The 72089-nt window shown below is 33.1% G+C and overlaps 1 long non-coding RNA gene across 9 annotated transcripts; it reads right to left on the bottom strand.

Moving 5' to 3' along the window:
• Positions 1 to 33357: 33357 nt before the first annotated feature.
• On the bottom strand, positions 33358 to 66769 carry LOC105377254 (uncharacterized). 9 transcript variants are annotated; one of them, XR_938820.2, is made up of 6 exons: positions 66702 to 66769; positions 65894 to 66023; positions 63751 to 63856; positions 58937 to 58999; positions 55426 to 55532; positions 41738 to 42740 (listed from the first exon to the last, which is right to left on the bottom strand). It is a non-coding gene; the product is annotated as an uncharacterized LOC105377254 (long non-coding RNA). The 9 variants fall into 9 exon arrangements; XR_938825.2 differs by having other exon boundaries at positions 65934 to 66023; XR_938821.2 differs by lacking the exon at positions 58937 to 58999.
• Between the last annotated feature and the right edge of the window lie 5320 nt (positions 66770 to 72089).

The raw sequence follows: 72089 nt of genomic DNA, 5'->3' as shown, positions 1-72089 counted from the left end.
TCATTTTCCATTTGGTAACATCTGAATTAGGGATTTGGGGATATTTCCAACTTGGGATACATGTGTGTTGCTTATCATAGTTTCTACATTAAAATCCAGCGAGCCCAAAGTTATCTGTCTCAGGGTCATGAACGATTTTAATTCAGGCAGGTGGTTGCAGTGGCAGTGGAACTTCCTTAAAGTCTTAATGAATTTTCGTTTACTTGTTGCCATTTGCTTTCATAAGCTGCATTTTTTTTTCTTTGTCAGTATCTTGTATTTTATCCTTAACTATTTCTTGGCACCTTGATATTATCAATTAGGGAGGTAATAAAGAAGGAGAATATGATTTGCTGAATTGGGAAGTGGATACATTATTATTTTAACAGTGATTGTTCAGAAAAGGTCTCACTATTTGAAGCAACATGTGAAGGGATAATTCTGTGAATATGAATAGCCAATTCAAGGGCATTGACTCAGGTAAGTGTTCAACAATGAGAAAGAAGCCAGTTCAATTAAGAGGTGTGAGCAAGAAGAAACTAGTCAGAGGTGAGTCAAATGAAAACAGGGGCCAGATTATGCAGGGCTTTGTCAGTGATTATAAGACCTTCGAATTTTATTTGGAGTAAAATTAGAAATTAATATGGGTTTTGAACAGAGGGTATCTGGACCTAATTTTTATTCTTTTTTAATTTTCCTCCACCTTTATTGAGGTATATTTAACCAAAAAAAGACAAATATAAATATATATATTTAAGGTGTACAACATCATGTTTTTATACATGTATGTATTTTGAACTGGTTACCACAATCAAACTAATTGACATGTCTGCCACCTCACACAGTTACCTTTTTCTGTGTGTGTGGTGAGAACATTTAAGGTCTACTCTTAGTAAATTCCAAGTATATAATTTACTGTTATTAACTATAGCCACCATGCTCTACATTAGATTTTCAGGATTTATTCATCATGCTTAAGTAAAGCTTTGCATTAAAACATCTCTTTGTTGAAATTGAGACCTTTATTGGGGAAAAGATGAGAAGTCACATAGAGATTTTTGAAAGCAATTCCAACAATCTCTGTGACAGATGGTGATGGTGGTTATAAGAGTTCATAGATTGAAGATATTTTAAGATAAAATTAACAAGGTTGGGTTGGATATAGAAAAATCAAAATTAGGTAGTTTGAAGAATTCAACTTTTTTCTTTCTGTTGTTCTTGCTGTTTCCTTTTTTTTATTTGTTTGCTTTGTGTTTGTTGCCCTGAGAAAATAAAAAATAAAAAAAAAGAAATCATGAACTTTCAATTTACTGAAAATCAAAAGGGAACAGCCAGAGAAAGTTTGGGAGGAAATATGAGAAGTTAATCTATGGATATATTATGTTATTTGCTTATTAAAATATCAGGTGGAGTTGTTGTTTAAACAATTGAATACATAATAATGGAGACTGGGTGATATCTGAGCAGGAGATATGAACCTGAGAGGCAAGAACTAAAGGTGTATTTAAACTTGTGAAACTGAATGAGACCTCCTAGGCAGTAATTATAAACAGATTACTCCACACAGATTCTAACACACCTGGGAAAGAAGGAACATTTAGCTAAAGCGATTAAGGAGGATAATATAGTTATTGAAAAAGAAAGAAAAATATATTAAAATCCTAAAATCCAAACAAATAATATTTATCAAAGAAGGAATCATCACATATGCTAACAAAAAGCCATTGATTGCGGTTTGATTACCATTTTGGTTAAAGATTGAGGAGTGATTATTAAATTTAGCATGCTAAAGGTTATTATTAAATATTCTTATTCCAAATTTTCCACTTGTGTACCTGATACCTCTGTAATAGTTAACAAATTATTTTTGATCATCTGAACAGATGCAGAAAGAAGCATTTGATAAAAATTCATCATTCTCTCATGATACAACCCTCAAGCAAATTAGGTATAGAAATTTCACTTTGACGCAATAAAGATCATCTATATAACGAGCTCAAAGTTGACTTCATACTCAGTAGTGAAAAGTTGAAAGCTTTTCCCCTAAGATAAATAACAAGACAATTGTGCCCAATCTTGCCACTTCCATTAAATGTAGTACCAGATGTTCCAAACAAAGAAATGAGGCAAGAAAAAGAAAACAAAAAGTATCCAAAAAGGAAAGGAAGAAGTGAAATTGTTTGATGATATGATCTTATACAAAGAAAACCCTAAGAAATTCCATCAAAAATAAATTATTAGAACTGACAAATGAATTTGGTAAAGTTGCAGGATACAAAATCAATATATTAAAATCAGGAGAGATACATTAACAATAAACAATTTGAAAAAATATTTACAATAGCATATAAGAATAAAATAAAGTAGTTAGGAGTAAATTCAACCAAGGAGGTGAAAGATTTACATACTGAAACTATAAAACAATGATGAAAGAAATTAAATAAGTCACAAATAAACACAAATATATCCTGTGTTCATGGATTGGAAGAATTAATATTGTTAAAATGTCTATATTGTTCAAAGCAGTCTACTGATGCAATGCAATTTCTATAAAAATTCCAATATTATTTTCCACAGTAATAGAATGAATCAATTCAAAACATGTATAAAATCACAAAAACTTCTGAATAGTCAAAGCCATCTTGACCAGAAAGAACAAAATTGAAGGCATCATTCTCCCTAATGTAAAAATATATTATTACAAAGCTGTTGTAGTCAAAATAAAATGGCACTGGCATAAAAGCAGACATCACAACCAAGGAAACAGACTAGAAAGCCATGAATTAACCCATGCATTTACAATAAATTGATTTTCTACAAAAGTACCAAGAACATGCAATGAGGAACATGCAGTGAGTAAAAATTACAAAACTGTAATTTATTGTAATGGATCCAAAATTTGGATCCATTACAAAAAATTGAAAGGATCCAAATTTACACCATGTATCAAACTTACACCATTTAGATCCTAACTTACACCATGTACAAAAATCAATTCAAAATCGATCAGAGATAAACTTAAGACCTCAAACTGTAAAACTGCAAGAAGAAAGCATAGGAAAACTCCACAACATTGGTCTGAGCAGTGATTTCTTGGATAGGACCCCAAAAGCACAGGTAAGAAAACAAAAATAAACAAACTGGATTGCATCAAACTAACTTCTGCCATGTAAGGAAACGTTTAACAGTGTGAGAAAAACACTCATAGATCGGGAGAAAATATTTCTATACCATATATCTGATAAGAGGCTAGTGTCCAAAATATAGAAGGAACACAAACAACTCAACGGCAAGGAAACCAATAACCTGGTTAAAAAATGGGCAAATAATCTAAACAGACATTTCTCAAAAGAAGGAATACAAATGGAGAACAGACATATGAAAAATATCAACATCTTTAATCATTACGGAAATGCCTATTAAAACCCCGATGACATATCATGTCATATCTGTTAGAATGGCAATTATCAAATAAGACAGACAATTATAAATTAGGATGTGGAGAAAAAGGAACACTGGAACTCTGTTGGTGGAAATATAAATTAATACAGACATTTTGGAAAATGGTATGGAGGCTTGTCAAAAAACTAAAAATAGAACTACCATATAATCAAGCATATATATCCACTTCTGGATATATATCCAAAAGATATCAGCATTTGCATTATTTCAGCATTATTTATAATAACTAAGATGTGGAAGCAAGCTAAGTGTCCATCAACGAATGAATGGATAAATAAAATATTAGATATGTATATGTATGTGTGTGTATATGCACATGTATGTATATGTGTGTGTGTGTGTGTGTGTGTGTATAATCTATATGGCAAGGAAACCAATAACCTGGTTAAAAAATGGGCAAAAATCTAAACAGACGTTTCTCAAAAGAAGGAATACAAATGGAGAAGAACAGATATATGAAAAAAATCAACATCTTTAATCATTAGGGAAATGCCTATTAAAACCCCAACGATATATCATGTCATATCTGTTAGAATGACAATTATCAAATAAGACAGACAAGTATAAATGAGGATGTGGAGAAAAAGGAACACTGGAACTCTATTGGTGGATATATATATACACATATGTAATATATATATCTGGTGTATATATATATAAAAAATATATATCTGATATATATATATACATATATATGTATATATATATATATAACAGCCTTTAAAAGGATGAAAATTCAGTCATTTGTGACAACATGGATGAACCTGGAAGGCATTTTGCTAAGTGAAATAAGCTAGGCACAAAAAGACAAATATTACACTATCTCATTTATATGAGGAATCTAAAAAAGTTTAACTCACAGGAGAGAGTAAAATGGTGGTTACTAGAGGCTGTGGGGCTAGGCGTGTAGAATGAGGAGTTGTTGGCCAAAGGCTACAAAGTTTTAGTTAGACAGAAAGAATAAGTTTTAGTGATCTATTGCACAGCATGGTTACCAGATTTAATAATAATGCATTGTATATTACAAAATTGCTAAAGGAGGCCGTTTTAAATGGCTAGGTGCCAAATATATTAATTATCTTGATTTAATCTTTCTACAGTGTATACATATATAAAACATCACATTGTACCCCATAAATGTATAAAATTATTATTTGTTAATTAAAAATAATAACAAATAGATAAATAAAATAACTCCTACAATTCCCTAACTCTTTGAGTCATCATTTTTCTCTTTCATGTACCTTCCCTACATTTATGCACTGTAAAATTTCTAACAAGTTAATAAGGCTAATGATTGTCTCCACATCACTTTGCCATCACTGTCTCGGTTTTGAATAATTTTAAGCGAAACACAACTAAAGCACATTTTCTTTTCACTCATGCCATTTTCACTCTTCCTATTGTGTCTGAAACCCTCTCCAAAATATTGGCTTCCAAATACACTGAAACTGTTATCAACATCAATTATTGAGTTCTTAAAAAGCAGCTCAAAACTAAGTGCTGAATCTCACGATGGGCAGAAGTATTAAAGAAAAATATTCAAATGGCATTCATGACACCTAATAGAAATTTAATTTTTTCTATTTGTTCATTTTTGTCTGTAACAATGTTTCATTTAAATAAAATTATGTATAGATCATACAACATATGGACCAGTAAAATCATATATAGAAATACATCATAGAAATGCTTTAAATATGCATTTATATATACATATGTGTGTGTATACACATGTGTATATAGTCTGCATAACATTTAGATTTCTCAATAATAAAAAATGATTTTTAGATAGAAAACACATTGATAATTTAAATATTATATATTGATATATTGCATGTATGTTTGCTTGTTTGTTTAATGAATGATTCTTCCTGTTCTAGAATATAAGTGTTATGAGAGCAGGATATATCCCCTAGCTTATAACAGTATCTGGCCTATACTACCAATTAATAAAATATCTTTGGAATAAATAATAAATTTCAAATGTATTGAGTTATGCTTTGCAATACTGTTGCTTTATACAATAATTATTTCTTTTTATTTCTTTGCAGGTTAGGTTTGATAACTACATGGTTAAGATTTTCTGTCTATCTGCTCATCAATCAATTTTATTTTCTTTTTAAACACATTAAATATATGAAAAAGTCAATGTAAATTGGAAACAATAAAATACAAAGTAACTGTGTAAATTATCTTGAGTACACACATCTCATAAGACATTATGTAAGAAAAAATGGTTCATAAAATTAGATGCAAAGTATATATATACAAATACACATATATGTTTATAAATATATACACACATGCACGCAGACATACATACACACATATGTTCCGTTCCTAAATAATGTCATAAAACAGTACGTGAAAAGAGAAAAGTAAATATAGGTTAATATATTTAATTCATAGTATAAAGAGGATATTTAAAAGATTAACTATAACAAATCTTTAAAAATGTGTATGTTTTCAAAAGTGATAATAGAGTATAATTCTAATAAATATCCTGATGAAAAGCTTCATTTTCCTCTAAAATCCAAACTTCAGTTTATTTAATAATATTTGTGCTTTTCTTTTTTCTTCCAATTATTCTTTCTTAATGGCTAACATTCAAAACATTCTATCTGCATTTGTGATAACACACAATTGGCATCATGGCAAATATTACAAAGCAATGTTTTGCAATAAGATGAGTTAATTATTTTATAAGTTGATCTTCAAATACTGTTGTATTTAAACAGAACCTCTTTAGCACTCCTTCTTTTGTACTAAGATTTTATGCAGAACTCTGTGTGGTCTTGGATGCTGCCATAGTACTCCTATACTCATCTCTACCTGTGACTAATCCTAAAGATTTTATAGTAACTGATGGACAATGTTTTACAAGAAGACATCATGAAAAACCATATTATATAGTTAATTTGTTTACATGTAAACAAAATGTTTATACCCTTCTTCATCACCCATATCATTTTCCTTTAATGTCTATACATCTAATTTGATATCATTGCTTATTCTTGCCATAGAGTTTAGAATCTGTCATCCACATAGTTCCCTATTCTATCTACCTTTTTTTGAATGCTTCTATTGCTTTCATGAAATCACTTGAACCTAATTTTCTAATAATGATATGTCCTATAGAGCTCAATTAAATGTTAGTTTCGTTATTTCTGTGATTATTACATGCTTTCTCTAGTTCCAAAATAAAATAGGCATTTTAATATTTAATATTTAACTAGTTGGCACTTGTAGAACATTGTTCTTCATCCCCTGTAAATATATGGCTCCTTTGAAATACAAACCATCACTTTATATAACCAACTATATCCTACTTTAATTATGTACTAAACACTCATCATGTCTCCTGATTCATTAAATATTTTAGTATCTAGATCACTGATTTTTTTTCCTCTAAATCCATGTCATGAATATTATAGTGTCCATGTCCACATAGTTAATTCACACAACATTGAGATTGTTTCACTTTCAATAATATTTTGGTATATTCACTCTTTAAAGCTATATTGGTAGCAAAGAACAATCAGACTGGATATTACTTGATAAGCCTCATTACTGGTACTGGCTAGATATCAGTTCTTCTCAAGGTCCTATCCTAGTTCTTGACATAGCTAATAATTACATGATTTTCAAAACTGTGATGGCAAGCACCCCAAGGTGAGGACCACATCCTGATTTTAAGGTTTACCTATTTTAATCTCTTAGTCCTAAATATTTACAACTGTAGCAAAACAAACTGCTCATTGATTCTGCTGCTTACTGCTTATGTTTAACATTCTAACTTGAATTATTTCAAGGGTTCAAGTTTCCGGCATTGTAGTCATTTCCCTGAAATAACCTCAATTCCTGTTAACACTTATCCTTTAATCATACTTGTTTGTGAAGACTCAAATTCTGCTGAAATATAACTGACTACATTCAACTTAAATTAGATGAGTTAAAAGGAAAAAATAAAGTAAGATAAAACCAATAAATGGAAGGCATTATGACTGCTTGAGGGGCTACAAGATTTCACTTGAATAAGGAGAGACATTTGAAAATTACAAAGTGGTTAATTAACTTAGGAATCATAAATTCTTAAATATCCTGATAAAGAAGTTCAAGTTACATGAAAGAAAATCTGAAAAAAAAAATTAAGTAAATTTCATAGTATCGTTGGAGATTTCAACACTTCCCTCAGTTACTGAGAGAACAAGTAAAAAAACAATGAGGACACAGAAGTCTTACACAATATTAGCAACAAGGTTGAAATAATTAATATTTAGAAATACTATATCCAAAACCAGTGTTTATATTTGAAATGCGTATGGAATTTTGATCAAAATATGTCATATGCTAGGCCATAAATAAATCTAAATTAATTTTAAATGACATAAATCATTCTAACTTATCTGACAAAGATGTAATTAAATTAGAAAGGGATGACAGAAATATATATGTAAAGTCCCCAGAACTGAATCTTAACAAACCACTATCAATAATATATAAGTGCAAAGAAAAAAATTCACAATAAAAAAAAACATTCTAAATGGCATGAAAATGAGAACCCAGCATAACAAAACATGGAAGATATAACCCCAGCAGTGCTTAGAGAAAAATGTGTAGTTTAAATGCATACGAATGAAAAGTTGAAATCAAAGTTGAAAGCAACTATTCTATCTTAAACAGCTAGGGTAAACAAAAACAAAGAGCTTATTAAATCCAAATAAAAGAAGAAAGACGATGATAAAGGCAAGAGCAGAAATCAATGAAAATCATACCAGATACATAACAGGAAAAACCAAATAAACTACCCACTATTTTATAAAATAGATCAAGAAATTAATAAATATCCAGATTTAACATACAATCATTTTAAGACTACAACATTTTGGCCGGGTACTGTGGCTCACAACTGCAATCCCAGAACTTTGGGAGGCCGAGGTAGGCAGATCATGTTAGGCCAGGAGTTTGAGACCAACCTGACCAACATGGTGAAACCCCCACCTCTACCAAAAATATAAACATTACCTGGGCTTGCTGGCAGGTGCCTGTAATCCCAGCTACTCAGGAGGCTGAGGCAGGAGAATCACTTGAACCTAGAAGGTGGTGGTTGAAGTGAGCAGTGATCACACCACTGCACTCCAGCCTGGGTGACAGAGCAAGACTCCGTCTCAAAAAAAAAAAAATGAGAGTGCAACATCTTATGATAGCAATTACGTGAAATTATGCAGCCGTGTAGACAAAAATGAAAAAAAGATTTAAATTAAGAAAAAAAACCCAGAAATTATTTAAACATTAACACTTTAGGGATTGGGGAAATTATAAGATAGATGCAATTGATAGAAAAGCAGATACAGACATCAAGTTTGCAAGGTAATGGGGGTCTTTGTTCTGAGCAGCAGTGGTTTAATGTTGGAAGGAAAATGATGCTTTTTTTAATTTAAATTTTTATTCAACCAGGAAAAGAATGAGGCAGTTAAAGCCTTCTTTAGCTATTATTTAATGAGATAGGCTGTGACAAAGAAAGATGTTATTATTTATACCTATAGAAAATATAGTTACCAGGAAATATGCAGAAACTACCAGTCAAGGAGAATTAGCAGAGTTAAAATTAATATATCTTAGAAATGTGTTGTTATTTCAAATCTCAGAAATACAAAGTTGAAGAAACATCAATAAAATTGAAAGAAACTAAATATAAAAGACACACATTCTCAATTAAGAAATGAAAAGTATGACAATATAGTTTCTACATAGACCAAAGAAAAATTAAATATGTACAAAAATTTCACACCAATAAATTTGATAGTTAGACAAAATGGAAAAATTCTTTTCAAAGTAAAGACTAACAAAACTGTCTAATAAAGGAGTGAAACATTTGATAACCCTGTATCTTTTAAAAACAGAAAATATGTGATAAGACAAACAAAATTATTCACACAAAGAAAACTTCTTTGCATTATATAAAAGTTAGATAACTTTACTGGTGAATTCTAAGAAACATTGATAAAAAATAGCATTTCTATGAATAAGTCTCTTAGCATTTTATAAGATCACCCTTAACCAAGAAAATGCATTAAAATTTTTAAAAGGCTAAAACCAATATTTTATGCATGAGCATAGACATAAAACATATTTATAAAAACATCTGAATGTATTGAGTCAAGAAGCATATAAGACAAACATGCATTCTGATCAAAGGGGGGTTATCTCAAGAGTTTAAAGTTGTTTAAAGTTTAAAAATAAATCAAAACAATTCTAGACATAGACTTTAAACACTTCACAAAAATTAACTCAAAAGTCACCATAAACCTAAATGTTAAATTGAAAACAGTAAAACTCATAGCACACAACATAGGAGTAAATGTAGGTGACTTTGGTTATGACAGTGACTTTTTAGTTACAACATCAACGGCACAATTCATTAAAGCAAAAATTGATATGCTGAACTTCATCAAAATTAAAATCTTTTTTTTTTTTTTTTGAGAAGGAGTTTCACTCTTGTTGCCTAGGCTGAAGTGCAATGGCACAATCTTGGCTCATTGCAACCTCCACCTCCTGGGTTCAAGTGATTCTCCTGCCTCAGCCTCTCAAGTAGCTGGGATTACATGCATGTGCCACCACGCCTGGCTAATTTTGTTTTGTTTTGTTTTGTTTTTGTACTTAGTTGAGACAGGCTTTCACCATGTTAGTCAGGCTGGTCTTGCACTCCTGACCTCATGTGATTCACCCGCCTCGGCCTCTCAAATGGCTGGGATTGCAGGCGTGAACCACTGCGCCTGGTCTAAAATTAAAAACTTTTGCTCTGCAAAAGATACTGTCAAGGGAATAAAAATTAAAGCCACAGAAGGGGAAAAATGTGTTTACCAAAGGCATCTAATAAAGGACTGTTACCCAAAATATACAAAGAGTACTTAAAACTCATCAGTAAGAAAATGAACAGCTTGATTAATCAAAGGGAAAAAAGTTCTTCACAGACACCTTACCAAAGAAGATATACAGATAGAAAATAGGCACATAAAAATATGTCTTTAGGGGAGTGCAAATTAAAATAACAATGAGGTACCACTATGCACCTATTGGAAAGGCCAGAATCCAAAGTACAGAAAACACCAAATGCTGCTGAGAAGGTAGAGCAACAGGAACTCTCATTCATGGCTGAAAATAATGCAAAATGTTAAGCTATTTTGAAAGGCAGTTTGCCAATTTCTTGCAAAGTTAAACATCCTCTTACTATATAATCCAGCAATCATGTTTCTTAGTATTTCAACAAATGAGTTGAAAACTTATTTTCACATAAAAACCTGCATGTGAATATGTATAGCAGCTTTAATCATAAATACCCAAACATAACCAAGATATTCTTCAGAAAATGAACGTATAAATAAAATGTGATACATCCAGACAATGAAATATTATTCCACAGTTAAAGGAAATGAGCTATTAAACCATGAAAAGATGTGGAGGGGGCCGGGTGCAGTGACTCACGCCTGTAATCCCAGCACTTTCGGAGGCTGAGGCTGGCGGATCACGAGGTCAGGAGGCTGAGACCATCCTGGCTAACACGGTGAAACTCCGTCTCTACTAAAAACACAAAAAATCAGCCGGGCATGGTGGTGGGTGCCTGTAGTCCCAGATACTCTGGAGGCTGAGGCAGGAGAATGGCGAGAACCCGGGAGGCAGAGCTTGCAGTGAGCTGAGATCGCGCCACTGCACTCCAGCCTGGGCGACAGAGCGACACTCCGTCTCAAAAAAAAAAAAAAAAAGATGTGGAGGAAACTTAAATGTGTATTACCGAGTGAAAGAAGTTAATCTGAAAAGGCTACATACTATTAGATTTCAACTGTATGACATTCTGGAAAAAGGAAAACCATGGAGATAGAAAAAAAATTCAGGGGTTAGTGGAGAGAGAGAAATAAATAGAGCACAGATAATTATAGAGCAGTGAAACTATTCTGTATGATACTGTAATGTATCATACAGAATGGTGAACACATGTCATTATACACTTGTCAAACCCCATAAAATGTACGCCTTCAAGAATGAACTCTACTGGGAATTATGGACTTCACATAACAATGATATATTAATGTAGGTTTATCAATTGTAATAAATGTCCAATGTGGGATGTTGATAGTGGGCAGGACTGCACGTGTCTAGGGAGAGAAGGGTATGTCAAAAATCACTGCACCTTCTGCTCAATTTTTTTTGTTTACTGTAATACTGTCTAATAAATAAAGTCGGCTGGGCACAACGATTCACTCCTGTAATCTCCGCATTTTGGGAAGACAAAGGAAGAGGATTACATGAGCCCAGGAGTTTAAGACCTGCCTAGGCAACATAGTCAGACCCCCATCTCTACAAAAAACTAGAAAAATTAGCTAGGTACGATGGTGCATGCCTGTGGTCCCAGCTACTCAGAAGGTTGAGGCAGGAGGATTGCTTAAACATAGGAATTTGAGTTTACAGTGAACTATGATAGTACCACTACACTCCAGCCAGGGCGACAGAGGAAGAATCTATCTCTAAAATAAATAAATAAATAAATAAATGAATAAAGTTCATTTAAATATAAATAAATCAACATAATTCATTATATTAACTATCAACAAGAAAATCATGTCATTATCTTAATGGATGCAGAAAGCATTTAAATAAATCAAAGCCCTTAAATGATAAAATTTTTTTACACACCATTAATTGTAGGTAATACTTTTAATCTCTTTAAGCCGTTTTCCACAAAAAAAAAAAGCCTACAGTTAATAGAGTACTTAGTATTTAGATATTGAATTGTATAATGTTCAGCATAGAAAATCACAAAGATGACCACTTTTATCATCTCTATTTAACTCATAGTGGAAACAGCAGTTGCTGGGTTGGGGACATGGGTAAATGGGAATAAGAAAGTAAAAACTTGTTCATTAGAACAGGAAATCAAAACTCTTCATATTAATAGAGGACATGTTTACATACATAGAAAATCCTAAGGGATCCAGAATAGCTACTACAACTAATAATTGAATTTAGCAGCTTTGTAGGGTTTGATATCCATTAACAAATTTTTCAGCTTTGCAGGGGTCATAGCCAGTAGTCTATATTATTTCTATATACAAGCAACAAAAACTGGAAAATATTTTTTTAAAAAAATAACATGTAAGAGAACAAATAAACAAACAGGAAATACTCAGGATCATGGTAATGGAATACTTAACAATGGTAAACTTATAAAGCACTGTGGAGAGAAATAAGAAAGAATGAAGGGAATAAAATGGGAAGATACATCATGTCGTTCAATGGAAAGACTCAACATTGTTAAGATTTCAATTCTCCCCAACTCAACTTAGAAATTCAAAATAATCCCACTAGTATTTTTGTAGTCACTAAACAGCTAATTCTAAAATTTTTATGGCTCTATAATATACAAGAGAATATCTAAAAATACAAAGTTGGGCCACATATACTTAATATTTCAACACTCTCTATAAAGACTGTAATTGGAAGGAGAGGACAAGATGGCCATCGAGATGCAGACCAGTGGAACAGCTCCCATGGAGGGACTGAGATGACAGGCGTGCTTTCATAAGATCTTCAGAGGGAAGGCACCGAGAGTGGGTGGAAGGCAGATACAGAAACTGGGCTGAAGGAGGAGAAAGCTGGAAACCTCGCATGGGCTACTGTGCATGAAGATTCATTTTTGAACTCCAACAGTTCTGGGGGGATGGGTGAGTTGAAGTGGCAAGGAGCAACCTGCTTTCACTACAGGCCTCTGGAACCCCAGCAGGAGGGGACCTCTTGACCACCATGGACACTTGAAGTGGCAGAGAGAGCTGCTCAGAGAAGTGGTGGGGCAGCAAGCCAACTGATGTGGATCCCAGAGTGTTCGGTACAGGAGTTTATATAATGGAGCATGGCCAGGGAAATCATCCCCCCTAGGCTTGACTTGCTCCCACAAGAGACTTTAGCTCTAGGGGAAATGCCTGACCTAATCTCTGCAGGGCGACCTTGCACATCAGATGGGGCTAGTCTGATCTGAGCATCCCTTGCTCTGCTGGTCTTTCCCAGGGCCTCAGCCTGGCCACTCCTGCTTACAGGGCAGTCTTGGGTGCCCTGGGGGCCCACATCATAGATTCTGGGCTGGTGGGCCATGCCTGACTGGTGGAGAGCTCCAGTGAGGTAGTTACTACCTTCATGCACCAGCCCACATTCTCACTCCCCATACTGCAGTTTGCACCTAGCCCACGGCAACTCCCCACATCACTTTGTTAGTGTGTGTCTGCATGGGCAGGTTTTGCTTTACTTGCCGTGTCAACATGCGAGAGTGCAGCCTGTCCCCTTCTTCCCACTGACTGTCATTGCAGATGGAGTCTTGGTGGGAACAGAGCCAGCAAGCCCTGCCCCTGCCAGCACCCCACCCTTGTACTAACACTGCATAGAGAAAGGCAGATCTTCCTCCACCCTGAGTAAGCAGTCCTTCTTGCAGGGCACAGAGAAGGCAGCAAGACCTGTGCAGGCCAGCACCCCACCCCAAGTCAACACCACTTCCAGTACAACTGCACACACAGTGTCCAGCAGGGGCCACCCTGATTACCTCAGTTCTGTTGCCTCCACTACTGTGGTTAAGGCCTACAGGGAGGCAGGCACTCTTGCATCCACTAGATGCAACAACTGCTACAACTGCCACAGCTTGGCCCCCCAGCACAGTGGACTCCAAACCTCGAAGTTTCAGAGAACAAAGTCAGAGTCCATACAAGTCCTCTAGAGTTAAAGCACACAGTTCAGGACTTGGAAACTGAGAATTTGCCCAGTAAAATATAGAAACAAAGCTAGCTGGCTGAATTCACCATATACTGCAGTCAAACCCTCAAGGCAATCAAATAGGATAAAAGAAAAAAAAAACATTCAAAGGTCAACAACCTCAAACACTAAGGTTGGATAAACCCACAAAGATGAGAATCAATGCAAGAATGTTGAAAACTCAAAAAGCCAGAGTACCTCCTTTCCTCCAGATGATCGCATCACCTCTGCAGCAAGGGTTCAGAACCAGGCTGAAGCTGAGATGACTGAAATGTCATAAATATAATTCAAAATATGTATAGAAATGAAGATAATTGAGCTACAGGAGTACATGGAAATCCAATACAAGGAAGCTAAAAATCATGGTGAAACAATGTGGGAGCTGACAGACAAAATAGCCAGTATAAAGAAAAACCTAACCAATCTGATACAGCTGAAAAACACAGTACAATAATTGTATAATCCAATCACCAGTATTAACAGCAGAATAGATCAAATGGAGTAAAGAATCTCAGAGCTTGAAAACTGGGTTTCTGAAATAAAATAGGTGGACAAGTTTATAGAAAAAAAGATGAAAAGAAATAAACAAAACCTCCAAGAACTATGAGATTATGTAAAGAGACTGAATCTATGACAGATTAGTGTCCCTGAAAGAGATGAGGAGAATGGAAATAACTTTGAATACATATTGCAGGATATTATCCATGAGAGCTTCCCCAACCTAGCTAGAGAGGCCAACATTCAAATTCAGGAAATGCAGAGAACCCTAGTAAGACACTTCACAAGAAGATCATCCCCAAGTCATATAATCATCATATTCTCCAAGGTTGACATGAAAGCAAAAATGTTAAAGACAGCTTGAGAGAAAGGTCAGGTCATCTACAAAGGGAAGCTCATAAAACTAACAGTGGACCTCTCAGCTAAAACCTTATAAGCCAGAAGAGATTGGGGGCCAATATTCAACCTTCTTAAAGAGAAGAAAATCCAACCCAGAATTTCATATCTGGCCAAACTAAGCTTCATAAATAAAGAAATAGGATCTTTTCCAGGCAAGAAATGCTGAGGGAATTTGCTACCACCAGACTTGTCTTGCAAGAGCTCCTGAAGGAAGCACTAACTATGGAAAGGAAAAACCACTGTCAGTCAGTACAAAAGCACACTGAAGCACACAGACCAGTGACACTCTAAAGCAACTATATAAACAAGTCTGCAAAATAACCAGCTAACATAATGATGACAGGATCAAATCCACACATATCAATACTAACCTTAAATGTAAATGGACTAATTGCAGCAATTAAAAGACACAGGGTGGGAAGTCGGATAAAGAACCAAAATGCATTGATATGCTGTCCTCAAAGACCCATCTCACATGGGATGACACAAATGAGTTCAAAATAAAGGGATGGAGAAAAATCTGCCAAGAAATAGAAAACAGAAAATAATCAGGCGTTGCAATCCTAGTACCTGACAAAACACTTTAAATCAACAAATATCAAAAAAAAGAAAAAGGAAAGTATTACATAATGGTAAAGAGTTCAATTCAACCAGAAAATCTAACTATGCTGAATATATATGCACTCAACACAGGGCCACCCAGATTCGTAAAGCAAGTTCTTAGAAACCTTCAGGGAGACTTAGACTTCCACACAAAAACAGTGGAAGACTTTACCACTCCACTGACAATATTAGACAGACCATTGGCACAGAAATTAATAAAGATAATCAAGACCCACACACAGCACTGGATCAAATGGACCTGGTAGATATCTACAGAATTCTCCATCCCAAATCAACAGAGTATACATTCTTCTCATTAACACATTGTATTTACTCTAAAATTATAATTGGACATAAAACACTACACAGAAAGTGCAAAAAAAAAACCACCCTGAAATCATAACAATTTATTGTACCAAGTACAATCAAATTAGAAATCAAGACTAAGAAATCACTCAAAACCATACAATCACAAAAAATTGATAAACTTGGTCTTGAGTGACTTTTGGGTAAATAATGAAATTAAGGTAGAAATAAAGAAGTTATTTGTAATGAGAACAAAGATACAACATACCAGATTCTCTCAGACACAGCTAGGCTAATGCAGTGTTACTAAGGCAGTATTAAGAGGGAAATCTATTGCACGAAATGCTCCCATGAAAAAGAAAGATCTCAAGTTTACAATGTATCGTCACAACTAAAAAAGCTAGAGAAGCAAGAGCAAACAAATGCGAAATCTAGCAAAAACAAGAAATAACCAAAATCACAGCTGAACTGAGGGAGATGAAGACATGAAAGACAAGTGAAAAGATCTAAGAATTTGAGCCTGTTTTTTGAAAGAAAAGTAATAAAATAGATCACTAGCTAGACCAACACAGAAGAAAAGATTCAAATAAACACAATCAGATATGAAAAGGAAGATGTTACTACTGACCCCACAAAAATACAAACAACCATCAGAGAATAGCATAAACACCTCTATATACATAATCCAGAAAATCTAGAATAAATGGAAAAATTCACGGACATATACTCCCTCCTAAGATTAAATCAGGAAGAAATTTAATTGCTAAACAAACTAATAACAAGCTCTGAAATTCAGGCAGTAATACATGGCCTACAAACCCCAAAAAGTCCAGGACCAGATAGATTAGCAGCTTAATTCTACCAGATGTATAAGGAAGAGCTGGTAGCATTCCTACTGAAACTAATCAAAAAAATTGAGGAGGAGGAATGCCCCACTAACTCATTTTGTGAGGTCAGCATCATCCTGATAGCAGAACCTTGCAGTGATACAGTAAAAAAATGTTGGCAAATGAAATCCAGCAACACATCAAAAAGCTTATCCCCCATGATCAAGTAGGCTTCATCTCTGGGATGCAAGGTTTGTTCAACATATGCAAATCAATACATGTGATTAATCACATAAACAGAACTGAAGCCAAAAAAAAACACATGATAATCTCAATAAATGCACAAAAGGCTTTTGAAAAAACTCAACATTCCTTTATGTTAAAAAATCTCAATGAGTTTGGAAATTAAGAAAAATACTCAGAATAATAAGCTCTATGTATGACAAACCCACAGCCAACATCATAATGAATGAGCAAAAGCTAGATTTCCCCTTCAAAATTGGCACAATACAATGATGCCCTCTCTCACTGCTCCTATTCAACATAGTATTGTAAGTCCTGACCAAGGCAATCAGGAACAAGAAAGAAATAAAGGGCCTCCAACTAGGAAGAGAGGAAGTCAAACTATTCCTGTTTTCAGAAAATGTGACTTTACATCTAGAAAAACCCATAATCTCAGCCCAAAAGTTTTTTTTAGCTGATAAACAACTTCGGCAGTCTCAGGATATGAAATCAGTGTGCAAAAATCACTATCATTTTTATACACTAACAACAGTCAAGCCAAGAGCAAAATCAGGAACGTACTCCGCTTCACAACTGCCACAAAAAGAATAAAATATGTAGGAATGCAGCTAACCAGGGAGGTGGAAGATCTCTACAAGGAGAACTACAAAACCCTGTTCAAAAATATCAGAGATGACACACAAAAAAATGGAAAACCTTTCCATGCTCATTGATAGGAAGAATCAATATTGTTAAAATGGCTGTACTGCCCAAAGCAATTTATAGATTCAATGCTATTCTTGTTAAACTACCATTGACAACCTTAATAAAACTAGAAAAAAATATTTTAAAATTCACTTGGAACCAAAATAGAGCCTGAATAGTCCAAGGTAATCCTAAGCAAAACGAACAAAGATGGAGGCATTATGCTACCCAGGTTCAATCTATACTACAGGGCTACAGCAACCAACACAGCATGGTACTGGTATAAAAACAGATGTGTAGACCAAAGGAACAGAATATAAAATCAACAAATAAGGCTGAACACCTACAACTATCTGTTCTTTCACAAATCTGACAAAACCAAGCAATGGGGAAAGAATCCTCTATTTAATACATGTTGCTCAAATAACTGGCTAGCCATATGCAGAAGATTAAAACTGGACTCCTTCCTTATGCTATATACAAAAATTAACTCAACATGGATCAAATACTTAAATTGAAAACTAAAAACTATAAAAACCCTGGAAGACAGTTTAGGCAATACCATTCAAGACATAGGCACAGGCATGGATTTTATCATACAGATGCCAAAAACAATTGCAACAAAACCAAAAATTGACAATGGGATCTAATTAAACTTAAGAATTTCTGCACAGAAAAAGAAACTATCAACAGAGCAAAGAAAATTTCCAGAGAATGTGAAAGAATTTATGCACACTATACATCTGACAAAGGTCTAATATTCAGCATCTATAAGGTACTTACACAAATTTACAAGAAAAACAAATAGCCCCTTTAAAAAGTGTGCAAAGGACATGAACAGACACTTTTCAAGACATACATGCAGCAAATAATCATGTGAAAAAAGCTCAATATCACCAATCATTAGAGAAATGCAAATCAAAACCACAATGACACACTATATCAAACCAGTCAGAATGGCTATTAATAAAAAGTCAAAAAATAGCAATGCTGGCAAGGTTGTGCAGAAAAAGGAATACTTCTACACTGTTGGTTAGAGTGTAAATTAGCTCAACCATTGTGGAAGACAGTGTGGCAATTCCTCAAAGACCTAAAGACAGAAGTACCATTCGACCCAGCAATCCTATCATTGGGTATACACCCCCCAAAATATAAATCATTCTACTATAAAGACACATCCATGGATATGTTCATTGCAGCACTATTCACAATAACAAATCCATGGAATCAACCTAAATGCCCATCAATGATAGACTAGGTAAAGAAAATGTGGTACATAACCATGGAGTTCTATGCAGCCTTAAAAAAGAATGATATCATGTCCTTTGCAGGGGCATGAATAGAGCTGGAGATCATTATCCTTAGCAAACTAATGCAGGATCAGAAAACCAAATACCACATATTCTCACTTATAAGTAGGAGCTAAATATTGAGAACACATGGACACATAGAGGGGAACAACACACACTGGAGCCTATCAGAGTGTGGAAAGTGGGAGAAGGAAGAGAATCAGCAAAAATAACTAAGGTACACTAGGTCTAATACCTGAGTGATGAAATAATCTGTACAACAACCCCCCATGAAACACATTTACCTATGTAACAAACCTGTACCCCTGAACTCAAAGTAAAAGTTAAAGAAAAGTGTAATCATGCCAGGATATGTTATTTGTCTAAGGAACAAAGTAAGGAATGTATACATATACCCTTTACATTTATGGAAAATATTTTGATAGATACCCTAGTGCAATTTATTATGCAGTTTATTTTTTAAAATACATAGTATCGAAAAGCCTGTGTATCCATTTAGGAAAAAATAAACTTAATCCTTATCTCACACCATATGCGAAAATTAATTCAAAATGGATCTCATAGTACAAAAAGTTAAAACTATAAATCTTTTGAAATTATAGGAAAATATCTTTATGATGTTGGGTAGACAAATATATCCTTAATTGAACAAACTAAGCATGGATAATAAAAGAAAATAATGATAAATTGGACTTCATCAAAATTAAGGAACTCCTGCTCTTTGAAAACCCTATTCAAAAAATGAAAAGACAACCCACAGTTTAAACAAATATGTTCAGAATGCATATATGTGAAAAATGATTTTAGATTATGTAATAATTGTAGTCTTCTAATAAAAAATGTATTAGCAAAAAAGGAACATTTACAAAAATACACAAATATACAATAAACACATTATTTTTATATAATTCACCTTAGTAAAATTGAAAATAAAACTGCAATTAGTGGTATTGCACATACACTAGAATGGCTGAAACGAGTAAGACTGAAAGCTTTCACTGTTAACTGGATACAGCTCATCTGGAGCACTCATACATTGTAAATGGAACTGTAAAACATTACCACCATTTTGGAAAAGATTTTGGCAGTTCCTTATGAAGTTAAGCATATATATCTATCGTGTATTTTAGAAACTGCACTTTTTAGAATTTGTGTAAGATAAATGTAAATGTAAGTCCATATAAACATTGTATATAAATGCATGTAACAGGTATATTAATAAACCTTATATCTTGAAGCAACATGTATAACCATTAAGATATGAATAGGATAACAAATTGGGGTATAGTTGTATGATCAAATACTACTTTTTATTAAATAAAACCATCTACTTGAACATATAACAAATTGGATAAATATCAAAAACATCATGCTTCGCAAAGGAAACCAGACACAAATGATACACACATACAGCACTGGTGTAAACATATAAAAAAATACCTATTCTTTAGTTACAAAAGGCAAATTGATGGTTCCCTGGATTCCATCATGGAGGGTAGGATTGACATGAAGAAACTTTTTAGGATGATAAAAATGATCTATATCTTAAATGTATAGGTATTTATACAGGTGAATTTCTATCCTTACATTTACCTGGAAATAAAATTAAAATATTTCATGTGATTTATTTATTTTAAATTATAGCTCAATATTTCAACATAGTATATTTTAAATAGAAAAAAATGTTTCAAAGAATGAACATTACAAAAGCTGCATTCCCACTATTTCACAGTAGCCACCTCAGCTAATAACATTTATATTCCTGATGGAAATGTCAATAGCAAAATTTGATTTTACTAATTGAAAAAGAAGATAGGCAAATTGAAAACCAGAAACATTCCAATCAGTTACCTAGCAGTTACAGTTTTTCATGCGATATGTCTAGAGGATATATAATAAAACTTTACTATTTCATAGTTTTAATAAGATTTTGTCCTCAAACAAAAATGTTATCTTTAATTATGTGAGTTGTGATAAATTAGAAATAAACATAGACATTTCATTTTGCTCTTTTAGTCTAGCATGCACATTAAGAAAGGGCTGAAATGTGTCCTTGGACTGTTTTTGCTGTATTTCTTTTCCCGAAATCTTACTCCCTACTTGTTAGCAAAAAACAAATTTCTGTAAAAGTGTTTCCAAAGTCATAGGAGGAAACAGGAAAATAATATCTATCTAAAAACGTATTTGGTCATTTTTATTTTGAAATATTTTATTTTTGAAATTTCCCTAAAGACATTGTTTTACTCTAAGTCTCCAGGTTTAGCAGCAAAGAATGAACGACAACAAATGAACAACAAATAGCCATTTGTATTATTCACAATATTACTGTTACTGTTTTTATTTTGGTGATCTAATATTAGAGGAGCCCTGATCTCTATTTTTTGTTCATATTCTTGGAAAGCATTTTAGTGGTATGGAAGATTGAGAGAAAAGTCTAGGGAAGAAAAATCCATAGGGCACTAGTTACACAATATTGAAACAATGGCACTTCATGGCCCTAGAGTCACTTGGAAGATTTACAAAATATATTATTAGAACCAAATGAATTGCAAAGACACGGACAGGGACAATTTATGGAAATATTACTAACCTCATGCGTAGAGACCTGACAGACAGGTATATGATCAGAACATGTTGATGTGTACAAATACAGACATAATCAGAAACCCACCAAATCCTGATCTTGGCACCACATTCCATGCCTTGATGAGAAAAAGAGGCTGAGAATATTGAACTTAGTTAAAATCTGAACTTGCTAAATTGAAAACAAACAAAAAACACTCAGAAATATTTGGATGCATATTTTTTACTAACAGCTGACTTAGCATTTGTTTTCACCAGTGGAAGAATTGTAGACTTGTGTTTAAAATAATTTGTTGTAGAAAATTTCTTATATACCAATGTTTTAGATTCCCAAAATCTTACCCTCTACATTATTACTTATTAATGTTATCTGTTAAACAATATTATAATTGTTTCATTATTATAGTTATATTATTAATGACATACACTTCAGTTAGCTAAGTAGTCCTAAAGGATAACTTGATCATGATATTCTCCTGATTGCCAAACTGGAATCAATGACTTTCATGTCTAATAGAAAAACACAAGTGGCCACTCAACACACTCTAATTTTGCACCCTAAGACCTTCTTGCATGCACATTGACCACTAACCAAACTCAGTGGGTTTTGTTTTGTTTTGTTTTGTTTTGTTTTGCTAAACCTAGAGTGGTCTTTACCACATATCTACTTATTCAAATTATCTCTGTTATTGAAAAGCCATGTTAACATTAATTTGTATCACCATGTCTTTATCACCCTGACCACATGTGATTTTTAAAATAATAACCCAGTTATGATTAATAATGGTTCTAAATGTTTACCTCTCCTATGAACATTTTCAAATTCTATTCCATGCTTGTTTTAATACAGAGCCCAGTTCCATAAGGATTGTATTCATTTTAAGAAGTAAAGAGAGACGCGTATATATAGTTGCATACTTTTATGTGTATACATATAGATAAACACATACATACACATATTATGTACATATATATGTATATATGTATACATTAATATGTTAGTGTTTTGAACATAATATATGCCTAATAAACATTTATGAAACTAAATTTATATTACTTCTATTTTCTTTTCTTTAGAGTAAACTCTGGACCATACCATATTGGCTTGAAGATAAGGTAAAGGAAAAACTTCATTTCTTGTTACCATGGTATTTCTACTCATGAAAATGCATAGTTAGTTGTAATATTTATCACAACTTATAAATGGTTGAATATATTTTTATATAGCATGGGGTAGGTTATATGCAAATATTTACTAAATTAAAAATAAGCAAATGAAGAAAAAAAGAAATATGTGCTGTAAAGTCTCTACACTCATTTGTTTCATGACAAATTAAGTAACCAATTTTTCTGCAAACTAATAATTTAAAAACTTGTATAAACAACCACTAACATTCTCAAAGTCAAGTTCTTAAACATTCAGTGTACATCATTTAGTAAATTAAATCTCTGCTGCATATAACTTTGTATTATAAAGAATACACCAATGAAAATACATACTAAGACAAAGTAACATGCTGCATATCAGAATTTCAAATCAAGTAAAATTTAAATGCCTAATTCAATTAAGTAGCACTGCATAGAAAAAGGTGTAACAAATTTTAAAGAGGCTAAGTAATTTGTACTTCTTATATGCATGTTTTATAACATTATTCTACAGGAAATAAAATTAAATAAAACATGGATTCATGACATAATTAGCTTGCTGTTAACTAAACCTATATATTTATAACTTAGAAATCCCTCAAGGTACCTCAAGGGCCAACTAAAAGCTTACATATCACTATGAACTGTTTTTTTTATTTGCGGTAAATTTCCCCAAGGGTATAAATGCTGCTTTGAAGTTTGGGATTTTTAATCCTACATTCACCTATATATATCTTCTGAGTGTTGTGTGTGCATACCTATTCAGGAATTTGGATTTGCCAGGGGAAATTAATATTATAGGAAGTTGTTACTTCTTCCTTTTTTTTTTCTGTGACAGTATATTGTCGAGATTTTGTTCAATCTTTTATCTTTAGTTTTTTTCAACCTATAGCTAAAGACAATTCCAAGTATGTAAAATTCAGCTTAACATTTTAGTAATAAATACATTTGGAGGAATTAAGGTTATAGCCTTAGCCAACTACTTCTATGCCCAAAATAGAAAATGACTGATATGTTATTCTACTTGAAAAGCAGTGGTTAAATTATCATTATTATCTGCTATCAAAATTTATTTTATCAAAATTTACTTTTATCAAAATTTATGTACTATAAAAACAAGAGTAGAACAACAGAACAAAAGTTAAATGCCAATTTGCTTATTTGTTGGGAACAGGCCTCCCAAAATCTGGCCATAAACTGGCCCCCAAACTGGTCATAAACAAAATCTCTGCAGCTCTGTGACATGTTCGTGATGGCCATGATGCCCACGCTGGAAGGTTGTGGGTTTACCGGAATGAGGGCAAGGAACACCTGGCCCACCCACGGCAGAAAACTGCTTAAAGGCGTTCTTAAACCACACACAACAGCATGAGCGATCTGTGCCTTAAGGACACGCTCCCGCTTGCTGCAGATAACTAGCCAGAGCCCATCCCTTTATTTCGGCCCACCCTTTATTTCCCATAAGGAATACTTTTAGTTAATCTATAATCTATAGAAACAATGCTTATCACTGGCTTGCTGTCAATAAACACATGGGTAAATCTCTGTTCGAGGCTCTCAGCTCTGAAGGCTGTGAGACCCCTGATTTCCCACTCCACACCTCTACATTTCTGTGTGTGTGTCTTTAATTCCTCTAGTGCAGCTGAGTTAGGGTCTCCCTGACCCAGCTGGTCTCGGCACTCAGTGTTTACTATTCTTTAAAAGTTTAACTGAGCAGCATTTAGAGAAATATAATTTACTATTCTGACTATATATATGAAGCAAATAAATGATTACAACCCTTTAGGAATTATAAGAGATGCTTTTAGCAATTTAGGAGAGTCTCCAGGGTGGACAAGTAAATCCAGCAAAAAATAAGAAAGTGTAAGATAAGTTCTGCAAATCCTATAAAACCTCTGAGCAGAGTCACTGCAGGCTAAACAATCATCTAAAATAATTCATCCAACTGCCTGCTCAAATAGAGATGTGCTTCAGCTAGAGTGTCAAAATTCCATACATATTATGAAAAAAAGCAGGTTTTAGGCATCATATTTTTTAAAGTTCAATTCAGTTTAGAAATAAAAATTTGTGTTATATAAATGAATTAGAATATGTTTTCCCACGCAACTTGCAGGTAATATGCTAGATACATAGCTCTATATATTTATATATACTTATAATCATATGTATATGTCCAGCAGTTGTAAATTAATACAAGTTGCAATACAGAACAGTGTGAAAAGGAGAGTCTTTTCAATATATTATAGTAAAATAACTTAATATAAATATGAAAAAAATTAAATTTACTTTACCTGTATGCATTGTAAATCAAAAACCTACTTCATTTGGGTTGGAAACCTAAATTAAAAAGGCAAAACTGTATGATTTCTAGTAAAAATTATAGGAGATTTTTAAGATGATGTGAGGTGGGATGAAAAATCTTCAATAGAACACAAATATAAAAAGCATAACAGAATCCATTTTACAACATAAAAATTAGGAATCATGTTTATCTCAAGACATCCTTATGAAAGTAAGCACACAAGCCACAAAATTGCAGGAGGTTTTTTAATCATTGTAACTGACAAAGGGATTGGATATATCTATCTCTATAATATACATACCTATATATATAGATAGATAGTTATATAGACACACACACATAATATATATTAAATATAATGAGAAATATACTAAGACAAATAAACTATCATGCTGCATATCAGAATTTCAAGTCAAATAAAAATTAAATGTCTAATTCAATTAAGTAGCACTGCATAAAAAAAGGTATAACACATTTTAAAGAGGGTAAGTAATTGTACTTCTTATATGCATGTTCTATAACATTATTCTACAGGAAATAAAATTAATTAGAACATATATATATATATTTCCTATATCTAAATATATAAATAAAAGAAAAGAGTTAACTATGAAGTCTGGCATAAGTTATTTGTGAAATAAGAAGGCGGTGATTAGAGAGGGGCTGTGTGGGTGCCATCTTAGTTGCTATGGTCCTTTTCTTATTTGGATGGGGCTTGCATGAAGGAACTTTTTGTGGAAATTAATTGGGCTTTGCACTTTTGTTTTGCAAAGTTTTCTGTGTGTGTGCCATATTTCACAACAAAAATCATTTAAAAATTTAAATTAACAATAACCAGCCATTCTTAAAAAATGCATTTGCCCACATAAGGGTTCTCATTTAATTTAATTTACTTGCAATTTTAAATGGATATATATATATATTTTAAATGTTAATACTATTGCAACATAATTACCATATAAATAAAGCAGAAGTATCTTGTGGGAACACCTCTGTCCCCATGCCATCCCCCACGACCCCCAAAATCACAAGAGATAACTCTTGTTCTTCTCCAAACAGCAATTACTGCTAATACATTGGTAAATGTTCTGTGTTTATAAGGCTATTTTTGTCTTGTGCATGTGTTTGTATAAATAGTATAACACTATACACATTGTTTTGAATATTGCTTTTTACAAACGAAGTGAATTAAATGCGGTGGTACTGGAAATATGCTGCTAGAAAATCCTTTATGTCTACATGCTGTGGGGAGTATAGTTGACAGACAGCCTCTAGCTTCTGTCCCTTTAGTATCCCCTGCATTAGTCAGGGGGAAGCCATCTTCTATCTGGAATACTCTCAATCAATGACAGTCATAGCAGGGGTACAAGAGCTGGACCATATCTGCCCAACATGGGTTAGATCTTAGAGGCCATGTTTGGTCTAGGTCTGCCCTCAGCCTAGTTGAGATTTTTTCAAAGCTGCACTATTGCTTGAGGTTCTTACTACCCAAACCTTCCCTTATTCCTTCCACAATTGTCAGATCTGAATCAAAATTTGCAGACTCCTTCTGCCTAGTCCTGTTCCCTCCCATTTACCCTTTGTGGGCTCTTATTCAATAAAACTTTTGCATGTCTAATGCTCTCTTGGTATCTGCTTATTGAAAAACACAAACAATTATTTTTAAACCGAATTATAGTAATACATAATATAAATATAATGCAGTTATTTATTGCTATTGCCCTATTAATTTTTATTTTAATTTTTAAAGAGTCATTTTTATGAACAATGCTGCAAGGAAAAATTTTGCTCATGCCTAGTCTGTAGACAAGTACATGCCTTTTTCTAAATAAACATAGAGAATTAAAATTTCTAGGTCAAGAGTGCACACATTTTTAACTTTAATATATTGTTCTCCAAAGAAAAATCAATCATGATACCACAAATTAGGAGTACCTATTTCTTTATATACTATATACTCTCAATATTGAATATCTATCTATCTCTGTACCTATCTCTAATACAGCTGTGGTTAAGACCTTGGGAATTAATATAACCTCCAAAGGGGAAGTGTACAAAAAAGCCTACAAAGAATTCTGAAAACACCTGTATTCAAAAAGATGAAGAAGTTCAAAAGAAGAAGAAAGAAAATCTACACAATTCATTAAATGCCAAAAGTAAAGAACTGAACAAAAGTAAATGTTAAATATTCTCAAATCTATTAAAATCTCATAATAAATGAAATAGAAGCACTGTTAGAAGAAGTAAATTATTGTTGACTTTCGTGACCATTTCTAGTAGAGCAGCATCAGAATATAGACACTTTAGAACTCATGTTGTACAATCTTCCAGTCGCAGCATCCATCTCTGCCACCACAACTGTGTGCCTTTTTGGGAGGACTGGTATAGTCAACAACACAGATGACTGGGATCATCTGGCTACATCATCATGTCTATTTTATTAAATGTCTCCCATGGTGTCTTCTCTATGGTGCGGGACCAGGTGTCATAAAAAAAAAATCTTCACACTTTTTGTTGCCAATAGTAGGATGAGTCATTTATCTTTTGTCCTGGCCTCATTATCCTCAATCTTTCAACCTTTACTTTTTCAGATCTCTAGCCAGCCAGATTAACCATTTGCTACTGTCATGGATAGCTTTAATTCAGATAATTCCCTTTTCCACAAAACCCTAATGTCCGTTTGCATGTCCATGACTCTGATAACAGGAAGAATTTCTTTTCTGGAATATTTTATCTTCTGTAAGCAATTCAAAAGAAACCCTCCATGAGACCAGAAGTGTGAGTTGACTTTAAAGCATGAGTGAGACAATGGTAGGTGACACTGGGTTCTGTGCCATATGCTCATGTAAGACAAGGATTAAGGTATACATGATTTATTGAGAGAGTATCCTTAAGGGAAATTTATTAAGGGATCAAACAATGATGTAGAAAAGGTGAGAGGAAAAAAAAAAAAACAGGCAAGAATGTTTTTCCAAACATCTAGCCATAGGGAGACAAAGACGATGTCATGGACATGAAAATGTTGTAGATCATCTTTGAGATGCTGCACAAATTCCCTGATTACCAGACTGAATCCTATTGAGGCCAATTTTATGAAAGGACACAGCTGTGAGCTCTTAGCCACTAGTAATCGTAACAATTAGGAATAGATGTGGAAGCCTGGTTAAGGAAATCTGAGCAATCTGCCATTTCTGGTAGAGCAGCATCAGAATGTAAAATGTCTAGAACCTCATTTTTATAATCTTTGAGTTGTAGTATTTGTCTTTGCCACCATGACTGTGTGCCTTTTTGAGAGCATCGATGTATTCATCAACATAGATGACTAGTTATCATCTGGCTGAATCATCGTGTCTGTTTTATTAAGTGTATTGGCCATAATGACCCCTGCACACTTACAGTTTTAATATTTATAACAGGTTAATGACCAGATCATGCCACTTCTCTGAATTCACAATTTATGTATCCAAGTGCCTACCTCATATCTCTTTACAGATACATCAATGACACCTCAAACCCACCACGTTCAATATTGTGCTCTCAACTTCTCTTGATAGATGGTTTTCTATGGTTCTTTTTTGTTTGTTTGTGAGCAAAAGGCACCTACATCTATCCAGCCATTCAAATTACAAATCTTGAAGCCAGGTTTGATATCTCCCTCCCCGACAACATCTATATCCAGGCCACAGTTGTATTAGATATTGTTGCATTCCTGTCCATTTAACCATGGTTCTTACCATTCTTGTTCCTGCTCTCAACTACCCACTGAAAGTGTTTGTGACTTTTCTTTGAGGTATTTCCCTAGCACACTCAGCTGACATGTGAGGCATGTTGGAACTAATAGGAAATGAATAATTTAAAGCAACGTCAGTCAATAGTGGATGGAATATGGAAGATTTATTCCCAAGCATCCTTAACTCTTGCATGGGACATTCATGAAAAATTCTCTTCATGGTCTTCTGAAGACCTCCAACAAAAATGAGATCCTGATGCCCACACTGGAAAACTTTTCATTAATACACTTAAGAACTGGTTCCCATTTCTTTCATATCTCACTTTCTACCTCACTTACCAGTGCTTCCTTTGATTACATCCAGAAAAGTACTTGAACTTACATCTGTGACTAAGAGTCTGCTTCAGAGGAAACTAAACTAATAAATTTAAAAGTCTTAAAAATTGTATTCCCTCAATGCATAAATTTTTTGTAGTTAATTGTATCTGCATGGCCATACCATAAGCCCAGTTTACCCCTATTTCTCAGCTTGATCAACACTGCAGTAGCTTCCAAACTATTTTTTCATCCTTCATTCTGCATCTCTTTAAGCATCTTTCTTACTGTAAAGCCTGAGATTTCCAAAATGCAAGTCTGATTATATATTAAAATTATTTAATAAATTACATGGCCAACATATTTTACAAAGCATTCCTGTACATTGTCATTTAGCAGCTATTCTCATCCACATTCATGCACCTCTCTGAATTGCAATGAATCAATCTAAACACTACATTTTCAAGATTCATTAGCAATCGGGCATAATATATAAACTATATTCTGCCAGTGAGATGTGTTTTCATAAATCTCAAAGGAGATTTTAAGGTAAAATATCTTAATACAGCCTAATGTATAATGTTGACACACAAGTATGAAAGACAGTGTTTGTGGTGGCTGGACTTAGCATTTTATATTTACATAGGTGTTTTATTTGAGGTGATGATACCAGCATTGGAGGCAACAGCAAACTTCTGATCTTTGGAAAGCTGTTGTCAAGGTGATCTGTACAGTCATGTAGCAGTATATCTAACTCATACTCCTGTTGTGATTCCAATAACACTGAAAGCTCCTAATTTACTGTGCTGACTCTCTTCCTGTTTGAGATACCTAGGATGGTTTAGTCTTAAACACTAAAATGTGGTGATAAAAATAAGTCGTCATTTAGTTGGTTTGTATATAGTTTCTCAACTCCGATATCAACAAATCTCTTTATTTTTCTGGATTCTAATCATCCTGAACTTATTATTGTTTGTCTTATCTGTCACGCCTCCTACAGATATAGTGTTACTTCTTTCTTGGACATCCACTTTGTCCTGAAACCATTTCAAAAATGCCTATTCTCCTTTGTCATCAGAGAAAATCAGTTCTTCAGGGAAGCCTCTCTGCAGTCCTACTTCATTAAATCATTTATTAAATTATCTCATAAAACAAAGAATTTTTATAGAAATATATTGTGATAATGTTCATTTTCAGTTTGATTATTTGAATAGTATTACTCATCAAACCAAGTAATATGTTTCGTAGCTAAGAGTAACTCTAACGACTCTCACAGTCCTAGTCCCTAGCCCACTGCCTAGTCAAGTATAGAAATTCAATAGTTTCTGACGAAGTCTCACTGTTGATGAGAGATTTAGAAAAGAGAGAAATCACGATAAATGAAATGAGATTTATGAAGAAGAGGCTAGAAATGGGATCCAAACCTTGAGTTGGCATTTTATGTTAAAGCACCTATCCCATTAAAATAGAATATGAAAAGGAAAGGTAAATACAAACTTTGTAAATTGATTAACAGTATGTGAGAAATTAAAACACTCATATTTTCTCCATGAAGTAGAAGGCTAAGGAGTCTGTTGGCCTGATTGGAGTTGTAATTGGGAAGTGATTCAAATGGATGGAAACATATTGGAAACAGCTACATTCTTAATGGGAAAGAAAGTTGACCAGGGAAATGAAAGACCTAGAGGAATTTTAAAGATCCATTTCAGAATAGAAACAAAATATCTGTAGAAACACCATTCCACACATTTGAATGAACAAACAGTCGCCTAGTTGCAGTGAATGGGAACAATTTAATTGATCCAAGATCTAGATGTTAAAGTATGTCTGTGGTAGAATAATAATAGGTCTAGAGATACATGAACAAAAAATCAGAGTATAAAAAATTTGAAGTTAAAATTTCAAAGTTTCTTAGAGTAAAAGAGATTTCACCTTTTTAAATAGTTAATAATTTTCCTTAAGCCTCAGTTACTTTGGCATGAATTGGGTCACTTGCTTTACACTGATCCATCTATTGTGACTGATTATTCATTCTGGACTCAGGGCCACTCCTGCTTAATTGAGGATGTGTTATGACCCCATCACATAAAAGGAAGATATTTTCTCACAGAAATACCAGAGGTTATAGTATCAGATGAGAGGAAATTGAAAGCTGGTTGGTCTTTAGATATAATAAACCATGTTTTAAATTGATTTTACCTACACAGTACCAGGAACATAGCATAGACTCTGTCCTTGAGTATAGCATTGAACAAAAAGGTAATGTGAAGTCAGAAGTTGAAAATCAGCAGGAGGTGATTACTTTTTGGAATACATAAAAATAAGATTAGTATTTGAGGTCGGGAGTGGTGACTCACGCCTATAATCCCAGCACTGTGGGAGGCCGAGGCAGGTGGATCACTTGAGGCCAGGAGTTCAAACCCAGCCTGGCCAACATGGCGAAACACTGTCTCTACTAAAAATACAAAAATCAGCCGAGTATGGTGGTGCATGCTTGTAATCCCAGATACTCGGAAGGCTGAGGCAGGCAAATCACTTGAACCTGGGAGGTAGAAGTTGCAGTGAGCTGAGATTGCACCACTGCACTCCAGCCTGGATGACAGAGCAAGATGCTGTCTCAAAAAAAAAAAAAAAAAGTTTAGGATTTGATTTATTCAATAATTTTTTTACTGCTCACTTATTATGCTCCAGAAACTCTATGTGGAATGAATTAATGAATATGACAGATAAATATTTTCTGGTCACATGGAAATTAAATTTTAGTATGAGGTTAAAAAAATGACAAAGAATATAATAAATAAGTAGATTTTACAGTAGTTTATAAGGGTATGGTTGCTATAGAAAAAAAATGATAGTTTACAAGGTGTGGAGACTGAATGTCCAGTGCCAAGTGGCATAGTACATTTTTAAGTAAGGTGCTCAGAATATGCTTTATTGAAAAGAGACTCCTACTAATGGAAGAAGGTAGGGAAGGTCACTATGTGAATGTCTGGGAAAAATCTCACTCTACTTACAGAAGACAGCCAGTGAAAAAGCCCTGAGTTTGACTCTGTGCAGTGTTTTCATTAAATAGTAAATGATCTGGTGGTTATGACTGGAGCAGAGTGTTCAAGAAAGAATTGTGGACTTAAAAAAATCAGTGAGTAATGATGCCAGGTCACTAGGAGTTTATAAAGCAAGAATGGACTTTGCTTTTACTCTGAGTGAAATAAAGAGCATTTCAAGGTTTTGAAATTAGGAGTAATTTGATCTGATTGTGTTTTAAAATGTTTCTTTAGCTGATGTATTGAGCATAGATTATTAACAGGCTTACAGGTGACTTGGAATATGGTGGCATTCATTTGTTTTAGGTTCAAGAAAATAGTGCATACCACCTGTACCTGTTTCAGTGAGTTGAGTTTCAGAAAAGTTTCTGAGAGCAGCTCCTGCTGTCATCAAAAAGCAGTGCCTAAGCCCATTGGCTTTCTTCAGAAAAGCCCATCTTTTTACAGGTAATAACTTGCTTACAAATGACACTAGGGATACATATGCCCCAAGAAATAAATGATTTATTGCTAAAGTGTCTCGTTACTATAAAAAGATTCAGTGCTTTCTTCTGATAAGATGTGTCTGGTTCCAGCTACACAGTGGGAGTCAAAAGCAGCTATCCATCAAAAGTCCCAATTGATGGAGAGATCTTATCTACCAAGCTCTTATCTACCAAGGCAAATAAGCCTGCTTCATAGAAAGAAGGTCCTAGATGATGTAGGGCATTTAATCCTGTACCTCCTGCTGCAAGTATAACAAGTCAGCGTTCTCTCATACAGAATGTCATAATAAGATGGAAATGGGTTTAGAGAGACAAATGTTTTGTGGCTTATCTCTTTTTTGTATTTTAGCTTCAGTTTCTAATAATAAAAACAATGTAAGAAAAAAGAAAATTGTTCTCTGATAAAATAGATTATTGAAACAAAGAAAGTGGAAAAAGATACCAAAATATTTAAATATAAAACTTCACTTATTACCACATCATCTTAATAAGCAAGCTATGGTAGCATATTGCTTTATTTTGCATTAGGCCATTCTTGCATTGCTGTAGAGGAATAACTGAGGCTGGGCAATCTATAAAGAAAGAGGTTTAATTGGATCACAGTTCTGCAGGCTGTACAAGCATGGTACTGGCATCTGCATGGCTTCTCGGAAGGCCTCAGGTAGCTTTTACTCATAGCAGAAGTTGAAATGGGATTAGACACATCACAAGCTGAAAGCAGGAACAAGGGAGAGAGTGGGGATGGAGGTGGCACACTTTACAACAATCTGATCTTGAGGAAACTCACTCACTATGGCAAGGACAGCACCAAAATATGAAGGATCTACTACCATGACCCAATCACCTCCCACTAGGCCCCAGCCCAACACTGGGGATTACATTTCAATATGAGATTTGGGCAGCAACAAATATACAAACTACATCAATTCTCTGGCAATATTTAGCATATGTGTCTTTATATATTTAAAATGTGTTATCATAATTCTGAGTCCTGATTTTTTCCATAGTTAATTGATATGTACTTTATAGGTTGCTACATTATCTTTTACAGTAGATTTTTAATAGCTATATGATATTCAATTAAGTAGGTATAACATAGTTGGGCTTTTATTATTACTGGAAATAAAAAGCTCTATAAAGTCACAAGTCAATAGCATTTTACACACTAGTAGGTTATTAATCTTTTATTATGAACACATTAAACCCAAACCCCTTCTCTTTCCATTCCTCGTTTGTATATCTGGTTTTTAGCACAAAAATAGTAAAATCAATGTGGTAAAGGGTTGGCAATGATTCTTTTAATTAATTCAAATTATTTCAAATCAATTTCTATCTTTCCCTAATAATACTCATTGTTTTTCTCTAAGTAGTGGATATAATTGGCTTCCTGAAATATACATGAATATATCTTGGATCAGTTCAACTATGGACAGCACATGTATCAAACATCAAGCCATTATGTCAGCTCCAAGGCATTTCATTCTTTGTTTTTATAAATCAGTTTGCATCATGTGCAATTAGGAAGGCACAGCACAATGTAGATTTGGACACAAGAAAATTGGAAAAAATAAAAATATGCTAAGACAGATGAATATTCATTAGCTTTGTGAAACAACTACGTCAGTCAACTAGTTCATAATAGTTTACATGTTAACTCCAAATATGCATTGATATATATGTATATCAATGTATACACAGGGTTTGGTTTTAAAAATGGAAGAGTTAAGAGAAGTTTTGAAAAATGCTTGTAAAAAATTAATTTTAGCAATATTAAGAGAGGGACTTAATATAATTTGATCAAAAGACCAGATGTGGAGTAGGAAGCAAAGGGATTCTAATGTAATAATTGTAATTATTTTCATATTATATTGAGTGCATATGTAATATACCCATGAATAATAATTTACATTTCAAATTCTATAGGAAAAGGAATTTCCTTAAATTTAAACATTCCAGTGTTTTTTAAACTAATATTTACATAATTAGAATGTATAACGTTTATTTCTTCCATTGCTTTTCATCAGCATTATTACTTTATCTAGTGATAGGTAATAGTTAATAACTTACTAGTTACAGAGATTTTCAAATGATCTGATCTTAGAAATTTCTAAATAAGTACACATTTAGTCATCTAATGTTATTTATTGGGCAACATTCACGTATAAGATGTTTTATTATATAATTCAACCAAATGCCTATATTCAAATAGCTACCCGGGAAAATCTTCACATACACCCATACACGCACACAGATGACACATAACTCTTGACAGTTAGTTTAGAAGACAGGAAAAATGAAAGCCACAAGTAAGTATGATAAAATATATGTTATATAGAAATGTAAAGCATAGGATAGAAATAAAGCTAAGTAAATTATTAACTCAAACTTTCATGGTTTTAAGGTTGTTACAGCAAAAAATGCATAATAAATGTTTCTTGACTAATGAGCAGAAACATTTTGGATGAAAAAACAGGAAATAATGTTCAGAAATATGACAGTATAATAGTTTGGTATAATATTTCACAATGTATGTGCATGTACTTTATGCTCTTATGTGGCAGGGTTTTTATCTGTTGCAGTGCTTAGCTGAAAATAATGGAAGCAGATATTGATTAATTCAGATGGGAAGATATCTGATATCTCACAGAACCAATGAGAAGTGAAGAGAATCGGTTTCATAAAGCAAGCCAGAAATAAGGAAGTATGAATACTAAAAAAATTTAGCTAGTCATGGTATTACATGGGACACCACCGTAACTTGGTATTTAATCCTCCATTGTATCTAGACTTCTGTTATTATTGCCACCATTTGTTAACTTTCCTGTTACTTTGCTTAATTTCTTTAAGATTCAGACAGTTGATAGCAACACTTGATTAAAAAACTGTTGAACATAAATATTCCTGGAAACAAGAAGGAAATTTTTGACCCCTTTGGGATGTCTAATGTGAAATAGGTAACCAACACAAATAAAATGTCCTCTATTAGGTGAAAGAGAATGAGGATGAGTTTCAAATAATAAACTGACATAATAGTGAGTAGAGCGTTTTATGCTATTACACAAAAATTAGACCTTTGTTTTAGGCAATAAGAAGTCATGACTGCATCTTAGGCAGAATAATTAATCTTATCAGAATTGCATTTTAGAAATAACTTGAGTAACAATTTGGATGAAAATACTGTAAACATGAGGGTCTATTGAAATAGAATTCAGGAGATTCGTGATATCCCTGAAGACAGATAAGCATCTTAATTAGCACAATGGTACTGGTGCTGGGGAGAATAAAAATAAAGAACGGATGTAAAAGTTATTTTGGAAGTAAAATTTGGAGAGCTTAGTAACTTACTGAATATGAGAGATAATGGAGAGAAATGAATCAGAGATAACGTATAGGTTCCTAAATTGGCTAACTGGATAGTTGTGATGTTATTGAATGGGAATTAATTTAGTTTTAGAGTCACCATATTTGATATAAATTGAACATTCAATAATTTGAAAACATTAGTCTACAGTTTGGAACCATGGTATTGACAATCTTTAACACAGGGAGCACTAAAACTCCAAATACACATACAGAAAGATAAAACAGTAAAAAACGAAGAAAAAAAGGTAAGTGTTTTAATGGAAGTCAAGGAAATAGACTTTCAACATTTAACAGGAAGGCAGCTGGATTATGGGATTTTGAAATCAAAGAGAAAAGGAAGTGAAAATATGCTAGAAGTTTAGATACTAGATAGTTACTGATATCCTTGACAGAGAAGTTTCTTTCAAGTGGTACAGAGAATTTCAAGGGTTAAATAATGAATTTGTGGTTAAAAAAAAAAGCTAGAAAGTTTTGTTTAACAATATATTTTTAGAGTAAAATAAACAAATAAATAAATCCTGGGCAATATAGTGAGACCCCCATCTCTACATAACAAGCTCAAAAGAAATATCTGGGCTTGTTGGCTCATGCTTGTAATCCCAGCTACTGGGGGTAGGGAGGAGATTGAGGTGGGAGGATCCCTTGAGACTGGGAGGTTGATGGCAACTTAAAAAATAGGTTGGTAAAAGGAAAGGGTTATTTAAAACATAACTTACAAAGCAGTATTCTTATAATGTAGAAAATTGATTCACTATTTTAGTCCTAGTATAGTCTAATATGATTTACTTCTTTTATTAAGTAGACTAATTTAATGTGATTTGAATTATGCACTGTTTAGGAATTCATACATTTATTGTGTACTTATTTAGTGTATGTTAGTGTTACTGATTATAGCAATTTTAAATATTTATTTTTAACCACTTAATATATAACAGTAACTTAGAAAATTATATTTATGGGATAGGTCCTGAATTTTATAAATGTTTGCTTAAAAAAGCACAGTATAAATACATCAATTCATTTGAAAGCTAAAAGTTTGAAATAGATTAAGATTGAAACTGTCACAGGTGCCAAGAACATACAATTTCTTTTAGAATCATTGTCAGTATTAAACATTGTTTAATATGTTGAAAAATGCATTTAAATAAAAAGAAGGAGAGATAAAAAGGATAAAACTAAGAGAAGATATTATATTCAACCTCTGTAAAGGACACTAGGAGACAAATATCTCACTTTATCATTTTTTAGTTGATTCTGGAATCCTAATCACCAAACACGCAAAAAAGAAAGTTAGTAATAGAAACTCTGCAATACAAAATGTATTTGCAATGCTCTGAAGAATAATTGAAATATTGGTAAAACAGTATGTCTTCAAATAATTTTGAGGTCCTCCCCAAGGTGTGGCAAATTGGTGTACAAGTTCTGAGTTACCGGTGTCCCCAGGTACTGCCTGCCTCAGCATTTGAGACACTGGCCCACTAGGCTGACTGCCTTTAGACTTCAGAAGTCTAGTTTAACCTAATGTTTCCACAAAACATTATACTTTGTGTGTATCACGATGTAAAAAGTTTGTGAATCATTGCTCTCATCAATAAAGATTTTGATAAGTACTATCAATTCGATATATTTTTCCCCTGAAAAAAAAGGAATGAAAATGAAATGTCAGCTATTTTACTATATTTTTTCTTAATATGAAAACATGCATGATCATGATAGCAAATGTATACAAATAATCGTAGAACACAAAGAAAATCACCCATTACTCCTCAGTTTAAACATATGTATTGTAAACATTTGGAGGCATTTTGTTCAAGAGGTGTGCGTGTATGTGTGTGTGTGCGTGTTTAAAAAATAAGCCTGTATATATTTGTTGAATGAAGTCATGATTATTGTGAAAAGTTAAAATAAAGACATAGAAAATTTGGAATTTAAATTTGGATTCTAAAGTTTGTATTATAATAGTACCAATACTGAAGAGGGTGAAAACAGTGTACTATTGATGGAAAAGGGTTTTATGAAATGCCAATTAAATGGCGATTATGTTGAAGCTTCATACTTTCCAGGAGCAACACAAACTGTCTGGGGAGAAGAAAATCACTTAATTTAGGCTGCCATTTAAATAATAAAATTAATATAAAAAAACTATTATACCAGGTATTCTTTTTTAGCATATTTCCTTTTAATTATATCAGAAATATAGGTTACATCATTATAGAAACAAAGCCTGAAAAAATGTACTATTAGCTATTATATTCAGGAGTAGTTTTTAAAAATTAATTTTCATCAGTGAATGTGTTTATGTTCAATAAAAAGAATAGGTTTATATCCATATGACTGTTGTTAGTCTAATGTCTTCATTACAAATACACACTTCAGGAGTTATTTGTGTGAGTAAGCATGTCTTCTAGTCTCTTGGGAAAATAATCCATGTAAGTTATTAGTTCCCCGGCCCTATGTGTGCATATACTTTTCATTTTTCTGTCATCTAATGAATCCTCTGAAGGTGGCATTTGCTTTGATATTAACGTATTTCATGGCTTCTTAATTTTACTAAATCTGGTTGGCATTTGGATATTTTTATAATGCAAATAGCATTTTTGTGTTTTTATAAAGGAAAATTAGGCATGTGTTTCATAAGACGATAGCAGGTTGATTATTCTTTCTTAAGAATTTTGAATTTTACAATAGTTCAGGTTACAATATTACTCCAAATATATTGTTTCTTCTTTGTTAATTCTTTAAGTATGCAGAATTAAGTTGATTGAATTCTTCAATTAATGATAAACTATGCTCATGGGTTAATGTAACACTCTTGTTTGGTTTCATGTTTTATTGGTATTATTTTATTTCTCATCAATGATATTACCAATATGAAGATAAGTCCGCTGTTATATATATGTTGTGGCCTACGCATATCTAATTAAGTGAATCAATAAACTCATACCACTCCAGAAGAAAGTGCTTAAATAACATCATATGATTTACTTTAAGAGAAATAAATTAAGCACATATGACAAACCACTAAGGTACAGAAAAACTTTAATCAGTCATGTGCTACACAAAATTATAAAATAGATTATAAATAGATTTGAAAAAATGTTACTGAGAATTAAATACCTATATTATATGAAGCATCTTTATTTTTCATTTTACTACTTTTTCCTTCTTAAATCTAGAATTCAAAACTGAATACATTTAGGAATAAAGAAATTTTCTCCACATTACTTCCCCTTAAACTGATATTCCAACAGAATCATACACACCCATACACACATATTCATAGTTAAAAACTAGATTAAAGGCTATACCAAAACTTTTAAACTTTTGTAAGTCTATTTGTGCACAAAAGGAAAGAGGCACATACATGTGTGTGTATCAAAAATCCTTGCTGTATGTATGCTGGGAGTGAGAGAGACATTTTTATTAATACAAGCCAAACAGTGGGTGATGAGGAAAACAGATATATCAATGAAGAATCCTAGATATCCAGCTTCATTAACTGAATCAATAATTCTTCCATGAAGACAGACAAATTACATGTTGTACTGGAAAGTGGATTCTATTTTGGAATTAAGTTTCACCTGCATATGAAACATTAATGGCACCAAGAAGACAACTGGCTAAATTAATTAAAAGTTGAGGGAGAGATTTGGATTAGAGATAAATATTTGGAAATTATTTGGAAATATTTGGAAATACATGTAAATGTATTTAAAACCATGCACATAAATGACTCATTTAGGGAGACTCATTATCTAAAGAAATAGCGGTACAATGAGTCAGTAATTTCAGAGAGTAGGAGTATAGATGCATAAATGTGTCTAATTTTCTCCCTGGAAATCTCAAAAAAACCTACAGTTGATTAGATACAAAAGGGAGAAAATTGATATTTGAATTGAAACATTATTATTATTTTGTTAGATAAGTAAGATGAGATCACAGAGAAAAGGACATTTTAAAGCTGATTGTAAAGAAGTGTTTAAAACTGTAATCATGTGATCTCAGATGAGCAACAACAGAAGTGAAAACACTGTGTAGGTCTACAGGTTAGAGTCTTAATGAGGTTGAAGAATTTGTTCAGGGATATATTTGAATAAATGAGCCAGAGAAAGAGAAGTGGAGTTTAAATAGTGAGATGCTTGTTAACAGGACTGAATGTAGCATAGTTGCTAGTATAGGATGTATCCATGGAATTGGGTTACAAAGGTTCAATACATGTAAATGAGGGTTATGTGTCTGAGGAGAAAGAAAGATGCAAATGGCCTACACTTCTGCTATCAAAATAATTAAGAGGCAGAAATGAAAATTAATTTTAAAAAATTAAATTATATTCCATTCAGTTAACTTGACCTGTATCCATTTAGTAGCTGAAGCCAAAAACTCAAAATAATTGCTTAGTCCTTTCTTCCTTTGGAATATATTCCATCTTCATCAAATTCTTTAGGCACTACCTACATAAAATTTGGATTCTAATCATTTATTGCCACTTCTACTGCTACTGCTTCCACCATTGCGCTTCAGTAAATAATTCTTTCAGAAGCAATCACACTTCTATTTTCAAAATCCAACCTATAGCTTTTTCTTCTTAAAACTGTCCAATGATCTGTATCCCACTCTGCATAGGAATCAAAGTAATTACAAAGGCCATTACCCCTTTCTGCATCTCCAGTTGCTCTCTCCCTAACCACTGCCACAGAAGACTGGCTCCTGGGCATTCCCAAACATCACCAGGCACATTCTTGCCTCATGACATGTGAATTTGCTAATTTCTCATTCTGGTACTCTGAACTGCCTAAATCTGCTGGGTTCACGCTCTCATGTCATTTCAGTATTCACTCAGATATCACCTTCTCAGTTAAATTTTGTCTACTCAATTTAAAATTGGAACATACAGTGTCTACTGCTATTCTTATTCTCTGCTTTATTTTTCTTCAGAGCAATTAAACAGAATTAATAAATTAATAATATTTTATTATAGGTTAGTTCACTTATATATAATAAAGTTAAATATATAAAATATTAATAGAATTAATAAATTAAATATTTTATTTTATACAAGCAAACTAGTATATAATAAAGTATTATTTAATAAATTAATTATATTTACAATCTACCTGCAAGAAGGGCAATGTTTTTTAATTAAAATTTTAATATTTCCTTTACTACTTTTCACCAGAATTTAGAATGTCAGCACAAAATTGGATTTCAATATGGATTTATTATATGAATGGATGGACAGTTTTATTGAGGAATACTAGATGTATGTAAGTTTAGTATACTTTCTAATAAGTATTGTATTTATATTTATTAATGACATTTGTTTTCATATCTTGAGCACTGAAAATAAAAATTGCCCACTACCCTAATTAATTAACACGGGAGAAATTTTTGTAAAAAAGTAATTATTTTTTCCCATTGGTTTTCATAAAACAGTAGATAGATGGTGACAACTTGAACTACGCTGGTTCTCAATTCTGACCTTAACATTTAGAAAAAATATTTTTTAAAGCTTAGTTGTCTGAAAATATTCTGCTAAAATATTTGTATAGTTATGCAAATATTAACATGTCAAGCTCTAGAAGTCTTAAGTAAATCTAACAAGTGAGGCATACTTTTATCAGTTGTGATTTGGGTGTTTTAATACATCACGAAATTACTCAAAGCAAATCTGAAGCCAATTTTATTCTGACAAATGAACTTTTTTCAATTAATATTTTGAGTAAACGGTGTATGTCTCAGAAAATTCCCAAAATGCCATGAATGAATGCACAGGCTCATGGCTTACATTCAGTTGGCATTTCTCTTGGAAGCCACATCTTAATTTCATAATCAAGGCCTCCCACAGAAGATTCCTCTCACATTGGATACATGCCTGATTTATCTAGATGCAAGCCAACTAATTGCTGGGACAACAGATGGGTCTATTCAATCGATGTGCATATCTGCCAAATAAGGCTAAAAACGTCTCAAACTAAAATAAACTATCCCCCAAAATCAGTGCTTGATCAAATTGAACACACAAATATATAGCATTTGTATTCTTATTTTCATCTTTCTCAATGATAGGAAATTAGAAAAAGAAAATTATCTGAGTTGGGATAAAATTCTGCAAAATCCTACTATGATGAAGAATGTTAAAGATCTACCTATTGAAAATAAATTAATCTAAGTTGTCAATGCCAATAGTAATTAAATAACTGTCAGGCTAGCTAACAGTTGTTTTCTGGTTTTGTTTGTAATTTAAACTGTTATGGAGGTATGACAGCCAATGAATAGATCATAGTGGTCCTAATAGTATCTGACTCTTAATAATGTTGTTGTTGCTGCTTTTTATTTCTGGAGACTCTTAACATCTTATAAAAAAGCTGGATAATATTTATCAAAATGCTACCGCTCTCCAATTTGCGTATTTGTTTATGAACTCTTAAGTGAGTCAAGAGGTCTGCGATATTCATTCAATTGTCCTTGAATTAATCTCAATCAGGAACCATTAATTATCCACTAGAGCCCCAAATTCACAAAGATGAATTCTGTAGTATCTTTTTGAGGTTCAATCTTCATTTCTTGATGATCACCACAGTTAGTTTCAGTGGGGCAGTTCTCTAAATTTGTCCAGGCTTCTTCACATTAGCAGACTGGATTCGTAATCAGGAAAGATCTAAAAAAACTAAAAACAAACAACAAACACACAACCTAAAAATCCCTAAAAGCTCATCCATGTTTATTGGTGAATCATCAGGAGTCAGGTATTAATAGCTGTTATAATTTATGTCAATTATACATGGATATCCACGAACCCTTTGCTCTCTACCCCCTTTGCAAAAAAAAAAAAAAAAAAGCTAACTTGTGTTAATTCCTGTGGAATCAGAATCAACACCTCATAGCCCTACATGGAATATGGATTCATTATAATCCATAAACATATAAAGAGTTATCTGCTTACTACTGGGTAACTATTTCTAACATATGCTGTTATGGCTTGTATGGAATGTCTAAAACAAGTACAAATAACTACTTAAAATTGTTATTATAAGTCATGCCAGTATTTGAAGATGAATAATACCTGCAAATATTTGTACTTTTTACTAAATATAATATTTCACATTTTTCCGTTTGTCACTGTCTATTGTTTTTATTTGTTATTGGCCACCCTTAAAAAGGTAAATTGTTGAATAACTATGACACAATAGTTTATTCCCTATTCATATTTCTGCTTACTCATGAATTTTACTAGAGGAAAACCTTATTGCTTCATAAAAACAGAAAATAAATGAGATACTAAGAAAATAATGCTGTATACAATAAATTGTAAATTAAAAAATGTTTTATATAAAGTAAGTATGATTGAACCATATGAATTCTTCAGTTACTGACAGAGATACAGTTACATTCTTACCCATGTTTCTTAATTTAAGGGAACAGTGATTTACTTTAATTGGAATCTATTTCTTCAATGTTTCTTTGTTGGTGTACCAAGAATCACAGAGCATATGACTATAGATCCATAATGGGAAAAACTGCTTCTAATAGACTCCAGCCTTAATGCTGAATTAAATAATTGCAAATACCTTTTAACATAAACTATATGTGTATTTTTTTTAATTTCCCTACCCTCTCACTACTGTCATCAGGTATATATAATATTTTATCAAGACTGGTCTGCATTTTGTTGTATTGTAAAAAAACACTTTCAATAATTTTATGGATATTAAAAATAGTTTGGAATCTTTATTTTTTTCAGATAAAAGGCAACATTTAGAAGACTTGCTCTTTGGATCCTAGGTGCTCTCGTTCAGAGCTACGGTGACAACAACAATAATAATAGCTAAAATTTGTTCAGCACTTCATATGTGTCAGGAACTGTGCTAAATAATAGTGATATATGAGAAGTTAATATTTACAGGTACCAAGTGAGGTTTTTGCCAAACAGCTACCTTATTTTAATCAGCCAGAATTCTAGGGGAAGAAAAATGCACTAAAAATCAGATAAGGTATTTTTGCATTTCCAAATAATACCTTTGTTTTTTGTTATTTTAGGTTTTTTTGTTTGTTTTTAATCTAACATAGGACACAGGACATTAAGTTTGTGCCTTTAGCAACAGGTTATGAAGAGTGGATGGAAAGAAAGCATCTCATTTTTCCCTCAAATTAGATATATTAAAGGGATTAGGGGAAGAAGAATTAACAAACACGTTGAGGGAGTCTAAGAATAAAAGTATCAGAACTGGAAGAATGATAGGATAGCAATGGAGTCAGTAATCAGAGGCGTGCTCCACTCGGGTCCTAGGCTCTGTTTTCCTTAGACCAGAGTGGACACATGAGGACCATCTAGAGTCAAACAAGATATGCAGCATATATAACCAGGTTGAAAATCTACAGTGTAGTTCTTTCCATATGGCCGCACATGAGAATTTCCCATTAAAGTCAACTTTCATACATTTCATGATGAATCTAGAACAAAAATCAAATTCAAACTGAGGTTCTTGCATCACGACCACAACTACAAAAAATAGAAGAAATTGTGGATAAATAAAAAAAGTAAAGCTCTAGATATTGTGTTATGGAGGCACGTAAGTCTTAGCTGAAGACTGTAACTTGAAAGGAAGAAAGAAAACTTAAATTGCAAAATATTTTACTTTAGTTTTAAGTAGAGTTCTTTTTAACACCTGTAAAATACATGCTGTAAATATACTTAATCACCATTTAAATAGAATTCATATGCCTGAGTAATGGAGGCTGTCCATGGGTGCATTTCTTCTACCTTAAATTTAATACTTTGAAACCTAATACACAATAATGATAGTATTTAATAATGATCAGAGTAACTAACCATGAAGCTTAATCATGATTAAGAAGTAGCTACATATGTTGCTGCAGCAGTAAGGAGTCAGAAAATACAAACATTCAATTATCTTGTCAAATTCCTTTACATGTCCAACGATGACAGTGGTATAATTAAATTAATGTCATTTATGTAATTTTAATAAAATAATTAAATTATTCTGAAGTTTCCTTATGAAGATGCATTAAAATGAAAAAGAAATTCACTTTTAATAATTCTGACATTTAGTAATCTAATATTTCTAATATTGGCATCTGTTCTGCAAACTTCGCTATGGTTAAAAAGAAAAGAGATATGCAGTTAAATAAGAATGCCAATAAAAAAAGCTCATCATTCTTATTAAGTTTAAACAACATATTTTATGAAATTTTATTAATAAAATATTGTATTATCAGTGCTTTATTAAGAATCATGTTATAAAAATAGGTAAATTAATAGTGAAATCTTATGGGAGAATCTTGCTTAGTTTTGGGGATTTTTTTGCTTATTTTTGGAATTTTTTTCTTTTCTATTTTTTTTTTTTTTTTTTTTGCTATTTTAGAGCTTAATATTGAGGACAGACTTAAAAGTCCAATAATAGCATGATTTATTGCCTTGTGGAAGTTCATAATATAGCCATAAAAATCTTTATTAGTTTTAAATATTACCTATATATTTATTTCTATGAAATAAACCCACAAATATTTTAAATACTTTAATTAAGCTTATAGGCTAGAAAGAATGAAAGGTGGAGATGAGGAAAAAAAAAACGATACCATTAACAACTAGTGAACTCTTTCAGTTCATCTGTAAAAATCACATTGAACTACAGGACTGTGTCATGAAACAATTTTGTTAGATACATTCATGAGTTATTTATACTTATGTGGATATGGCTCATGAAATAGATATCATGAAAGAATATTAAATAAATGATTTAAAAGTATTAATATTAAATTATATCAGTAAGTATAAACACGAACATGTTTGAGATACTTTCTAGCATATATTACAATATGCTAGAATGATTAAGAACATAGGCTTTGGAATAAAGCAATTCTGAATTAAAATGTGCATCTCAAACTCTGTTACTTCTAGCCTTTGTAAACCATATTTACTTCTTAAAGAAGCCTAAGTTTCTTTTTGAAGGCTATTATATAATTTTTTAAAATGAGCAAAAGCTAGTTTAAACTTAGAGTTTCAATACATGGTTGTTATGATACCATTTAATAGGAGGTAAGACAAATTATGCATAAAAATATTAAAATTAAAATTAGAACTACCATAGGATCCAACAGTCCCACTTCCGTGTATAGTATCTTAAAAAAAATAAAATCAAGATCTCAAAGAAATATCTGCAATAGCCAAGATATGGAAACAACCTAAGTGTCTGCCCACAGATAAATTGATAATGAAAATGTGTATACCTACATAATAAGATAGTATTCATCCATAAAAATAAAAAACTGTCATTTGTGGTAACATGCATGATCCTGGAGGACATCATGCTAAGTGAAATAAGCCAGACGTAAAAAGACAAATACAGTGTGATCTCACTTATGTGTAGGATGTAAAAACCGTTAAACTCATAGAAACAGAGTAGAACAATGATTGTCCGAAGCTGGGGCATGAGGAAAATGGGGAGACGATAGTCAAAGGTGCAAACTTTCAGTTATAAGATGTCTACATTTTGGAGAGCTAATGGACAAATTGTCACAATCATAATACTGTATTGTTTACTTTAAATTTACTAAGAAGGTAGATCTTGTCTTCTTACCACACACACATGCAAAGGGTAACTGTAATGTTGGATATGTTGGTTATTTCAATTGTAGTAATAGTTATACAAAGCATAAGTATATAAAATCATCATGTTGTACATCTTGAGTATATACAATTTTTATTTGTAAATTACACCTTAATATAACCAGACCTAAACAAAAGAATGTCAAAGAGTCACAGGCTTTTAGAATAAACTAGCTTTTAAAAATAAAAATAAATAGAATTTGTCTAAGTTTATTAGAATATCTGCAATTGTGAAATTTAAGAGAGAGGGGGGCCGGGGGTGGTGGCTCACGCCTGTAATCCCAGCACTTTGGGAGGCCAAGGCGGGCGGATCACGGGGTAGGGAGATAGAGACCATCCTGGCTAACACGGTGAAACCCGGTCTCTACTAAAAAATACAAAAAATATTAGCCGGGCATGGTGGCGGCTGCCTCTAGTCCCAGCTACTCGGGAGGCTGAGGCAGGAGAATGGCGTGAACCCAGGAGGCGGAGCTTGCAGTGAGCAGAGATCGCGCCACTGCACTCCAGCCTGGGCGACAGAGCCCCAGACTCTGTCTCAAAAAAAAAAAAGAGAAAAAAAAAAGAAAAGAAATTTAAGAGAGAAGGTAACAAGAAACAAACCTGCATAAACAAAAATAATTCAATGCATTTGAAGGACATAAAAGTCCTGAATAAGTTAAGAGTGATCTATAGGTATAGGATAGTGCCTGCTACGTGGTACACTTTTTCTAAGTCTTGAAATGCAGCAATAAACAGAAATTATATTCTAATGAAGACAGCCAGGAATAAAAAGTGAACAAATAAACCCATTTGAAGTCATAGAAACTACAAGGAAAAAGTATAGTGGTGCAATTAGAAAAAGAGTTATGGGGAATAATATTATTTTACATTGATAAGGCAGGAAATATATTGTAATAAGTTGGTATTTAAGGAAACACTGGAAAAAGTGAGGGGACTGTCCATATGTTTGTGAGGAAAAAATATTTCCACTAAAATAAATTGATTGGTCATTTTGAGGAAATACAAGAAAACCAAACCAACTGGAGCAGTATTAACAAATGGAAGTGTGATGAAAGACAAAAAAAATCATTGTTAGCATACGAATGGGGTATTAATTATGGCCAATTAGGCCATGGAAAGTCTCTGAATGAGATGAAAAGCTATAATATGTCTTGAGTGGAAAAACTGTATACTTTTATTTAGATTTCCAATATATCTTAATGGCTGCTTGTTGAGATGGGCTTATGTAGAGCACATGGAAGCAGACAGAGCCATTCTAAGCCTCTTGTGGTCTATGGATATGGTGGCTTAAATTAGAGTTTGATAAGAGAGAGATAAAAACAATCATAAGATTATGATGGTATTTTAAAAGTAGAACATTGAAAATTTTCTGAATATTTTGAGATGTGAAAGCAAGAGAAAAAGATGATTGCATTTATTTGGTCTAAGCAACTGAAATTATAAAATTATCATTATTTGAGATGAAAAAGATGGATAATAGAGGAAATTTGATAATACTAGTGAGAGAAAATAGTATTTGGTTTGTAATAAGTTAAATGTATAGACATTCAAGTGAATACGCAAAGTTAGGAGTGGTATTTGAAGATATGAGTCTCAGGAAAGAAGATGAGGCTAGAAATAAAAAAAATAAAATCTTTACAGTGTATATGACATATAAAGCTATTAGAACAATGCATTTTCAAACATTTTGGTTACCAGTTACAAAACTTGAAGTTAGTATAGAAGCATGATCATGTTAAAATGTAATAGAAAACATAAGTTAGGGAAGGATAGGTTAGAATAAAAATATATAAATAGAATAAAAGTATATCCATATTTTGTGAACCTACTTTCAGGCTGGAATAATATATGTTATACATTTTATACTATGGATCATTTAAAAAAGTATTGAAAGCCAGTGTCTGGTCTCAGAAAACTGTAGGAGAGTTCTCTCAGAATGCTGTGTAATAATGAAACCGAGAATGGGAACTTAGCCCACTGCAGCTAAGAGATAGACAGGATTCCAAGCTGCTAAACTCAGAGGTAAACATGGATCAGAATAGAGAGAAAAATCTGGGACCTCTGGAGGCAAGAACCATACATGCTGGGGCAGGAGTGGGAGTGAGGAGTAGGAGACTATCCTGGACCACAGCAAAGAAACAAGTAGAGATGTCCTGAAACACAATGTGTGGACTATTGATCCCTGTAATGATAAAGGAGGAAGAAGTTATTCTAAGCCTTCTCCATGAGAAGGAGAAAAATGGGGAAAAATGTAAGAAAGAAATTATTTAAAGAGATAATTGTGGATTTTTCTAGATTCATACAGCACGAATCCACTAATTTCGGAAGTACAGAGTATTATAAACAAAATCAGTGTAAAGAAATCAGATACGTTGAATGGAACTAAGGAACACTGATAACAAAGACAAAATCTTAAAGGTAACCAATGGAAAAGGAGAGGTTGCATATAAAGGAAAGAAAAAAAGAAAGAATAACAGACCTTTCAACAAAAATAATGGAAAACAGAAAAACAGTAGAGAATAACTACAAATTTTGAGAGAAATAGTTGTCAACACATATGAACAAAACTATCATTTAGGAGCAAAGTTAAATCTCAACATTTATAGATAAAAATTGAGAAAATTTATACCAAAGTCTTCTTCCCTAAAGTGAAGCCTAAAAGAGGGACTTCAGGAAGTAAAAAATATTTACAAAGTATTGCTGGGATATAATGAAAAATATTTTTTTTAATCAAATAGAAATATCCAAACATTTTATAAAAATAAAATAGTAATAAAATAAAAATTATTACATGATTAAAAATAGGCAATCTTGAAAGATTTGACATCAATCATATAAGTTGTCTTCTAGACTTGCTCCCTGAGGTGACACTTGGACTTGAAAAAGGAGGAAGTTCATCCTCCTGGTTTGGAATTAAAGAGAATTGATGGTGGTCAAATTTAGGAATAATAACAGCTATTGTTTACTGAAACCCTGGAGTGCCAGTGATTGTTGAAGCTGTTAAGAATTTAATTGTAATTCTTGTGATAAAAAATGGTAAGTTTAAATCTACTAATCAGAAATTTAAAGCATAGTGAGCATGAGAAGACTTCAGAGTACTTAAAGGGATCTATATATGCAAATAGAGGGCAGAATTATCTGACTACCAGAATAGGACTTAATTGTAAAAGTTCAGAAATTCTGAAAGGGCTGTTTTTTTTCAGCCTAATCACATCTCTCAAGCAATATCAATAATGGATACTGGTTTAGATGATTGGTCAAGGGTCTAGAAGTACGATTAGAAGATGAGAGATTGGGAAGTCTCAGAGAGAGGCATGTGGAGGGACTCAGAGATGTACATATAAAGTGTGAGTACCTTCATATTCCACCAAGAACACCGAATCCTTCAGTGGCAACATCAAACTATGTTGACAGAATAACTCAGTGAGAAGTTAGTCTAGCTGTATCTTTAGTCAACACTGCGCTTTTGTAAGAGGATTATTATTATAGAAAACAAGTTTATTAAAAATGATGATTGCCCTTGAGTCCAAAAGTATGAGTTCTCTTTCACCAAGCTATATCTGGCTATTGTCGCTGCTGAATGTCCAACTGGTAGCCAACAGAGACCAAAGAGGCCGACCAGCCACTTGATGACAAGTTGATTACATAAGACCCTTACTAACGTTGAAAGAAAAATATTTTATCCTGCTCAGAATTGACACCATGTTGGAATATGTTTGCCTTTGGGACTGTAATATCACAGGCAGTAACTCTATTCAACAGTTCAGAGAATGTCTGATCTGCTGACATTAATCCTACATGACTTTGCTTCAGATTAAGTGTGCTGCATTACAGAAATGGTGATTCAGCAGTGTACTCATGATCACAGATCTACTGTTCTTACCAAAGAGGCTTAAACAAATAGCCTTTTAAAGTACAGCTGAGTTATCATCTTTAGATGGCAATTCAAGGTCATCGATACAAACAATGGGGAAGAGGAGGAATGTGCTTGAGACCTAAGTAACCAAATGGAATGACTCTTTTTACTCTTATGTGTAGTTGCAACTAAAAATGGACAAGTGCAGCAATCACAGCCTGATAAGGGCATGGGATCCAGGTCTCAGAACCCTCAATAGTGCAGGTCTGGTTCACTCTACAAGGTCAACAACTAGACAAGAAGTGCTGCTATGCCAGATGGAGAAGAGTCTAAAATTTGGGATGGAGGAAAAGTGTCAGTTGTCCTAATTAACTGCAGCAGTGGCCTGCAACCAACAACAGCAGTGAAATATTTAATTAAATCTGCTATCCTGTCTCTTCTAAGCATTCCCAGCAATCTGACCAACAACAATTCTGGAAAATATGCAACTAGATGGATTATGAATATGAAGAATAAGTTCAATTAAACAAATCTTAGTGGATGCACTCAGCTATTTATCTTGATTTTCTTTACTGCCAGTTGTACCTACCTACCAGGTGCTAATAGTGATACCTTCTAATGATTCTTTTGCTGTACTCCTCTCAGCATTGTTCTGGGTTAAAAGGGCCAGCTCTCCTGAGAGATTATGCTACAACACCTCCAAAGTGGCAACAGGCAGACTTTGACAAACTGATATGAAGTTACAAAATGTTAGTTTCCTTGGATTAAAAAGTGGGATCAGGCCATGCACGGTGGCTCACACCTGTAATCCCAGCACTTTGGAAGGTCGAAGAGGGTGGATTACCTGAGGTCAGGAGTTCAAGACTAGCCTGGCCAACATGGTGAAACCCCGTCTCCCCCATCTCCCCCATCTCCCCCACAAAAAATACAAAAATTAGCTGGGCATAGTGGCAGGTGCCTGTAGTCCCACCTATTCAGGAGGGTGAGGCAGGAGAATTGCTTGAACCCGGAAGATGGAGGTCAAAGTGAGTCAAGATTGCATCACTACACTTCAGCCTGGGCAACAGAGTGAAACTCCGTCTCAAAGAAAAAAGAAAGGAAAGAAAAGTGAGATCAACTCAGGGATATAAATTCCAGAGTGCTCCAAGGTATCAGACACTTGCTAGAATGCCACCCTTGCTTAGTCTTTTTCTAATGTTCTATCCTGCTTCTGTCATTTATTTTTATGGCAAGGATTCATTCAAATAAAAAACAAAAGCAGAACTCCTCTTATAACTGTTTCTAGAAAACTCAAATTAAGATATACTTTGCTCTAAAAATTGCTATAGAATGCACATTTCAAAAACAGAGACATAAACAGATACAGAAATCAGAGAAATGATCCAAAGGGAGAGATGAAAACATTATAGTTTTTCTGTGCTCGAAATCTGTGTAGAATCAATGGAGATTTTGGAAAAAGAGTGGCAAAGGTAATAAAGGTGAGACTGAAACAGATTAAAAGTCTCTGTCATAGTAGTTTGACTTACTGTTACAAAATATCATAGATTGAAGAGTTTACAAAAAAAAGAAATTTATTTCTCATAGAAATGGAATCTGAAAGTCTAAGATTAGAGGGCCAACGTGGTCAAATTCTGGTGAGGGCTTTCTTCTGTGTTGCAAACTGTTCTCTTCTCATTTTATCCTCACTAGGTGGAAAGGGAACAAGCTAGCCCTCTGGGGTCCCTTTTATGAGAGCACTAATCCCATTCATGAGGGTTCTATCTTGATTTCAACATATGAATTTCAAGGCAATACCAACTTTCAGTCCATTGCAGACTTCAAATTGGACCTTTATAGTTTAACTTTTCATATTTAAAATTTCATCTTTAAGGGCTGAAACTGAAAATTATTGATGACATTTGAATGTACCAATAAAAAATAGCAGTAAGTCACAAATTGAAAGTGTAGTAAATATGCATAAAGGTAATCACATTTTTGAAAAAATGTGGTTAATGATTAACTTCAGGAAAAATCAAAAGTCATGTAGGTGTGAAAAATTATATATATATATAATATAACAGCATAGTAAAATGTAGCTCTCAAACCTTTGTGTTATAAACTCTTTACCTTTAAGTTCATTTAGTGAAAAACTCAATTTTTAATCTGGAAATGTAATCATTTTATATTTTTAAAATATTATTTCACACATTTTAATGGAATTTTAGGTAGACCATTATATTTCCCAAAAATAATCTTCACTGGTTCTGGGTTCTAGTATTACTGATAAAAGTAATCTTTGTCAGTTTTTAAGTAAAATAGTATCTAGGTTTATATTTTTTTCATTATCTTAGAATTTGTTGTGCTTTATATATCTAACAGTATGTTTCTTAACTCTTCTTTATTAAAAAAAATTGTGATAATATTATTCTCTCCTGGAAGTTTTTCTATGTTAAGGTCGGTCCTTCTCCAAATATCTTCCAAATATCTGTACTCTTTCTTCATAATTTTGATCTCTGTTTCTCTGCATTGCATTTTGTTTAATTTCTTCAGGTCTATTTTCTTCTGCACTACTTTTCTTCTTCAACTGTGCCAAATTGGCTGCTTAAACCCATAATTTTAATTTTAAATATTATCATTATTCACAAGTTATCATCTGAATTTGAGAGTTTCGGGACTTTGTTATCATTTTCAAATATGTCTGGTATTTATAACGGTATTATGATAATTAAATAAATTTTCATTTCTTTTAAATACCAACTATAGTGATATAATAGCCTATAATGTAAGATTTTTGTTTTTGAAGTCTTAAATTCTGATATTATTTTACACAATTTTTTGTCTACTGTTAAGAAAATTTGTATGATGTTTTGTGATTATTTATTTATTTTTATTTATTTATTTATTTTATTATGCTTTAAGTTCTAAGGCACATGTGCACAAAGTGCAGGTTTGTTACATATGTATACATGTGCCATGTTGGTGTGCTGCACCCATGAACTCGTCATTTAGCATTAGGTATATCTCTTAATGCTGTCCCTCCCCGCTCCCCCCACCCCACAACAGGCCCCGGTGTGTGATGTTCCCCTTCGTGCGTCCATGTGTTCTCATTGTTCAGTTCTCACCTATGAGTGAGAACATGCGGTGTTTGGATTTTTGTCCTTGCGATAGTTTGCTGAGAACGATGGTTTCCAGCTTCATCCATGTTTTGTGATTCTTGACAAATTTTTCATTAGAAATTGTCATTATTTAAGTTCCCAATTTAGAATATTTTCATCTTGCAGAGATTGGCTTCTGTCCCTGCCATATGTCTAAAGCAGTTAAAAAAGAGTAGACACTTCAAAAGAAGACATACATACAGACAACAAGCATGTGAAAAAAATGCTTAACACCAATAATCATTAGAGAAATGCAAATAAAAACCACAATGAGATACTATCGCACAAGGGTCAGAATAGGTACTATTAAAAAGTCAAAAAAATAGCAAATGCTGGTGAGGTTGCAGAGAAAAGGCAACACATACACTTCCAGTCGGGGTGTGAATTAGGTCAGCCACACTGGACGGCAGTTTGGAGAATTCTAGAAAACCTTAAAACAAATTACCATTCAACCTAGCAACCCCACTAGTGGGTATATACCTGAAAGAAAATGAATCGTTATACTATAAAGACACATGCATGTGTATGTTCATCACGGCACTATTCAGAACAGCAAAGACATAGAATCAACCTAAATGCTCATTGACAGCAGACTGGATAAAAAAAAAAAAATGAGGTACGTACACATCATGGAATACTAGGCAGTCATAAAAAGAAAGATCATGTCCATCACAGCAACGTGGATAAACCTGGAGGACATTATCCTAAGCAAACTGACACAGTAGCAGAAAACCAAATACCGTATGTTCTCACTTATAAGTGAGAGCTAAATATTGAGTACACACTGACACAAAGAAAGGAACAACAGATGCCAGGGCCTACTCAATGGGGGAGGCACGTGGAAAGATGAGGATCTAAAAACTACCTATCAGATATTATGATAATTACCTGGATGATGAAATGTTCTGTACACCAAACCCTAAAACATACAATTTACCTGTTTAACAAACCTGCACATGTACCACTAAGCTTAAAATAAAAACTAACAAAATAAAAATAAAATAGAGTAATATAATTTACGTGTGTGTGTGTGTGCTGTGTGTGTGTGTGTTGTATGTGTGTGTGTTTGCAGAGAATGTGAAGAGTATGAACTCAGGTCCCAAATCCAAGTGAAACCCAGTCGATGGCTACAAAGTCAAAGGGACATGTTTTTCTCCATTTTATTCAGATCAAATTTGATCCAAACAAATATTGTTATTTTCTACTCTGTTGGACAGTATTTTTATTATAGTTTTGTTATGCAGTTTATTCAATTTCTCTTAGGATGATGCCCAATCTGTGGGTGTCATGTGGAATATGGTCATCTCAACCAATTCACCATTTGGCAAAAGCTTTGCTTATAGATTCCGGTGTGTTATTTGGATAAAGTTTTAATATAGACTAGAACCACCATTCTCCGTATATATTGGCACTTGCTTCTTTCTTGCTCTCTGATGATTTCTTTGAATTCTTGCAAAATTAGCTGGAATTTATTCATTATCGAAATATATATTCAACGAGAATTTTAATTGGTTTTGTAAAAGAAGAATTTCAGCTTATTTATTCCATTAAAATATCAGAAAATTTAGCTATCAATGTACATTTTGTTAAAGTTTTATAAGAGATGGAGACAATTTATATTATTAATTCTTTATCTTTTAACATTGTCCTTCCCTTCTGTCATATAGTTCCCTTTTAACTGATGTGCCTCACTTTGAACTCCATCTTGCCAGTTTCTATTTATATTCAGACTGACCTTTCAACAGACTTTTCAAACACAGCATTTTCTTACGCAGGAAAATCTCTTTCTCAACTTCTTTCTCACGTTTGTATGACTTCTTCAGATTCATGCTCTGTTTCTCACTTTCAAAGATAATGAGGAATCAGATATGGGAAAAATTAAAGAAAGCAAATATATCCAGCCAACAAAGAAACAAACAAAAATGTTGAAAATAAATTTAAAAGTTTTAAATATTGAACTATATAAATTCATAGCTATAAATCTCTAACATTTTCACTATTGATACTTCATCATAATCTCCAGAATCAACTTATGGTATTTTAAAAGCCACTTTAAATATTACTAAGAGTTACACTACATAAAAAAGTACTTAAAATATTGTTTTGGCAATATTTAGATTTATCTTTTATTTACTTTTTTTGTCAGTGAGTAATAATTGTAATTTTCTATGTAGCATTGAACATATTTCATGATTTTTAGGTTTTTTTCTTAATTGTTTCTTTCACTGTCTGCTACATGCCAAAGACCTCATCCTTCTTTTATTTCTTTTTATTTTTGGACAGAGTCTTGCTCTGTCGCCCAGGTTGGAGTGCAGTGGCACAATCTCGGCTCACTGCAACTTCTGCCTCCTGGGTTCAAGCGATTCTTCTGCTTCACCCTCCTGAGCAGCTGGGACCACAGGTGCACACCGCCACGCCCGGCTATTTTTTTGTATTTTTAGTAGAGACGGAGTTCACCATGTTAGTGAGGCTGGTCTCGAACTCCTGACCTCGTGATCCGCCCGCCTTGGCCTCCCAAAGTGCTGGGATAACAGGTGTGAGCCACTGTGCCCAGCCCCTTCTTTTATTTCTAAAGTTTCAATCTCAATCCTCCCTTGGATTTTTTTTCCATTAACTGCTTTCCATTTAAATGGCTTACTATCAACTGGTATATGCCTGATATCTATCAATAAACTGTTTCAGTCTACTATGGTTTCATTTGTTATGAATTGTCTGACCGCCCATTACAAGTTATGTTTTCATGATTGCCACTCTCTTTCATGTCTCTCTATTCTGTTCATACAACTTACCAGAATGGAATAGTGCTGTCACATAGTAGATGCTAAGTAAATATGTTTAATAAAATAAAGATACAGAGCAGTATCTTCCAAACTTTTACAACACTTTTGAAACAGAGCTATTGATTTTTGTAAAATCTCTTCCCCCAAAATCCTTTAAAACTATCACCTGAGTAGTTTGGTGGGTAGCGTATGACACTGACTGATAGATTTTTAAAACCAGGGAGAATAGCATTCTCCAGTGACTACCTAACTTTGGATAATAAATCCTTACATAGAATCCATTTTTATTGTCAAAGCTTGGAAGATTAACTGCAGTTAAGAAGTAGAGAGAATAAAAGTAATCAAATGAGGAAGAACTACTACATGTTTTATAGCCTTTTGGACTTTACAGAGGATATAAAAAATTGAGTAAGGCACAATCTAAGAACAGAGTTAAAAGTCAGAAGTGTCATTGATTGATTTCTGAAGACTATGCACATCAGTTCAAAGAACCAGACTAAGTCAAAGTTGTCGTTCTACAGCTCATAAAGTTACTTGAATATTGTTAATCAGAATTCATTAACACAGTTGCATGAATATTTTTGGAAGAGCATTCTTTGTTTTTTTTCAGCCTTCATCATTTCTTAGTCACTAATACTGTAAATATGAGCAATCTGTTATTTTATGTTATCTATACATGTAAAGAAACAACAAAATGGCTGCATTTTCTCATTTCTTACATAATGTGTAACAAGTAAATATAACCACTGATTTCAATATTTATTTCTGAACTATAATTAAATAGAAATGTGTCTGAGTCTCATTCATTAGGATTAAATTTCCTTCCACAAGATATTTGAAAATCTGTCACTTTTGTGGGATTATTTTACGTATATATTTACAAAATCAGAATTTGAAGGTAAAAATCAAATTGCTTTTGTTTAATTCATATGAATCCCAACTCATGAGTCATGCAATTTGCTCTTTTTCAATAACTAAAAAGGTGAAATGTGAAAGGTTTAATTTGATACTTTAATATAGTAAATGTAGGCCATTTGTATAAATTACTTGTTTTTCAAACGCAATTTTCTGTTTTTGTATTACTTATGCAAAAAACAAAACCCAAGCCAGTACAGAGATACATCTAGAACAGTTATATAGTTAATAAGGTCACCACAAATGGTAGACCTCCCACTATAAGTCTGGCATTTTTATTTTCCTCTCTTTTACCTTCTGTCTTCCTTTATTTCACCATTTCTTCTTAATTGGAAAAGATACTGTGGTAAGAACTGCCACAGGTAAAAAGAAATGTTTACTAATTGGTTCCTGTGTTTTAGAGGCATGTATTCAAATCATGGTGAAGAGAAGAAAAACGTCATAAAAGAAAAAAATTATTTTTTAAATCATGCAGATAAAGAAAACAAAAGTGCCTAGATTATTGTTAGAAAACCCTTTAGTGAAAAGAATATGAACAGTATTCTTACTTCTGGAAGGCTATCTGCAAGAACTCCTGGGAAAAGGTTAAATGTTAAAAAAGAGTGGCTTTGGCTGGGTGCAGTGGCTCACGCCTGTAATCCCAGCACTTTGGGAGGCCAAGGCGGATGGATTACCGGAGGTCAGGAGTTCAAGCCCAGCCTGCCCAACATGATGAACTCTCCTTCTCTACTAAAGATACAAAAATTAGCCGGGCGTGGTGGCATGAGCCTGAGAGAAGGATGAGGCAGGAGAATCCCTTGAACCCAGGAGGCAGAAGTGTCAGTGAGCCGAGATTGTGCCATTGCACTCCAGCCTGAGCAAAAAGAATGAAATTCTGTCTCAAAAAAAAAAAAAAAAAAAAAAAAAAAAGAGTGGCTTTTCACAGAAGAAATCTTGTCCCCCAGGAGATATTTGGCAATGTGTAGAGGCATGTTTGGTTGTCACAACTGAGGTAGGTGTTCTTAGAATTTAGTATGTAGAAGCCAAGAGTTAAGTATCGTGCAATGCATAGGATAGCCTCCTGCAACAAAGAATTTTCCAGCTCCAATGGTAAATAGTATCAAGATTGAGAAAACCTATTCTGGAAAAGTTAAATAAAACTATATTCCACAAATATTAACGTTTCTTCATGAATTTCACCACTATGGGAGCATTCTCATTGTTGCAATTTGGGAATTTGAAGAAAAGTAAATAGATGTAATGTTAATGTGTAATTTAAAGCTCAATAAATAAAACTAACTAAAATTACAATATTTTGTTTGCAATATTTAATAGTTATGTTAATCATTCTTTTTAACATTCACAGTGTAATTGTTTTCACTTCTTAAAACATAAATTCAGTTTACACTTAGATCATACAGTATATATATATATATTAAATATGTGGACGGTTCCTTGCTTATCTCATCAGGATGCCTGTGATTCTCTACTGGAAACTCCTTTATATTTTCTTCTCCATGGTTCCTGCCTTTGATCTCTGAGAGAGCCTTGCTTGCTCATTATCCTCAATACCTGAGTCTGAAGTTGTTGTTTGAGTGTAAGCTTCCTTATTGGCCAGTTTCCTCAGACTGCTTTCTGCTGATACATGGTGGACAACAATTGTTGCTTTAGGGACTGGAAAAAAGGCTTTCACAGAATGATTTTTTTTTGTTGTTTTCTTTGAAATAACATTGTCTCAATAAAACAGTAAGTTTCAAGTCTATTTTCTTAATACACTACCAAGTGGAACTAATAAAACCCACAGATCCCTTCTTGAGTATATTTGTCTCCTGACTCTTATTTATTTACTGCTCTCTGTGTCTGACCTGTCCATTTGTCCTTCATTTAAATTGTGGCAACCTTAAGGCTATCAAAATTGTAAGATTGGATGTTACAGCATTAATCTCAAATCAAAATTTTGCTATTGGGCTGCCCCACTGTCTAACCAAGACTATTTAATAGAAAGCTATTTAAGGAGATCCTCAGTAAAAATATTTTCTTGTCTTAATTTGGAAACTAATTTCATTGGCTGCCTTACTCTGTTAATTTACATTACAGACCTAGCAAAAATGTTTGTTGTTGGGAGAACTCTATTTTCCAATTATTTCTTGTGTGCTTGTTTCTCTTCCCTAATCTGGTACTTGCTAAAAATGAAAACATCAGAACACACATATGCGCACCAATAATTTGAATCTTTCTACCATTTGCTTTGGAATTATAGACTTAATAGCTATATGATATGTCTTTCAAGTTGTTATAGAATATTACTAAATGATTTACTATAGAATAACAGGGAAGCACCTGCTTTCCAGCCTGGAATGTTTGTTTTTTGCTTGCTATAGCTTGAATGCAAAATCATGCCATTTTGTTTAGTTTTCTTGATGACGGCACTCTACTTCTAAGTATAAATTAATATATTTTTAAGGTATATGCTACACTTACTTAATAATGAGATTCCCAAATCAAGCGGCTCAAACAAAAGTGTAGCTTATTCATCTATTTCCTAGCAGTCCAGTAATAGTACAAGGTCAAAGGCAGAGAGCTTGCTCTAGTCTACAAAGTCAAAGAGGTTTAGGTGCACTTCTTAGTAGCTTCCATCTTATTACTCTGTCATCTCTAGGTTGTGGCTGTTTTCCACACTGTTACACCTTCCCAAATCACATGTTCTATCACATGACAAGGTGCAAAGTTAGAAAATGGAAGTCAAGCAATTATTTAAACATAAAGCAAAAATTCACAGTTTGTAATATATCCATTCTAATAATCCATATCTAATTGTAAAATCCTAGTCACAAACACATAGTTAACTGTGAGGGAAGTGAAAAAGGGTTCAAAAAAGCCATACCACTAGCTAAATCTTGAAGATGGTATTGTATAGAGAAAGAGGAAACGAATAATTGTGGATAAGCTGCAATCTCTGCTAAAATATATTTCTAAAGAACTTTAAGGGGAGGGAAGGCCACTGAGAGGCTTGATGTATAATCACTGGTGTGTAGCCACGTTGATTATATATGATGAGGTGATAAAAGCAAGTTGCCAACTGATGCTAATATGATTATATTTTAGTAAAATGAGCAAACAAAATAATTTTGTTACATGGAGATGTAAATATAAGACTCAATAATATTGGCAAAGGAGACACACAGTGAGATAAGGAGGTGGAGGATGGAAAGACATGATTAGGTTGGCTTTTATACATTTTTTACTACATTATTTCACGTGATAAAATAATACTTTGTAACAGTTTTAATGTCAAAAATAAGAAACCAAAAAGGTTCCTAGAGCATCTTACTAGAAGCTATTTTGAGTCTGAAAAATTTTGTCATTAGACCTCATTATTCCAATAATTGACCATGCTTTTCTTCTTTCATCAAATAATTTATCAGTACCTATTATATGCAAGGAGGCTATAGAAAAGGATAAGGATGCAACCATAAATAATTTAGAAATTATTCTTGACTTTATGAAACCTACACTTCAGTGGTATATATAGAGAAATAACCAAGAATTTAAATGTAGGGCGATCCATTCTCTGATAAGTCAAATACTGAAGCATAAGCTATGAGAGCTCTTGAAAGAGTTACCTAACTGAAATTTAGGGGACAGAAGATGTACCCCAGCGATGTAGCACTGAGGTGAAAGCCAAAAGATCTATAAGAATTACCCAAGGGGGGGCTGGGCGTGGTGGCTCACAAATGTAATCTCAGCACTTTGGGAGGCTGAGGCGGGCAGATCAGCTGAGGTCAGGATTTCAAGACCAGACAGGCCAACATGGTGAAACCCCGTCTCTACTAAAAATACAAAAATTAGCGTGGCATGGTGGCAAGTGCCTGTAATCCCAGCTACTTAGGAGGCTGAGGCAGGAGAATCACTTGAACCTGGGAGGCAGAGGTTGCAGTGAACCGAGATGGAGCCATTGCACTCCAGCCTGGGCGACAAGAGTGAGACTTCATCTGAAAACAAAAACAAACAAACAAACAAAAAAAAAACAAGAATTATCCAAGGGAAGAAGAAAGGAAGAGTGTCATTGACAGAATAATGGGTTTATTAATATCAAAGTAAGAGATACTTGACTTAGAAAAATAGCAAGATGAGAAATACCACTGAGTCCAGGTTAAAAAAAAAATCTAATAACAGAAGGGTTTTCTTTAAGAAGATATATTTTAATTTGGTCACAAAGGCAGTTTTAAAATTTACAAAACAATTCTAGAGAGATAGCTTTCCAAATGTGCATTGCTGTCTTGTTCTCTTAATTTCCCTTGGAAAAATACATATAGAGTTATGGAGGCTATGTAGCGTAGAGGAAGAAACAGTGAGTATGCATATGACATTTTGAGTTCTTTGGAAATCTCCAGAAGGAAAGAACTATAAATGTGAACACTGATAGACAAGCAACAAAAATAAAGTTCTGCAATTTCTTGAGGACTAGGGCATTTGAAGGTGGATTTCAAGGCCTGAGATGACCAAGACTGTAAATTGAAGCATGTAACCTGAAAGTGTCTCTTCTTATTCCCATTTGTTGTTTGAAATATTTGGAAGACTAAAAAAAAAGTCTCCTATTCCACTATAATAGGGGCTATATGTTTTTCATTGTTTACAAAAGAGAGACAGCTTCTCTTCTACTTATGCTCCAAGAGGTTGGAGACCTGAGAGGCCTCTAGAGCTAACAGCTTTAGCAAATGGGCTTAAATATGTCCTTTTTCCTCCCTTTTTCATTTCTTTATTGGTTAACCAAATGGAAAAGTCCAGTCTATTTCAACTACAGCAGATTGTCTACACAGAGAGACTGATGCTGTCCTACTATATAGATGCTATGGGAAGATACAATACAATTACAGAGAGGCAAAAGAAATTACAAACTGTTTCAGGACACTCAACAGCTATAAAAAAGAAAATAAATATTTTATTGTTAAAACAGGACAGATAGCATCTTGAGACATAATGAAAATAGCGATCTTCTTGAAATATAGTTTTTTAAAAACAAATGATAGTGTGATCTGTAGAGAAGACTCAAGCACAAAAAGCCCTCCCATGTTCATATTTTTAAAACAAGCAATTTAAAATGATAGTAGAAATATGTAAAATATATATATAAACACTGATAACCAAATGATTATATAAGATAATTTAGCGTAGTAAAGACCATCAGAAAACTCTGAAAACATCAAACTAAATGATAATAAGTTGTTTAAATTGAAGAAGAAATAATGTTGAATACCTCAAATATCTTTAATATTACCTTAGAGGCTTTAGCTATTGTGATAACAAATTAAAGTAAAATAATATAAAAATCCATATAATTAAATTTGTTATCCATGAAACTCAATAGATGCTATAAAATATCCATTGTATCATGTTATAAATAATAATTATATACACACATCTGTGTATTGTACCACCTACATTCTTCTGAAACACTGAAAAGAACTTCAAACAAAACTAATGATAAAAGCCAACACTGGCAAACAGAAATGTAGAGGGAAAATTAGCAGATAAATTATTTCAACACATTTGGAATGTACAAAGCTAATTGTAGTTATAACCATTGTCACAAAATAGTCTCAAAAAGATCAAGTAGCATATCAATAGTAAGAGATAGATAATGCCAGTTTTAAGAGGTGATAGCTTAGAAAATATTAGGTGTCTCTGGCAGAGCAGAAGGTCATAATAACAGGCAAGGGAGAAAGTGAAAAAATAGTCTTAAAATTTATACTGCAAAAAATGCATATATGTCATATATGTAGAATATCATTTTTCCAAAAACAGAGCACAATGAAGAAAAAAAAATAGCTGAAAATGTTCAGTAAGAATCAAAGCTTATTCTCTGGAAAAATTAAATTTCAGACTGTTGAGAAAACCAGCTTCCCTCTCTAAAGGGAAACAAAATAAAACATTAATTTACCATTCCCCAGGCAGGAGATATAAATTTTTCTAGAGAAATTGAAGTGCTCCCAAATCTTCTCTTTAGAGAGTTGCCTAATGGCCACCTTGAATAATGTCTTTTCAAAGATGGTGACTGGATTCTAGATGTTTTTTAAAGTACTTTGTGTATTCTTAAAATAAATTTTTATTTGCATTTCAAATGTATGCAGGAAGCCTTGTCTTAAATGTAACGGAACCACCGCTATGGTTTGAATGTTTGTCCCCTCCTAAACACATGTTGAAATTTAACTGTCATTATAACCATTTTAACAGCTGGATCCTTTATAAGGTGACTAAGTCATGAGAGTTGTTCCCCTGTGGCTGAATTAACGTCATTATCATGAGAGTTGGCTAGTTATTCCAGAAGTGGGTTCTGAGAAAAAGATAAGTTTGGCCCCTGTTGTCTCTCTGTCTTGTGTACTCACTTCTGCCTTCTACTCTTCTGCCATGGGATGACTCTCATCAGATGCAGGTGCCACGCTCTTGCTAAATAAATTTCTGTTCATTATAAGCTACCTAGTTTCACTTGTTCTGTCAAGGAAGCACAAAACAAACTAGGATAGAACATGGGTACTGATAATGGGGTTGTTGCTATAACAAACACTTGGAAATGTGGTATTCTCCTGTAGAAGCAGAAAAATGGAGTAAGACAACCACGAAATGTCAAAACAGAATAAAAAGATTAATGCAAAAACAGAAAAATTTTAGAAAATTTAAAGGATGGTTTTCATTTACAATCTGTAATATTACATCTCATCATATATCTAATTTTGCATGACTATTGATTCTAATACTATTGATTCTAATACATGACTATTGATTCATGTATTAGACTCTGAAAATATTTAGCCAAACACAGAGGTGTTTGGCTAAATATTGTGCAAAAAATAATGTATACGCTTTGACTTTCAGAAGCACTACCTTTAGGATTGTATTTTAATTTACCTTCCAAAGTATTGAGAGCTATCCAACTTTAGCTGGCATCACTCTTGTACTTGAACTTTTTTATATGCCCTAAAGCTATTTCCAAAGCAATTGGAGTCAAACCAGCTACAAAATAAAAATATCATAACAACACAGATTATACTAATACTATTTAAAATTCCATGTGATGGAGTAAGATAGTATAAGCATTGTGTTTTACATGTGTCATACAAAAGATAGAACAGTATACGATTTTAACAAAATGCAATTGTTTCAATTCTGAATCACTAAAAAATAAACTTTCAGTGAATTTTCTTTTCTTAAATTACCAGAACAGGCCAATTAAAATTCTGGTTAAGATTTTCAGAGTCTAATACATGAATCAATAGTCATGCAAAATTAGATATACGATGAGATGTAATACTACGGATTGTAAATTAAAACCATCCTTTAAACCAAAACAAAAACAAAATTTAACGAACACTTCGTTAACATGCTATAGTGAACAGATCTGAGTTAGCTTATTTTAGTCATTTATTTTAGATTAAAATGCAGAAAGAGCCAATTTAATTTATACTAGACAATTTAATGCTTAAGAAGTCATTAACATTAAATAATTTTTGAAGTTATTGAATTGATAAGATTGTTGTGTGTAAAGCTTTTATTCAAGAATACCTTGATATTTTCTAGGTTACTTAATTTCAAAATAAATGCATTACAGCCTTAGCTTTTTATGCTGCATTGCAGGAGATTATGCATATTTGAGAATTCTATGCTCAAAATGAAATGATTTAATGTAACAGATTATAGAAATAAAATAAAAGATCACATGATTTAAACAGATAGAATTCAAAGTATGAATTATTAGCAAAAATGTTTAAAACTCTAAAAGTTCATTTGGACTTGTTTATTCCTTTATACTTGGGAAAAAAGTAAAGTAGCATGCTATATTTAATTTCCAAATAGTAATAGGCTTTTCAGCTCATTAATTTTTTAAAACATAATTTTATATTTACTACAAAATGACCACCTATGGAGAATGAAACAAAACTAAATATAGATGCTCTTTAAATTATGATGGGGTCGCATTCTGATAAACCTATCCAAGTTGAATATATCATAAGTCAAGACTGCTTTTAAAACATACTACATTTTAAAATATGATAGTTTTATCTAGACATAACCTCATTGTAAGTAGAGGAGTGTATTGAATGTATATTGCTTTTGCATCATCATAAAATAAAAAAACTGTTAAGTGAAACCATCATAACTCAGAGATTATCCGTATGTGTTAGATTAACTGTATGTGGTATGCTCAAAGGAAGAAGGGAAGGTGTGAAGATATTCTATAAAGATACTCAAATTAGTGTTTCAAAATCAAACCCACTTAAAACATTGTTTGGTAGTATTTTTACATAGTTATACTGTTCTGCAATAATTATTTGAAAAGGGATAAAATGTACTTTTAAAAAACTTTCCATATTTTAAATCCAGAGAAGTGAGACAAAAAATATTAGCCACCTAGCTTCTTCTTTTTGTCTTAGCCAATCAGTTACTCAGCCTGCCATCATCTTTCACTGTTCTTTGATTCTGCACATGTTGATCCTTCAATTAAAATGCCCTTTTTCCTTTATCCACACTGACCTTTTACATATTCTCCAATAGCTATTCAGGTATCACTCACTTCATCTGTGAAATCCTCCATGCTTCACCTGAGATGTAGAGATGCCATCAGACATTTATAACCACAATCTCCTCCTTGATCTTAAGATTCCTGGTGGCAGAAGGTGAGTTTTATTTAATCTTTGTAAAAACTAGAAACCCCCAGTATTTAGCAGAAGAAATGGCACATAAATATTCATTTTTCCTTTTAAATTTAATCATGCCTGCAATTCACATGTGATAAACTAACATATATCACCTTAAATTATTGCTTATTTCTTTATGAGCTATTTAAATCTTTATATACTATGTCAGAGAGTGATAAGTGCTAATGGAGAGAAGAAATACATTTAGGTGAGTGAAGTGGAGAATGATGAGAGGCCATTTTCTAGAGTATGATCAATAGAGACTTGACTGAAAGATGCAACTGTTAAAATATTTGAGCAGGTACTTGAAGGAAGTTAGGAGAAGAGCTATTCTGGCATCTTTGGAAAGAGCATTCCAGGAAGAGGGAACAATAAATATAAAGCCAGAGGAACATACAGATACAAGAACTATCCCATTAAAAGAAGAACCAGGAGGCCATTGTCTGAGGAGCAGAGCCCAGGGATGGGTGAGGACAGGAATCTGATATGTATTCAAAGGAACAACATGACTACTTTGTGAAAAATATAAATATAAGGGCAGATAGTTGGAGATGAGTTAGGAGATAGTTAAATAATTTTGTAAAGAGATGATGGTGGCTTGGACCAGTGTGGGAGAGGAAGAGAGATTAGGAGTGACAAGATACCAAATGTATTTCAATGGTGGTGACAATAGGATGTAGTATCTATATTGACTTTCTAAGGCTGCTGTACCACAGACTGGATGACATAAACAAAACAAATTATTCTCTCACAGTTCCGGAGGCTAGAATTCCAAAATCAAGATGTTGGTAGGCTGGTTCCTTCTGAAGGCTTGAAAATAGGCTCTATTCCAGGCCTTTCTCTTTGGCTTATAGATGACCATCTTCTTGTGTCTGTTCACATTGTCTTCATATGGTATTCATGTGTCTGTTTTTAAATTTTCTCTTTTCATAAGGACTCCAATAATATTGGATTAAGGCCTAATCTAATGATTTCATTTTAAGTGATTACCTCTATAAAAACCTGTCTTTTAATAAAGTCACATTCTGAGGTTCTGGGAATTATGATTTCAACATATGAATTTTGAGGTTATTCAATTTAAACCATAACATGGTACATGAGAAAAAGGGGAGTTTGACCTTTGCAAACAAAGAAACAGAGTTGCTGGTTATCTTGAATACTCTTCAACATATCCATTCATTCAATATTCAACAAATAACACTTTTCTTGATGTTCGAACGCCATTCTTAGGACAGTGAACAAGACACCCGAACACTTGAACCACATATATTCAACATTATAATGGAGCATTCCTTAGGTACGCAATTATTCACTCCGGAAAGATTTTCAATTCCCCTAGTACTTCAGTTAAAATACTTCCTAAATTCTTACAGAGAACTAACAGGTAAGATCAGCATTTCCCTTCTTGGATGGTAACAACAGATTTTACTTGTAAATTTTGGCAGGTAACTTGCTTCTTTGAAATGTTGTTTCCTCTCTATAAAATGGGGAAGACATATTGACCTCATAAGATTATAGAATTAAATAAAATATCATATGCCGAAGATAGTCCAGGGCATATAGTAATCATGCAAAAATTGTAAAAATATAGAAATCTTGAAGCTGGACATCATCACAGACATCTGGCCTTAATACTATGGGCCAGGTAAATGATGAGCATAATTCCAATTGATCTGAGATTGAGTTATGTCTGTATTCATGAAGAAAAGATTTAATAGGGAAAATCAGAAAGTCACCTGTCATCTTGGAGGTACTCATAGCTGATAAAAAGTGTGAAAGAAAAAATATTTTTTGTATCCCTAAAGCCTGACACAAAGACAGAATACACTTTCATTATTATACACCAAATTACTTGTAGGAGAGGCATTGGTGTCTCATTCATGTCCATATCCCTTCCCTGTGCCTAGCTGAGGACTAATGCAAAGCAAGTGCTCCAAATTATTTGCAAATTAAGCATTCAGGTCATTGGCAGTACAATAAAATATGAAAAACAGGATCCAATTGGATAGCACATTTGTTTTTCACTGGCAAATAATCTTATGGAAATAAAGAGACAGGAGAAAAGGCTGTGCTAGAATCAGGATGGGAGGCTTGTGAGATGCATGGGGTGCTGAGACATTCCCTTATTCATGTAGCAAACACTGAGCCATGCATGACACTGCACCCAACTTGGGATGTAAACGTAAGTAATATCAGATTCTTAATTGTCTCACATATTTTGGTTGCAGAGACAGTATACACTAATAATAAACAGCACTTATGACCCCTCAATATGTGCCAGGCATTGTTCTAAGTTATTTGCATGGATTAATTATTTTTATCCTCACAATAATTCTATGAGAAATGAAGGCACAAAGAACTTAGGAAATGTACCAATGTCACATAGCTAGTAAATGGTGGAGCTGAGATTTGAACCCCAAGCAGTCAAGCTCTGAAGACTGTACTTTTAACCACCATGCCTTTTTGAAAAGCTAGTTCTCATGTAGTTTAGTGACTAAAGTGATAGATTCATAAATAAATGTATATATTTAATAAAAGGGATAGAAGTGATGATAATGCCTTATACCAGGTAGGATAGCAATTATAAAAAAAGTTAACAAATAATTGAGAGAATGTGGAGAAAAGAAAACATTTGTACACTATTTGCAAAAATGAAAATTGGTACAGCCATTATGGAAAACCGTATGGAGATTCCTCAAAAAAATAAAAATTGAATTACCATATGATTGAGCAATCTCACCTCTGCATATATAACCAAATGTAATGTCACAAAATATGTCATTGAATAGTGATATGTAGCAATCAAAGAAGCTGAATCAGTAAATATTTCAGTAAAATATATCTCTGAATATGAACATTTTAATGAATTCATTGGCCAGTTTATTTTCCTATTAACATATGCACAAGATAAATAGATAATTGTATATATACATATATATATACACACACAGAGAGAGAGCCTATTTTCCAACAGTATAACATAGAATGTTTAAGTGATGGCAAACTTATACATTATAGTTTAACTGTAAGCTCTTTTTGTCACTCTTAGTAATATATGAACTAATGGTATGTCTTATATTTAATGATGTCTTAAATTTAATAAATCTAGGTAAGTAATATGTCGGATAATAATAATATTATAAGTGCTATGAGCAAAAATTAAATTAGGCAAAGCAGTTTTAGAAAAGCAGAGGATGGGGATTACTATTTTATACAAGTCATGTAAAAACACCTTTACTAGTATGTTCTTTGAGCTGTGGATTGAAGGTATAAGAAAGAATTATTTTAGGTAGATAAATCAACAACATTTGAGGCAGGAATGTGACTGGCCAGGTGATGCAAGAAATAAAACTTTACAGAGAGTAATTACAGGGGAATGTTGTAACAGACAAAGTCTAAGAATTAGTGGGTATACAAATATATATACATACATATATATACACATACGTATATACATATACACACACACATGTATGTAAGGTCTCTTTTCTAAAGTATCAAATAGAATGTTTAAGTGATGACATAGTATGTATAAAAATTAGAACTGAAAGATTTTGCTGACAAATGAATGTAGAATATATAAGAAATAGAGGAAATGAGTATGACCTTAAGGTTTTGGCAAGAAATCAGACTAAGATTTTACCCTAAAGATTAGACGAAGATAAGTTGCAGAAATTAAGAAGACTTAATAAAGGACATATTTGGAGGTGGGATATCAAGAGTAGTTTTTCCTATATTTAATTATGAGCATTTTCTTGAGGAGAAATTGATTTCTCAAAATGTATGTTTATATATATATATAATATATATAATTTGTGGACTAGACACTCAGTATTCAAATTGTTAATTGTAATAAACACAAAGACATAGAAAAACACACACATACGTGACACAGAACCTGAAGTCAAATATTAGATGTAATGATCTACATTTAGATGAACATACAATTGTCAAGTTATTAACTTAGGTGAGAGTGTCTCATTCAAGCACTTTAAAATCACTGCTTCTCAGAATCTCACAGTTTTCTGGAATGCTAACTGCACCAGATGGTCTTACAACTTGGCTGCACAGTGAGATGATATGTTCAAAAGACAGGTTGGCATAATGTGTGAGAACAGAATGCAAGACAAAGAGAAACGCTGGCCTCTTACACACAATCAAGTTCTCTGGGGGAAAGAAATGCACAAAATGATAAGCTTTCATCTCTGCTTATGGCATATTTTTCTTTCCAGTTACTCAGTCTGAGTAAAATCAGTCAATTTTCTAAACGTAAATGAGTCACTTAATCTCTCTTTTTACCAGACAGAAAGCTATTTACCAAGATACCTTGCACTGGGATTCCATTTTAAAGACGAACTGATTGATACGTGACTCTACTGATAGAGCTTAGAACTAACCTTATATGTGACAATTTCCCCTCAGTATGCTAAAAAAGATTCAATAAAAATGAAATAAAAAATTACTAGGACATTTCATTAGTGTATATATATACATATATATATCTCAGCAAATAATTTTTATATAAATTTTAGAAAGGAATTTTAACAGCTGTAAGTATGCATGTAATTATATTTGAAAATATAGGTGTGGCATTACCACTAATGATAAGTTAATTAGATGGCTTTTTTTTTCTTCCTAGAATTTTTTGGTTTTGCCTCTAGAGACTATTATCAGAACACCCATTAGGTTAATAAAGCCAGTGCCTGGCACAGTGCCTGTGGCAAATAAGGCTTAAATTTCTGAAGCTGAGCTTATTGAGTAGAATTCAATATAGCACTCATATTACTGAATGTCCATTAGCTTTTTGTCCTAAAAATTAATAATAAATTTAGATAACATCTTATTTAATATTATATACACATATGTGTTAAATCTTGGCATAATATTTTAATACAAAATTTTAATTGGATATTTTTAAACAATTCAATGGCTTTTATCATATATATTTGAGGTATACAACATGTTTTGATACACATATAATAGTTAAGTGATTACAATCCACAAAAATTTATCCATCACTTCACATACTTACCTTTTAAAAAAAAATGGTAAGATCACCTAAAATCTCTACTTCAGCAAATTTTCAGAATATAATATAATATTATTAACTATAGTCCTTATTCTATACATCTTTAGACTTATCCTAATATGACTGTAATTTTGTATGCTATGACTTACATCTCCCCATTTCTCCCCATCCTTCCACTGATGATCACCTTTCTACTTCCTTTTTTTGTATTGAGCTTTGTTCAGATTTTACATATAAATGCAAATTTGCAGTATTTCTCTTTCTGTGTGTGGCTTATTTCACTTAATATAATGTCTTCTAGATTCACCTGTGACATCAAAGATTTTGTGTGTGTGTGTGTGTGTGTGTATGTACATACACTAAAGTCTAAAGTTTATTCATCCATTTACCCATCAATGGACACCTAGGTTGATTCTACATCTTTTTTTTTTATTCATCAATTATGATATCTTTTTTTAAATTTATTATTATTATTATTATTATTATACTTTAAGTTTTAGGGTACATGTGCACAATGTGCAGGTTAGTTACAGATGTATACATGTGCCATGCTGCTGTGCTGCACTCATTAACTCGTCATTTAGCATTAGGTATATCTCATAAAGCTATCCCTCCCCCCTCCTCCCACCCCACAACAGTCCCCAGAGTGTGATGTTCCCCTTCCTGTGTCCATGTGTTCTCATTGTTCAATTCCCAACTATGAGTGAGAATATGCGGTGTTTGGTTTTTTGTTCTTGTGGTAGTTTACTGAGAATGATGATTTCCAATTTCATCCATGTCCCTACAAAGGACATGAACTCATCATTTTTTATGGCTGCATAGTATTCCATGGTGTATATGTGCCACATTTTCTCAATCCAGTCTATCGTTGTTGGACATTTGGGTTGGTTCCAAGTCTTTGCTATTGTGAATAGTGCCGCAATAAACATACATGTGCATGTGTCTTTATAGCAGCATGATTTATAGTCCTTTGGGTATATACCCAGTAATGGGATTGCTGGGT

Source organism: Homo sapiens, chromosome 4 (assembly GCF_000001405.40).
Source record: "Homo sapiens chromosome 4, GRCh38.p14 Primary Assembly".
In the NCBI taxonomy this organism is placed as follows: domain Eukaryota; kingdom Metazoa; phylum Chordata; class Mammalia; order Primates; family Hominidae; genus Homo; species Homo sapiens.
The sequence above is the reverse complement of the archived record's forward strand: the minus strand, read 5'-3'. Positions and strand labels throughout refer to the sequence as shown.